Below are 72,089 nucleotides of genomic sequence, written 5' to 3'. Positions count from 1 at the left end.
CCAATGTCACGCGCAAGAGAAAACAACTCACGTGATTAAGTTGTCGAGGTGCGTACAAATTAGTCCGGACCCCACCGTGAATCATCCATAATGTTGTTCTTCATTTATTTTCCATATTCCATTGGATTTTGTCAATAAAATAGCTACAGAATAGCTTTTGGAGTTTTTGATATTTGAAGTATGATTTATCAGTAGTTGCAACGGTGAATCTCATAAAATATTTAAGATTTAGCATACAAATACAAAGTAAAAGTTTTTTTTTAGAAGCGAATACTCCCAAGAAAAGTAATTCAATCAATTATGAAAAAGGATAATACATAAGAGTAATTGGAGTTGGGAATAGTACTGTTATAGGTTTTATTTATTTTCAATTTACCCCCCTTAAGTTTACTATGTTTAGTTTTAGTCCCCTTTTGTCTTTTTTTCCCAAAAAACACTACGTAGCTAGATGGATAAAGTTTATTCAGTCTCTGCTTGTATATATTCAGCCAAGAAATCAATCCTAAACAGCTTGTGCTTTATTCTCTTGCTTTTTCTTTTCTGCATTTTTATCCATTTTCATGTAACTCTTATAGCAGTAGCTTGAAAGGTATATGTTATGCATTTATTTAATTTGATAATGTCAATAAAAACAGTACGCTCTTGTCTCAAGACTAGTGTTTTGAATTTGGAGATAATTATAACGTGTAGAAAGTACTTCTTCTTTAATAGGTCTTATACCACAAGAATCCGGATTTGTTGGGACTCCAATATTGATATGGAACAGCTATAAGAAATCAACAAAAAATTATCCAATAATTTCTTATTATTTTTACATGTAATTTGATTATTTTTTTTTAAAGATTGTTTCCTGGTTTTATTTGAGTCAAGACTTTCAGTTTCTGATTTGGGTAAATCTAGAAAACTTTATTCGGCACGGCTTTCTCTTTCTAGTCTAGTATATAAAAACCTTAATTAATGGATAAGAATCCTTTTTCCTCACAACAATAACCTTTTGAAATATTATTTTTCCTTCTCCTATTCTTTGATGGAATTATTTTCCTTTTCTACATAATTAAGTTATATGAAATAAACCCTAATAAATAGCTCTTACCTACGTCACTCTTGTCCAACAGCAACAAACATAATGTCGTTAAAGAAGAAATTACATACGAGACCAGCCTTTGAAGATGATAAGTCCAATAATATTGTTCCCTTTGATATCCTATATTGCATACTTATTAGGCTACCTGTTAAATCTTTGTTGCGTTTTCGATATGTTTCTAAGCCATGGAATGTTACAATCTCCGACAATGAATTTAAGAAAACTCGTTGCGATCAATCCAAAGCTTTGGGACGTGAAAATCTCTTGCTTCATATGATTAATGGTGATGTTTTCGAGTTTAGAGACTTGAAAAATCCACAAATTACAATAGGAAAACAACAGTTTCCTCCAAAGGGATTTGGGCGTGCTAAAGCCTAATTGTGCTCATGTGATGGTTTGGTTCTATTAGATTATGTTTATAAGAATAAGATATATGCTTTGTGGAATCCTTATACCAATGAATATGGAGCTTTTGAATGTCCATATTTGGATGATTACAATTGCATAACTCCACTTGCTTGTGGATTTTGCTATGATTCTAGTGTGGACGAGTACAAGATTATATTGATCTGTAAATTTTTGTATGCTATCGGTTATGTAAAGAGGAATTACTGGAGGAAGGAAACAAGTGTCCCTAGTAAAGGACAAGGACTTGAAGCAATGTCAAGGGAGTGTTGTCCGGAGGTTACTGTTTACGGTTGTGTATTCTGGTCTCTGGATTCAGAAATTAACCAATTAGTACATACAAATTCTACTATTATATACTTTGACGTAAAGTCAGATGAACTGAAGGAGCTTCTGAAACCATATTTTATAAGTGAAAATCAATTATTTCGTTTGACTTCTTTGACAGGTTGTGTTGGTTTATATGGTGGTCTTACCCATAGTACATATTTGGATATTTGGATCATGAAAGAAGATCAATGGGTGTTTTTAATGGAAATTAGATGCTATGGTTTGCGTTTTTGCTATGAATTTGTAGAGGATAGTGTTCTTTTGGGCTGCACAAGAGATGGTGAAATTCTCTTTCAAGTAAGAAAAGGGGTTCAATATTTTGCTATTTATGATCCTAAAGGACATCAATTCTTTAGGACAGTTCAAATATCCATTGATTCGAAACATTACAAAGTTCCTTTATTATGTTTAGAGAGTTTACATTTTCCAAAACCGAAGAGAATTATGTGGGCTTAAATCAAAAGAAGGTGATCTTAGTGAGTAATCTTGAGTTTTTTTAGTTTTATATTTCTTACTATTCCTTCTCTAATGATTCATATGGTTATATATATAAGTTGATTTTTGTTCTTATTTACATTAAAAATATCCATAATATTCAACATTGAGTATTTGTAGCTTGTTTGAATGATTGTTATCTATTGTATTATATCATATTGTTACTTTAAATACAATTTTGCTTTGATTGTTACTTAAATTTTATTGTATCGTTTCGTTAAATCCTTCGTTACGTAATGATGAAACGTGCCACTTTATGGAACGATGGATTTGGTGTGGTAGCGTCGTTACTGTCATGACCCAAAATTCTCCTATAAGCCGTGATGGCGCCTAACGTCGCCGCTAGGAAAGTCTACGATGAATTTACTACATGATTTCTTCTTCTAATTTAAACAATTTTCGAGTAATTAAATCCCATTTGTTTAGAAATTTGAGAAGTAGAGAGTCAAGTGATTAAAATGAAAACATTTGAATGCAAGTATAATATGTAAATACTCCAAAACCATAAAGTCTACTATAGTGAGTTCTAAGATCTGGTGTCACAAGTACATAAGCAACTAGTAGAATATACAAAACTCCAACTACTGTCCGAAATAAAGTAGACAGAATATAAATACAAAGAGAGACTTTAGGGGCTGCAGAACGACTCGAGAAGCAGCTCACCACTAGGCCTCGAGATATCTGGGACGCGCGCCGGTAGGACCGCCAGATGCACCTGCCTCAGATCCTGCACGGTTAGTGCAGAAGTGTAGCGTGAGTACATAAATAACATGTACCCAGTAAGTATCAAGTATAACCTCGAAAAAGTAGTGACGAGGGGTCGACATCGACACTTACTATGGGCTACCAATAAAAGTAGAGATATTCTAAATAGCATGGGTTATGTAATCAAGATAATAACTAAATAGCAAGCAGGGAGTAAAGAATTTCTTTTATACATGGTAAATCCCAAATTAATTCAATCATGTATACTTTTAACCTTTCAAGCCATGAAATGATATCAAATATGTAATTAAATTCTGAGTGTTAACACGCACGATTATGCCGAGGTCGTATGACCCGATCCAGAATAATGTGTACACTGCCGAGGTCAAGCGGTATCAACCATAGATGCATCTATCTATTGCCAAGGCGTTCGGCCCACTCTACAAGAAGAGAGGACACTTTATAAGCTTTTGACTTAAACATTATTAAAGGCTAATACACCATGTAATACAAATTCTATTAATGGTCCTTCAAAACTCCTCTATCAAGTTCCATTATAATTTAGGCACTTTAATTAACAAGTAGAATGCAAGCATCTCAAATAATTCATGATTTGGATCCTAAGACTACCCGAACATAAGCATAATTAGTATCTACGCACGGACTCTCGTCACCTCGTACGTACGTAGCCCCCACAATTAGAAGCAAACAATAATATAAATCACCTATGGGGAAAATTCCCTCTTACAAGGTTAGACAAGAGACTTACCTCGTCTCAAGGCTCACTTTCCGGTCACAATTCTGCTCTAAAGTCCCAACTCAGTGCCGAACAATCAAAAACTAGCCAAACGTTATATAAATTATTTAATACATGTTCAAAAGTTCATATTCAAACTATTAGAGTGATTTCCCAACCCCAATATGAAGCACTCCTAAAACTCACCCCCGGGCCCACGTGCCCGGATTTCGAAAAATTTTCAAGAAAGTTGTTACCCATAACCTCACGAACTCAAATATATATTTTTCACTCAATTCCCTAACTATTTTCGTGGTTAAATCCCTTTTTTTTATTTATCAAAACCTAGATTTTTTCATCTAAACCCATGATTTCACAAATTTTACATGTTAAATCTACTCATAATCTATGTATTAAACTCATATTGCATAGAAATTACTTACCTCAATTAGCTAGGTAGAAACCCCATCTTTGAAGCTCCAAAAATCGCCTAAGTGTGCAATGAATGAACTCAAAATAGCCTAAGTCCCGTTTTAAAAGGACCACATTGCCTCCAGCGATTCCGCACCTGCGGTCGCTGGGCCGCATCTGCGGCATCGCTTTTGCTAACCAAGGTCCGCTTCAGCGAAAGTGCCTAGGCTGGCTGGTTTCACTTCTGCAGACGGGAGTCCGCTTCTGCGGTCCTGCTTCTGTGATGAGCGCGTCGCACCTGCAACCCCATTCCGCATTTGCGATCGTCTTCTTCGCATCTGCACCTCCGTAGGTGCGGTCCCTTCGCTGCTTCTGAGATCACTGGGCAGTCTGTGCTGCGCAACTTCTATGATCCATGGCTCGCTTCTACGAGCTCGCATCTGCGGCTAGCCCTCCGCAGGTGCGATTACACCAAAAACCTGGTGCTTTAGCTGCTCTTCCAATTCCAAATGAATTCCGCGCCTTGTCTGATTAACACCCGAGGCCCCCGAGGCCCTTCCCAAACATACCAACAAGTTTGAAATCATAAAACTAACTCACTCGAACCCTCGAAATGCATAAAACAACATCAATACTAAGAATCACACCCCAAACTAAATTGAATCAACTTATGAACTTCAAGTTCTTCCAACTTACTCCGAACGCGCCAAAACATACTTAAACTACTCGGAATGACACCAAATTTTTCGTGCAAGTCCCAAATCACCATACGAACCTATTAGAATTTTCTAATTCCAGTTCCGATGTCGTTTACTTAAAATGTTGACCAAAGTCAAACTTAGCATTTTAAAGCCAAATTAAGGAACCAAGTGTTTCGATTTCAACCCGAACCCTTCCAAGCCCCGAACTAACCATCCCCGCAAATCATAAAACAGTAAAAGCACATACGGGGAGTCATTTTTAGGGAAACGGGAACCTTGAAGGCAAAAATACAGATCGGGTCGTTACATTCTCCAACTCTTAAACAAACGTTCGTCCTCAAACGGGTCTAGAATCTTACCTGAAGTGCCGAATAGGTGTGAATATATGCTCCACATGCCTTCCTCGTCCTCCCAAGTCGCCTCCTCGACTGGTTGGCCCCCTCCACTGAACCTTTACCGTAGGAATCTTCTTGGACCTCAACTGGTGAACCTGCCTATCAATAATGGCAACTGGCTCCTCCTCAAAACCCATGCTCTCATCTAACTGAACCATGCTGAAGTCTAACACGTGCGACATGTTGGCATGATACCTCCGGAGCATAGACACGTGGAAAACGGATGGACTCCCGATAGACTTGGAGGCAAGGCAAGCTCATAAGCAACCTTCCCAACTCGCCTCAACACCTCAAATGGACCTATAAACATTGGGCTCAGCTTGCCCTTCTTCCCAAACCTCATGATCCCTTTCATCGGCGAGACCTTCAAAAGAACTTTCTTGCCCACCATAAATAATAAATCACGCGCCTTCTGATCCGCGTAACTCTTCTGTCTAGACTGTGTCGTGCGAAGTTGCTTCTGAATCAACTTTACCTTTTCCACGACATCTTTCACCAAATCCGTACCATATAACTTAGCTTCGCGCTGCTCAAACCATCCGATGGGAGAACGACATCGCCGACCATATAAAACCTCAAATGGAGCCATCTCGATGCTGGATTGATAACTATTGTTGTAAGCAAACTTGGCCAAAGGCAAAAATTGATCCCACTGCCCTGCGAAGTCAATCACACATCCTCTGAGCTTTATCCTCCAAGATCTGAACTATCCGCTCTGACTGCCCGTCGGTCTGCGGATGAAAGGCTGTACTGAGCTCTACACAGGTCCCCAACTCGCTCTGTACTGCTCTCCAGAAATGTGAAGTAAACTAAGGGCCTCTATATGATATGATGGAGACAAGAATACCATGCAACCGAACAATCTCCTGAATATAAATCTAGCCCAACCTCTCTGAAGAATACGTGGTCACAACCGAAATGAAGTCTGCCAACTTGGTCAACCTGTTGATAATGACCCAAACAACATCAAACTTTTGCAAGGTTCGCGGCAACCCAACTACAAAGTCCATAGTAATGTGGTCCCATTTCCACTCCGCTATAGTCATCTGCTGAAGTAGGCCACCTGGCCTCTGATGTTTATAATTGACCTGCTGGAAATTTAGACACCTCGCAACATATTCAACTATGTCCTTCTTCATCCGACGCCACTAATAATGCTGCCTCAGGTCACGATACATATCCTTAGCACCTGGATGAATATAATACTGAGAACTGTGTGCTTCCTCTAGGATCTTCTCCCTCAATCCATCAACATTAGGAACACATAGGCGACCCTGAAGTCGCAGAACACCATCCTAACCGATAGTTACCTCCTTGGCACTACCCTGCAGTACTGTCTCTCTGAGAACCAACAAGTGCAGATCATCAAACTGGCGAGCCTTGATCTGCTCGAATAGTGAAGACTGAGCGACAATGCATGAAAGAACTCGGCTGGGATTTTAATCCAACCTCACAAGTCTATTAGCGAAGGACTGAATGTCCAAAGCTAGTGGCCTCTCCTCCGCTGAAATGAATGCCAAACTACCCATACTCTCCGCCTTTCTGCTCAAGGCATCTGCAACTACATTCGCCTTGCTCGGATGAAAAAGGGTGGTAATATCATAATCCTTCACTGACTCAAGCCACCTACGTTGCCTCACATTGAGATCCCTTTGCTTGAACAAATTCTGCAGGTTGCAATGATCAGTGTAAACCTCACAGGACACCCCATAAATATAATGCCTCCATATCTTAAGAGCATGAACGATCGCGGCCAACTCTAAATCGTGTATATGATAATTCTTCTCATAGGGCTTCAACTAACGTAAAGCATATGCAATAACTTACCCCTACTGCAACAATACACAACCCAAACCAACGCGTGAAGCGTCGCAATACACAATATACATATCTGAATCGGAAGGCATCACTAACACCAGTGCTGAAGTCAATACGATCTTGAGCTTCTAAAAGCTCACCTCGCAATCATCGGACCATCAGAACAGGTCACCCTTCTGGGTCAATATAGTCAAAGGTGCTGAAATAGATGAGAAGCCCTCCACAAACCGACGATAATAGCCTGCCAACCTTAGGAAGCTCCTGATCTCAGTCGCTGTGGTAGGGCGAGGCCAACTCTGAACTACCTCGATCTTCTTGGTATGAACCTTAATACCCCCGTCTGATACAACATGTCCCAAGACTCACACTTGGAGAATTTAGCATATAGCTTTTGTTCCCGCAAGGTCTGAAGTACCACTCTCAGATGCTGCTCGTGCTCCTCCATGCTATGCGAGTAGATCAAAATGTCATCAATGAATACAATGATAAATAAATCAATATACAACTTGAACACCCTGTTCATAAAATCCATAAATGTCGCTGGGGCGTTAATCAAGCCAAAAGACATCACTAAAAACTCATAATGGCCATATTGAGTTTGAAAAGCCGTCTTCGGGACATCGAAATCCCAAATCTTCAGTTGATGGTACCCCGATCTCAAGTCGATCTTAGAGAACACCTTAGCACCCTACAACTGGTCAAACATGTCAGCAATACGTGGCAACAGGTACTTGTTTTTAATGGTAACCTTGTTCAACTAGAGGTAATCAACGCACATCCGCATAATCCCATCTTTCTTCTTCACAAATAACACCGGTGCACCCCAAGGCGATACACTCAGTCTGACGAACCCTTTTGATAACAACTCCTTAAGTTTCTCCTTCAACTCCTTCAACTCTCTCGGAGCCATGCGGTACGGTGGAATAGATATAGGCTGGGTACCTGGAGACAACTCAATACAGAAATCGATATCATGATCTGGTGGTGTGCTTGGAAGATTAGAAGGAAACACAACGGAGAACTCCCGGACCACAGGCACTGAATCAATCACCAGAGTCTCTGTGGTAGTATCTCAGACATAGGCTAGAAAAGCCAAGCACCCCTTCTCGACCATGTGTCGAGCCTTCAGAAAAGAAATAACCCGACTAGGTGTACTACCAGACGAACCCTTCCACTCCAATATAGGAAACTCTGGCATCGCCAAGGTAACAACATTGGCATGACAATCAAGGATGGCGTGATATGGAGATAACCAATCATGCCCAGTATAACCTCAAAGTCAGTCATGTCAAGTAACAGAAGATCTGCTCTAGTCTTATAACCAGAGAATGTAATGATGTATGACTGATAGTTCTAATTCACAATAACAGAATCGCCCACTGGTATGGACACATAAACAGGAGTACCCAAGGACTCACAAGGAACACCCAAGAAATGAGCAAACAGAGATGAAACATATGAATAGGTAGACCCTGGATCAAATAGTACCGAAGCATCCCTACCGCAGACAGAAATAATACATGTGATCACAGAATCTGAGGTCACTGTATCTGGTATGGCCGGAAAACATAGAATCTAGCTGGAGCGCCACCTGACTAGCCTTCTCCTGCCTGACCTCCACCTCTAGGACGACCCTTACCGACTTGCCCTCTGCCTCTGGGTGGCTGGACGACTGGTGGGGCAACTGGTGCTGGAATAATAGGGTGTTGACCCTACTGTACTGCCTTGCCTCGAAGCCTGGGGCAAAACTTCCGCACATGACTGAGATCTCCGCACTCAAAACAAGCACTCGACATGGTGGACTGCTGACTTGAAGTCTGACCATGATGGCCTGAATACCTACTAGAGGATCCTTGAATAGATGCCGGGCGGTAAGAACTCTATGGCATGGCACTGAAAGAAGGTCACACTAAAGCTCCCAGAGAAGGCAGCGGTGTTGAATATGTGGGCATGCTAGACTGGCCCCTCACGAACTGACCCATGCCCCTAGCCGGGGCACCACTGAACTCTCCAGAATACCGGAACTGCTTATCCCTCGCAGCTTGCTCCTGACCATGCTGACGTGCACCCTCGATCCTCTGAGCTATCTCTACAACTAGGTCGTAAGAAGTCCCAATCTCCACCTCTCGGGCCATAGTGGCCTGAGTAGTAGAGTGCAAACCGGCAACAAACCTCCGCACCCTCTCTGTATCGGTCGGAAGTATCATAAGTGCATGGCGAAACAACTCAGAGAATTTTGCCTCATAGTCAGTCACTGACAGTTGGCCCTGCTGGAGCTGCTCGAACAGAAATTGCAACTTTTCCTTTTGAGAGGGTGGAATATATATGTCCAAGAAGAGGCGTGTGAACTGGTCCCAAGTCATGGGATGAGAACCTACTGGTCTAACGAGAATATATGACTGGCACCACCTACGGGCCCTGCCCTCCAACTGGAAAGTAGTAAAATCCACCCCATGAGACTCCAATATCCTTATGTTGTGCAGTCTGTCCCTGCGCCAGTCAATAAAGTCCTGGGGGTCCTCGTGTCGCTCACCTCCAAAGACAGGAGGTTGTAGCCTGGTCCATCTGTCCAATAGTCTATGCGGATCGCCGACCGCAGCTGGTATAGGATCAGATATAGCTGCTGCAGCTGGCTGAGCTCCGCCCACGGGTAGTGCGCCCGAGGTATGAAATACATCAGCTGTGTGCTCTGGAGTATGAGCGGTAGGGGTTTGTGCTCCCCCTCCCGCCTGAGATATGGCAGGGTCTGCTAGAAATAAACCAGCATGAGTCATAGAATCCATGAACCGTAGCATATGGCCCATGACCTCCTGGAATCCCCTTGCAGAAATGAAATCCACCGGGACAGGTCCTGCTACAGGAACCTCACCATGCTCCTCAATAATGGGATCCTCTACTGAATCCACTGGTGGTGTAACTGGAGCAACTCTATGAAGCCCTCGACCTCTACCATGAACTGGAGTCTTCCCTTGGCTTCTGCCTTGGCCTCTAGGAACAGGGGGAGCAGCTCCTCCATGGTCTGGTACATCCGATGTGCGTGTTCTCAACATCTATGAGAGAATGAGAGAAAAATACTTAGTACTATATCAACTGCACTATAGTAGATGAAGAAAGAGTAGTTTCCTAACACCCTATAGCCTCTCAAAGATAAGTACGGACGTCTCCTCACCGATCCACAAGACTCTATTAGGACTGCTTATAACTTGTGAGACCTACGTGAACCTAGTGCTTTGATACCATATTGTCACAACCCAAATTTCTCCTATAGGCCGTGATGGCGTCTAACGTCACCACTAGGCAAGCCTACGATGAACTTACTACGTGAGTTCTTCTTTTAAACAATTTCAGAGTAATTAAATCCCATTTGTTTAGAAATTTGAGAAATAGAGAGAGTCAAATGATTAAAATGAAAATATCTGAATGCAAGCATAATATGTAAATACCCCAAAATCATAAAGTCTACTAGAGTGGGTGCTGAGATCTGGTGTCACAAGTATATGAGCAACTAGTAGAATATACAAAACTCCAACTACTATCCGAAATAAAGTAGATAGAATATAAATAAAAAGAGAGACTCTAGGGGCTACGGAACGCCTCGGGAAGTAGCTCATCACTAGGCCTCAGGATATCTAGGACGCGCGCGGGTAGGACCGCCAGATGCACCTGCCTCAAATACTGCATGGTTAGTGCAGAAGTATAGCATGAGTAGTGACGAGGGGTCAACATCGACACTTACTATGGGCTACCAAAAAAATTACATAAGTTCTAAATAACATGGGTTATGTAATTAAGATAATAACTAAATAGCAAGCAAGGAGTAAAGAATTTCTTTCACACATGGTAAGTCCCAAATTAATTCCATCATGTATAATTTTAATCTTTCAAGCCATGAAATGACATCAAATATGTAATTAAACTCTGAGTGTTAACACGCACGATTATGTCGAGATCGTACGACCCTATCCAGAATAATGTGTAAACTGCCGAGGGTTGAGCGACATGAACCATAGATATATCTATCTACTGCCGAGGTGTTCGGCCCGCTCCACAATAAGAGAGGATACTTTATAAGCTTTTGAATTAAATGTTATTAAAGGCTAATACACCATGTACTACAAATTCTATTAATGGTCCTTCACAATTCCTCTAACAAGTTCCATTATAATTTAGGCACTTTAATTAACAAGTAGGATGCAAGCATCTCAAATAATTCATGATTTGGGTCCTAAGACTACCCGAAAATAAGCATAATTAGTATCTACGCACGGACTCGCATCACCTCGTACGTACGTAGCCCCCACAATTAGAAGCAAATAATAATATAAATCACCTATGGGAAAAATTTCCTCTTACAAGGTTAGACAAGAGACTTACCTCGTCTCAAGGCTCACTTTCCGATCACAATTCTGCTCTAAAGTCCCAACTCTGTGACGAACAATCAAAAACTAGCAAAAATGTTATATAAATTAATCAATACATGTTTAAAAGTTCATATTCATACTATTAGAGTGATTACCCAACCCCAATTTGAAGAATTCCTAAAATTCACCCCCGGGCACACGTGCCCAGATTTCGGAAATTTTCAAAGAAAGTTGTTACACAGAACCTCACGAACTCAAATATGTAATTTTCACTCAATTCCCTAACCATTTTCGTAGTTAAATCCCATTTTTATCAAAATCTAAGTTTTTTCATCTAAACACATGATTTCACAAATTTTACATGTTAAATCTATCCATAATCTATGTATTAAACTCATATTGCATAGAAATTACTTACCTCAATTAGCTAGGTGGAAACCCCCTCTTTGAAGCTCCAAAAATTACCCAAGTGTGCAATAAATGAACTCAAAATAGCCTAAGTCCCGTTTTAAAAGAACCACACTAGCTCCAGCGATTCCGCATATGCGGCATTGCTTCTGCGGAAGTGCCTAGGCTGGCTGGTTTTGCTTCTGCGGACGGGAGTCCGCTTTTGTGGCAAGCGCGTTGCACCTGCAACCCTATTCTGCATCTGCTATCATCTTCTTTGCACCTGCGCCTCCGCAGGTGCGGTCCCTTCGACGCTACTACGATCACTGGGCAACCTGTGTTGCGCCGTTTCTGCGGTCCATGGCTCGCTTCTACGAGCTCGCACATGCAGTTAGCCCTCCGCAGGTGCGATTACACCATAAACCTGGTGCTTCAGCTGCTCTTCCAATTCCAAATGAGTTCCACGCGTCGTCCGATTAACACCCGAGGCGCCCGGGGCCCTGCCCAAACATACCAACAAGTTTGAAATCATAAAACGAACTCGCCCGAACCTTCGGAACGCATAAAAAAACATCAAAACTAAGAATAACACCCCAAACTAAATTGAACACTGAAACATACTTAAACTACTCAGAATGACACCAAATTTTGCGTGCAAGTACCAAATCACCATACAAACTTATTGGAACTGTCAAATCCCAGTTCCAAGGTCGTTTACTTAAAATGTTGACCAAAGTCAAATTTAGCATTTTAAAGCCAAATTAAGGAATCAAGTGTTCTAATTTCAACTTGAACCCTTCCAAGCCCCGCAAGTAATAATACAGTAAAAGCACATACAGAGAGTCTTATTTAGGGGAATGGGAACCTAGAAGGAAAAATGACCGGTCGGGTCATTAAAGTTACCTTGCTTTTTTCTCTTATCTTGCCCTTCCTTATTATTAAATAATTATATTTTATCATTTATCTTTTTTTATACAATAATTCTACAATGTATCCTAACTTTTCTTAGTATTGTTGCAAGCTATTTTTCATATTGTTGGTACATTACATCATGAAATGACGGTAAATGATACAATCGGTCCAAACGTTGTATTCATTAAACAATACATTACAATAAAATACGATACATTATGAAACGACAAGTAACAACAATCCATCAAACTTTCTCTCTACACTCACTCATTTTTCTCTGTCTTCTCACAAATGTTAACTGTTGAACATTTTGGACCATTAGCCCCCACCTCTTCTCCCACCATCCCCACCTGACCCACCAAACAATCTAACCAATCAAAATCTCTCAAGCAGCCAAAATATTACCATTACACAACACTCCACTGCTCAATCGCCACCTTCTACTAAGGCCACCGCTGAAATTGATGCCTCCACACAAAATCAACCATCATCTACACCACTAATACCTCTAAATCAACAAAATACAACACTACTCATACATCCCATGCAACCATCTCTTATGCATTACAATACTCCCAGCCCTAATCCCAATTACTGAAAGTCTCCTCTAACTTCGATAGATACAATCGACCAAATTGAGAAACCAAGGAAAATAATTGAGCTCCTGTTGCCACACCCAACTCAACCTAGAACCAACTGCAAATGGGATAAGATATCTCTCCATCCCAGCCCCAACCTCCCAATTTCTCAGGTACCAATCCAATTAATAGTTCTAAATCTCCCAATAGACCTCCTAACATAATTTTCAAACCTTTATTTGCCTCCATAGTTTCAGCAAATCTCGCCCTCGGCCTAAAAGGAAAACAACTCATGAATATGACTCATGAAACTCATATGGGTAAACTAGCTATGTATTTTTCTGCTCTAGACTATTTCGTCAACCTTGTTGAGGATTGCCGTCTTACTGTTGTTGGGAAATTCTTGAAAGGAAAACCACCATGGATGAGTTGAGAAAACTTTTCAATAGCCATGTTCCTCTAAAAGGTACCGTGAAGATTGCCTATTTTGATCATAATCATGTATATGTTAATTTCACAAATGAAGCAGGTTTCTACCATATTTATTTCAAACCATTCATTACTTTGGGTCCCTATATAATGAAAATAATTAAATGGACCCCTGACTTTGTCCCTGAAAGTGAAACCTCTTTGGTCCCTGATTGGATTTTAATCCATCAATTTCTGTGGGACTTATTTAGATGGGACATTATTTCTAGGATGGTTAGATCAATTGGCACGTCTATGGCTCCCAACATGGCTACTTATTCCAAATCAAGAGGAAATGTTGTGAAGTTAACATTGGAAAGTGATCTTTTAAAACCAAAACAAGATCAAATTTGGGTAGGTTTTTAAAGATTAGATTATAATGTGGAAGATGGTTATTAGTTAGATGTGGAATATGAGGGTGTTCCCTCATACTATCAATATTGTCTCATGAAAGGCCACTCCTAAAGTGAATGCAGGAAGCATAAAAGAGATGTTGAACATAATAACATGATTAATAATGAGAAAACCGGGGAAGACAATCAATGGAGGTCTCAAAGAGGTTCCAAAAGAAAACCTCAAGCAGTTCTTGAAAAAAATGACTCAGTCCAGCATACTTCTAATACTGTGAACAACATCCAATATGATCAAAATAACCTTCTTCATCAACCTCAAAGAGAACATGTGACACAAGGAAACAATGCTTACCCAGATTAGCCAAACGGTGGTTTCAAGCCTCATTTCACCGAAGAGAAAATAGAAACAAGAAAAAAGTTCAATGGCAAGTGCATAATAATCCTCTCCAACAGACTTTCAAGTAGCTTCAATATAGCCACACATGTATTAATCCTCCCAGAACCTAGCCATCTAGCTCATGTATCCAGCAATAATACTACTCAGGATATACCCACACAAACTCAAATCATAAATCATAAGTCTACTCCATCTCCCAACAATGATCTACATCACAGCCCCAAGATAAATGTCAAAACCAAATCCAACCTCGCACATCAGAGTACCCAGCAAAATTCATATGTTCTTGTACCAGATAAATCACAACCCAATCAAATCTGAGTTGGGCATAATAGAATTGCTCAACAACCTTCCACTACTACTCAATGTACAGTTCCTTCATCTAATACTCCCTCAATCTCTGGAAGTAAGGTTGCAGTGCAAAATACACCAAGCCAATATAGAGATCATTCTATACACAAACCACCCGACCCTCCACCCGGTCAGATTCTTTCTAGATCACCCTCACCAACTAACAATCTTAATATTCAACCAAATAACACTGATTCAGAGGGTGGTTCAGAATATGAGGATGATGAACTACATGAATCTGCTAGGTGGCTCAAGTGCTGATTATGAGTGTGAGGTTAATTTCGATGCAGAATAAAGTGACACAGATAATGATTTTAAAAGTGTTGAAGAAATATCAGCCACCGGTGATGAAACAACATATGTTATGGTGGAAACATTAGTACAACAACCCCTTCCACCTGTTGAAATTACCCAAGCTTTTGGAGAGATCACTGAGAAGCATAACTTATCTCCTATAGGTACTACTTCTGTAGGAATTACAACCAGAGCAAGCAAAAGAGGCAGAGGGGGCAGAGGTAATCATTTTGTGAAATCCTCACAGAACAAAGGCAATAAAATTATATCTTTTAATGATTGAGTCTCTAATTTAAAATATTAGAGGCATCACTTCCCAAGGTGCCTTTAACATACTCAAACAACTTAAAAGACTTTACAAGCTTCAATTTATTGTTGTTATGGAACCTTTTAATAGTAGAACTAAGCTGGACAAATTTAGAAGAGGCTTGGGGGTTTGATTTTGCCTATGCTAACTCAACTAACAAGATCTGGTTTTTCTGTGATAATTCTACGAATTGTACAATCAATAAGGACATGAATCAATAAATGACATGCTCAGTGGAATACTATAGAGAGCTAATCCACTTAAGTATGGTTTATGCTAAATGCAAGGAACACTTAAGAGAGCCGTTATGTGAAAGCCTTTATAATCTCTCTGATGTCATTAATTCACCATGGATGATTACTGGGGACTTTTATTCTATAACTGATCCAGATGAGAAGAGCGGAGGGAAGATCCATGATATTGCAAGGAGCTTACCTTTCATAAATTGTATTGGAGAGACTGTGACATGATTGATCTTGGTTATAATGGTTCTCCTTACACAAGGTGCAATGTTTAAGAACCTAGAAAAAGAATATGGGCTAGATTGAATAGGGCTCTTGTTAATAATGATTTGCTGCAGAAGTTCACTTCTACCAATGTCTCTCATTTGGTTAGAACCGGTTCAGATCATGCTCCACTCCTAATTTTCATAGCCAATCTGCATACTGATCCAAAGAGATATTTTAAATTCCCGTATTTCTGGACAGATCAAGATGGTTTTATGCAAGTAGTACAACAAACCTGGGATATTCAAGTTGAAGGAGGTCCAATGTGGAGGTTTCATTTAAAGTTGAAGAATACCTGCAAAATATTTTCTTACTGGTCCAAGCATACTATTGGGAATATCTTTGATAAAACTAAAGAACTTTAATCTAAGCTTGAAGAACTGGAAGAGAATTATCTTTATGATAATTCTGAATATAATAGGATGGAGCTCAATAAAGTGAATACTCAACTTATTAGGCACATTAAGAATGAAGAATCATAGTGGAGACAAAAATCAAGATTGAGATGATTTACTGATGGTGACAACAATACGGATTTTTTTCACTTTGTTATCAATTCAAGGAAGAGAAAATTAGCTTTTACTAGGATTAAAAGAGATGATGGGACATGGGTGGAGAATGCAAGAGACATTGCTGATAAAGCCATCCATTTTTTTAAGAATCAGTTCACTGAAGATCCAACTACCAGGGACCTCACTGCTCTCAGATACCTCCCCTTGGTGGTAAATGATGTTGATAATACTGCACTTGAGGCTTTTCCAACTTTGGATGAGGTTAAATAAATCGTTTTCTCCATGAACTCTAGTAGTGCCCCTGGTCCTGATGGACTCCCAGGTAAGTTTCTTCATCACTGCTGGCAAATTATTTCTCAAGATCTCTATAATGTGATTATGGTTTTTATTTTTCTAGGAACGAGCTTCTCAGGTGTTTTACACACACATGTGTTGTCTTAATTCCTAAAATTGATAGTCCTCAGCATTTTACTGATTTTAGGCCTATCAGTTAAGTAATTTTATTTCCAATGTCATCTCTAAATTGTTTAATAATAGGCTTAGCCCTCTTATGAGCAAGATCATTTCTCCTAATCAAACTGGCTTCATGAAGAATAGATCCATTGCTCATAATGTAATCCTTACTCAGGAAATAGTACACAATATTAAGAGGCCTAATACTAATGGTAATGTCATTTTAAAATTAGATATGGCTAAAGCATTTGACAGGGTATCTTGGAATTATCTTTGTCATGTTATGAGGCATTTAGGTTTTTTTGAGTTTTGAATTGACATGGTGTTCATTCTTATATCTAATAACTGGTACTCTATCAATATTAATGGTATTAGACATTGTTTGTTTAAATCTTCTAGGGGTTTAAAACAAGGTTGATCTATTATAACCATCTTTCTAGAATGGCTTCCAATCACCATACCATGTGTTCTAATACTTGATTCATACTCACATTTCCATAATAAATCCATGCATGTAATTCTAAGGGTGTAGGATTACCATTTTGGAAGAGATTTTACAAAACCTTCCTTTGAGTTCTTAAAGAAACTTCTTGAAGATCTAAGTATTTTATTTGTAGATATCATCAATAGTGGTGTAGAAATGAAAGAATTTCACACCAAAACAATGGGGATTGCTTACCTTGAAGAAGAGATGAGTTGGTGGTCTTGAGAGAGTGGAGGAAAACCCCAAAATCCGTCCAAGATGAATGGGGGAAATGAACCCCCAAAATGAGTACTTAAAAAAAATGCTTCGGGTGGTAGCGTGCCAGGTCCAACGCCAAACCTCTATACTACACTAGATCTCAAAGTTGCTAAGAGGGATGGCGTGCCACAATCCGTGTGTTGCACGGACGCTAGCACGCTCCCAGTGGTTTTCTTTTCCATTTCTTGCTTCTCTACTTATCCTCACTTGATACCTTGCTATGATATAGATCTGAATTGACTTCAAATTTTGCACACAAGTCACATTTGATATTACTGACCTACTCCAACTTTCGGAATCGAAATCCGACCCCGATATCAAAAAGTCAACTCCCCGGTCAAACTTCCAAACTTAAATTTCTATTTTAGCCATTTCAAACCTAATTTAACTACGGACTTCCAAATAATTTTTCAAACACGCTCCTAAGTCCAAAATCACCATACGGAGCTATTGGAATCATCAAAATGCTATTCCAGGATTGTTCACATTTAAGACAACATTCAGTCAACCTTTTCAACTTAAATTTTTATCTTTGAGACTAAGTGTCTCAATTCATTCTGAAACCTCACCGGACCAGAACCAATTACCCCGGCAAGTCACATAACAACTGTAAATAATAAATTGAGCAGTAAATAGGGGAACGAAATTGTAATACTCAAAACGATCGGTCAGTTCATTATATTCTCCCCCTCTTAAATAAACATTCGTCCTCAAACGAGTTTAGAATTATACTTGAAGTCTCAAATAGGTGTAGATATTTGCTCTGTATCTCCCGCTCAGTCTTCCAAGTAGCTTCTCCGACTGGTTGACCTCTCCACTGCACTTTCACTAACGCTATGTTCTTTGGTCTCAACTTTCAACCCTGTCGGTCCAAGATGGCCACTGGCTCCACATGATAAACCAATTTACCATCCAACTGAACCGTGCTGAAATCCAAAACATGAGATGGATCTCCGACATACTTTCGGACGCTCCCATTTCTACTTTGGAATTTCAAGTCTCTGAAGCAATACACCCGGCCTCTGATACTCGTACTTTACATGATGACAATTTAAACACCGAGCTACAAACCCAACTATATCTTTCTTCATTCACCTTCACCAATAGTGCTGCTTCAAATCCTGATACATCTTCGCGGCACCTGGATGAATGAAGTGCCGCAAACTGTGAGCCTCCTAGAGAATCAAATCACGCAAACCATCTACATTAGGCACACATAGCCTACCCTGCATCCGTAATACGCCGTCATCCCCAATAGTGACTTCCTTGGCATCACTGTGCTAAACTGTGTCCTTAAGGACAAGCAGATGGGGGTCATCATACTGACGTTCTCTGATACGATCATAGAGAGAAGACTGAGAAACCACACAAGCCAAAACTCGATTCAGCTCTGAAACATCCAATCTAACAAACTGGTTAGGCAAGGCCTGAACATCCAAGGCTAAAGGCCTCTCTGCTACCGGTAAGTATGCTAAGCTTCCCAAATTCTCCGCCTTACGGCTGAAGGTATCGACCACCACATTGGCCTTTCAGGGATGATAGAGAATGGTGATATTATAATTCTTAAGCAACTCTAACCACATCCGCTGCTGAAAATTAAGATCCTTCTGTTTAAACAGATGTTGTAGACTCTGGTGATCGGTATAAACTTCACAATGGACACCGTACAAATAATGCCGCCAAAACTTCAAGGCATGAACAATAGCTGCTAACTCAAGGTGGTAGACCAGATAATTCTTCTCATGTACATTTAACTGTCTGGACGCATAGGCAATCACCCTACCATCTTGCATCAACACTACGCCGAGACAAATACGTGATGCATCACAATATACAATATAAGACTGTGAACTTGTAGGCAATACCAATACTGGGGATGTAGTCAAAGCTGTCTTGAGCTTCTGAAAGATCTCTTCACATTCATCTGACCACCTGAACGAAGCACTTTTCTGGGTCAATTTAGTCAAAGGCGATGTAATAGATGAGAAACCCTCTATAAAGCGACGATAATAACCGGCCAAGTCGAGAAAACTTCGAATCTTAATAGCCGAAGATGGCCTAGGCCAACTCTGAACTGCCTCTATTTTCTTCAGATCTACCTTAATTCCTTCACTCGACACTATGTGTCCCAAGAATGCCACTGAATTAAGCCAAAACTCACACTTATAGAATTTGGCATATAGTATCTCATCCCTCAGCCTTTGTAGTACAATACTCAAATGTTGTACATGTTCCTCATGGCTACATGAATACATCAGAATGTCATCAATAAATACTACGACAAACAAATCAAGATACGACTGGAATACACTATTCATCAAGTGCATAAATACCGTTGGGGCATTGGTCATCCAAAAAGTTATCACGAGGAACTCATAATGACCATAAAGGGTCCTGAATGCCGTCTTTAGAATATCCGAATCCCAAATTTTCAACTGGTGATACCCGGATCTTAAATCAATTTTGGAGAACACCCTCGTTCCCTGAAGCTGGTCAAATAAATCATCAATACGCGGAAAATGATACTTGTTCTTGATTGTAACTTTGTTCAACTGCCTATAGTCGATGCACATAGGCATAGTACCATCTTTATTTTTCACAAACAGAACTAGTGCACTCCAATGCGACACACTAGGCCTAATAAACCCCTTATCAAGAAGTTCCTGAAGTTGCTCTTTTAATTCTTTCAACTCAGCTGGTGCCATATGATACGGAGGAATAGAAATGGGCTGTGTGCCCGGCACCAAGTCAATATCGAAATCAATATCCCTGTCGAGTGGCATACCCGACAGATCTGCAGGAAACACATCCAAAAAGTCTCAAACTACTGGAACATAATCAATAGTAGGAGTGTCAGCATCGACATCCCTCACAAAGTCCAAATAAGACAAACATCCTTTACCAATCATCAGTTGCGCCCTTAAGTGAGAAATTACCCTGCTGGGAACAAAATCTGGAGCACCTCTCCATTCAATCCTTGGCAACCCTGGCATAGCCAATGTCACGGTCTTAGCATGACAGTCCAGAATAGCATGACATGGAGACAACCAATCCATACCTAAGATTCCATCGATATCAACCATGCTAAGCAATAAGAGATCAACTCTAGTCTTCCAAACCCCCAATAGTTACCATACACGACAGATACACACGGTCCAGAATAATAGTATCACACACCGGTGTAGATATGCAAACAGGTGAAACTAGGGACTCACGGGACATATCCAGATAATGACTAAAGTACGATGATACATACAAATAAGTGGAACCGGGGTCAAATAATATAGAAGCTTTCTTATGGCATTCTGAGATAATACATGTGATCACTACATCTGAAGAAACAGCATCTGGCCTGGCAGGAAAAGCATAGAATCGAGCCTAACTGTCACCTGATCGACCTCCCCCTCTTGGGAGACCCCTAGCTGACTGAGCCCCACCCCAAGCTGGCTAGGCGGGTGGTGGAGCAACTGGGGCAGAAGTAGTAGCCTGAATCCTCTGCTGAACTGGACCTCGCGTAAAGCGGGGACAATATTTTCTCACATGATCCCGCTCTCCACACTCATAGCACTCTCTCGAAGAAGAATGGAGGCGAGTTCTGGGGCAGACCTCGAGAACCAGAATAACTATCAGAAGAACCTGGTACAGATGATCCCTGAACTGAAGGAGCACGGGGTATACTCTGGGCTGGAAGGGCACCGAGAGATGGCTGACCCTGATGAGAACTGTATGAACCATGGCTGGATGACGCACCACGGTGAACTAGACAACTCGTCTGAGCGTGTTTGTAAGAACGACCCCTACCGCAGTAAAACTAACCCCCTGAAGGAACACCGCTGAAACCACCCGGTCCACGAGGCCTCTTGGCCTCCCCATCTCCGCGTTCCTGGCTACAGACCATCTCTATCTGCCTAACAATGTCAACTACCTCATCAAACGTAGCATTGGATACCCTCTCCCTAGTCATAAGTCACCGCAACTGATACGAGCTACACCTTGACCTCTACCTCGGCCTCGTCCTCTACCACAGCCCTAGCCTCTCGCGGCCCTAATTGGTGGCATTGGTGGCTGACCGTCCGATCCGGTAGTATGTGTCCTCACCATCTGTGAGAGAATAGAATAGCATAAATTTAGTCTCCAGAATCAGCAAATTCGCAAGACAGAATACAAGAAAGTGAAATTTTCCTAAGGGTTCGGCACCCTCTCGAAGATAAGTACAAACGTCTCTGTACTGATCCGCAAGACTCTACTAAACCCGCTCATAACTCGTGAGACATATGTAACTTAGGCTCTGATACCAACTTGTCACGACTCAAAATCTCACTTGTCATGATGGTGCCTATCTCAATTCTAGGCAAGCCGACAATCTCAATAAACCACCATATCTTTTAAGTTTGAAAACATAATATTTAAATTCAGCGAAAGAAATCTCACAAATACAGATATAAACACTCCCAAAACCCGGGGTCATTGAGTACATGAGTATCTAATATGAATACAAAGTCTGACTGATAAAACATTGTCTTAAAGTATAAAACAGAACAATAACTGAAAAAAAGAAAGTCAAGGTCATTCTTGACGTGAACGGACGCTTTGTCATTAGAGTTCAAAATTACGAAAAATCTTTTTTGGGGTTTACTCTTCTACTTAAGTTCCTAGCTACTTAAGTCTTAAACTCTGACTCCTAAACTCAAAACTGGCCGGAAATGCCCATTTTAAGCTCGCTCAGGCGGATGTTCCCGCTGATCTTGATTTTACAAATTGTCAGCTTCTATCTTTCAGCGGACTACAGGAAGCTACCTTGATAGTCTCCAACTGACATCACTCCGAGATCTAACAGTCATCATGTCCGAAAGCACCTGGATCTGCACACGAGGTGCAGAGTGTAGTATGAGTACAACTAACTCAATAAGTATCAAGACTAACATCTGGGCTGAAAGTAGTGACGAGCTTCGCACCTACATTCCAGTATAAACAATGGTACAGAAATGTAGACATGCTTTTAAGTTCAACAGTTAAACTGAGTACAAGTGAAATAGATCAATACTGCATGATATAAGGAATATGACATCTAAGTAGAAAGACCTCATGTAATACTAGTCACAAATCATTCGGTCACTCGATACTATTTATGGCCAGTCCAGCCCAGGGATATTTTATCCCGTATATATATACACATCAACTAACAGTCAGTCACTCAGTACCTCATAAGGAAAATCCATCCTTGGGTACTTTATCCCCAAATGTAAATGATACGAACAAGATCCATGTCCAGGAAAATTTCTTCACAATATAAATAAGTAAGGCAAGTCCATGCCATGGGAAGTCCATCCCGAATAAATAATCATCTACGCTCACTGGGGGTGTGTACAGACTCCGGAGGGCCTCCTTTAGCCCAAGCTCTATATAAAGCTGATATGGCCTACTGCGGTATGCAGTCCGATCCCATAATAATAATAAAGCCTATAAGGCTTGCTGCAGGCGGGAAACCCCGATCCAAATAATAATAATAATAATATATAAAGCCAATATGGCTTGCTGCGGCGCACAGCTCGATCCCGTAAATATCATCGCAATAGATGAATATGACTGAATGTGAAATGTACATTTTTTTAAAAACAATTTATTTAACAGCTACACGACCCCATGGGTCCCAAAATATCGGCACGTAGCCTAAACATGATCTTTAATAAGAGCCTCAGCTCAATTTCCCTAACAAATGGGAAATGTTCAGATAATAAAATGATTCTTTAATTTTTACAACTTCATAGAATAATTCAAGTCACAATTTCAATGGTGCACATCCACACGCTCGTCAACTATCGTGTGCGTCAATTCCAAACAATTTATATTACACCAAATTTGGGAATTCATACCCTCAGAACCAAGTTTAGAAGTGTTACTTACCTTAATCCGAGCAATTCTTTATCTAATAGTAAATCTCTCTCCTCGATTATCAAGCTCGGAATGGCTCGAATCTAACCACAATTAGTTTGATACAATCAACACAAGCTATCAGAATCAATTCCAAATGATAAAAGGCGGATCTTTAATTAAAACACCCGAAGCCAACCATACTAGAAACTTACGGGGACGTTATGGAATTCGATTCTAAGATAGAAAATTTAGCCAACAGACCCGAAATGTGCCACCTTAATGATACTACAATAATCAACTACACTAAGTAACTTTAATCTATAATATCAACCTCCCATGGGACCAACATTTGTAACAATTCCCTAGTTTAGGCCATTTAGACAATTTATCGAACACCTGGTAGGCATAAATTTCCATATCTCTTAACCATAGAATTAGTTCATCCAATTACCACCATTTTCCAACTATTTATCCCACCATCATTCTTTAACAATTTATACTCTCAACATCACATGTGTGACCAACCATTCACACCCAACCAACAAAATTTCATCAAATAATCACTTTTCAATCTCTACAATGGTTATGCATTTAAATTGGGAATTTATGGCTTCCAATCGCCATACCATGTATTCTAATACTTGATTCATACTCATATTTCTATAATAAATCCGTTCATGCAAGTCTAAGGGTGTAGGATTACCTTTTTGGAAGAGGCCTTGCAAAACCCTCCTTTGAGTTCTTGAAGATCTAAGTATTTTATGTGTAGATTTCATCAATATTAGTGTAAAAATGATAGAATTTCACACCAAAATAATGGGGATTGCTTACCTTGAAGAAGAGAGGAGTTTGCGGTCTTGAGAGAGTGGAGAAAAACCCCACAATTCGTCCAAGATGAATGGGGGAAATAAACCCACGAAATGAGTACTTAAATGAAGTGCTTCAGGTGGTAGCATGCTAGGTCCAGCGCCAAACCTCTATATTGCACTGGTTCTCAAAGTTGTTGAGATGGTTGGCGTGCCACAATCCGCACGTTGCACTGACTCTAGCACGCTCCCAGTGGTTTTCTTTTCCATTTCTTGCTTCTCTACTTACCCTCACTTGATACCTTGCTATGATATAGATCCGAATTGACTTCAAATTTTGCACACAAGTCACATTTGACATTACGGACCTACTCCAACTTCTAGAATCTAAATCCGACCCCGATATCAAAAAGTCGACTTCCCAGTCAAACTTCCAAACTTAAATTTCTATTTTAGCCATTTCAAATCTAATTTAACTACGGACTTCCAAATAATTTTTTGGACACGCTCCTAAGTCCAAAATTACCATACGGGGCTATTGAAATCATCAAAATTTTATTCTGGGGTCGTTTACATATAAGTCAACATCTGGTCAACCTTTTCAACTTAAGTTTTCATCTTTGAGACCAAGTGTCTCAATTCATTCCGAAACCTCACCGGACCCGAACCAATTACGCTGGCAAGTCACATAACAACTATAAAGTATAAATTGAGCAGTAAATGGGGGAACGGGGTTGTAATACTCAAAACGAATGGCCGGGTCATTACACGCACGGACTCTTGACACCTCGTACGTATCCCCCCCCCCAGCACACACACAATTAGAAAACAATATTTATTTACAACACTTATGGGTAAAATTCCCTCTTACAAAGTTCACAAGAGTCTTACCTCGTCTCAAAGCTCACCTCCCGATCACAATTTCGCGTTAAAGCCTCAATTTGGTGCCGAAAAATCCTAAACTAGCCAAACATTATATAATGTAATCAATAAATACACAAAATTTAATAATTTATCTATTAGATTAATTACCCACACCAAATTGGTAAAATTTCTAAAACTCACCTCGGGCCCACATGCCCGAATTTTGAAATGTTTCGGAGGAAATCGTCACCCACAACCTTAAGAACTCATGTACACAATATTTATCCCATTTCATAACCATTTTCGTAGTTAAAATCTTTTTTTTTTTTTTTTATCAAAACCTAGATTTTTAATCTAAACCCTTGATTTTCATAATTTACAAGTTATAATCTACCCAAAATCTATGTATGTAACTCACAATAGGTAGAATTAACTTACCTCCAAGTTGCTAGGTGAATACCCCTCTCAAGAAGCTCCAAAATCGCCCCAAGGATGAAGCAAATGGGTCAAAAGTACTCAAACCCCGACTTAAATGAAGGTTCTGCATTCTGTGATTTTTGCACCTGTAGAGGTACGACTGCTTATGTGGTCCCGCATCTGCGAAAAAATCCTTACAGATGCGGTCCCCTCCATTTGGTCCAAAATCCGTACTTGCAAACCATTTGCCTGCTTCTGCGGGTCTCGCATCGCTTCTGCGGCTCCCTCCCTCGCAACTGCGCGCCAGCAGGTGCGCCCAATGGCTCCGCTCCTGCAGCTTCTGAGCTGCCCCCGCTGGACCGCTTCTGTGGCTTCTTGCTCGCACTTGCGGCTGTCCATGCACATGTGCGGTTACACCAGAAGCTGGAAGCTTCAGCCATTGCTCCTAAGTCCAAACTTGGTCCGAGCCTCGTCCGATTAAAACTTGAGGCTTTCGGGGCCCCACCCGAACATACCAACAAGTTTGAAATCATAAAATGGACTCGCTCGAACCCTTGGGATATGTAAAATAACATCAAAATTATGAATCATACCCCAAACCAAATTGATTCAACTAGGAAACTTCAAGTTCTTCAAACTTACTCTGAACGCGCCGAAACATACTTAAATTACTCGGAATGACACCAAATTTTGCGTGCAAGTCTTAAATCACCATATAGAACTATTCCAGGCCCAAAATTCCGAACGGACCTCAATTACTCCAAAACCTAGTCCAAACCAGATTTGGAGAACTTTAAACCTTCAAATAGTCAACTTTCAATGTTAAGCGCCGAAACGCTCCCGGGTGGTCCAAAACCCGATTCAAACATATGCCCAAGTCCAAAATCATCATACGAACCTATTGGAACCGTCAAATTCTGATTTTGAGGTCGTTTACTTAAAACGTTGCTGAACTCAAACTTAGCCCTTTTAAAGCCAACTAAGGAACTATCACGACCCAAAATCCAGCACAGGCGTCATAATAACATTTCAAGCCATTTTTTTAAAAATCGAAACCAATAGTGGAAATAATGATACAACCTCCCAAGACTGGTAATACTGACGAACTCTGACTGAATACATGAAATGATCTCAAGGAATTCGAATATACAATATTGTTTGAATAATAATTGACAGTATGATAAAATGGAAAGATTCAAAGGAACTACGATGACCAAGCAGCTCTACCTTGAATCCTTGCGATCACACTCTAACTCTGTCCGAGTCCGATATCTTCAATACCTGGCTCTGCACAAAAAGTGCAGAAGTGTAGTGTGAGTACACCACAGTCGGTACCCAGTAAGTATCAATACTAACCTCGGTGGAGTAGTGATGAGGTATAGTCAAGACACTCACTAGTCAAATAACCTTTGCAATATAGCATACAAAAATAATAGAAAACAAATAGTAGTGATGGCAACAATAATCAACTTGTGACATAAACAACAGGGCAACAAGAACACCATAAATATTGCTCAACAAATAATGAATACAAGTACAACCAATTAATTAAGTTCTTCAAATATAAATCATTCGCCTATATGTTTTTCAAATAATAATCTTTAGGATATAATACTTTCCAATAAATATATTTCGAATAAACTCCCTTCAAATAAATATCTTTCAAATAATATCTTGAATAAAATACCTTCCAAATAAATATTTTGAATATAGTTCTTTCAAATAAAAGTCACCTTGTGACACCTCATTTAATAATCACAAAATACGAGTCTCAGCCCACTTTTATATTTACACAACACATCGTGTCCATATTTCTATCACAACCACACGGACAGCTCACGTGCTAATATCATCATTATTTACTCACGGCACCTCGTGCCCACATTTCATCTCACAACTTCACGGACAATTCACGTGCCAATAATAAATTCATCATATTTTCTCGATACCTCGTGCCCATATCATAATTCGCCCAGCAATATCCACCAGCTAATAATTTAAACATATATCTGACTATTATCAAATTTACTGAATTTAAAAACTAAATTGCACAATATGTAAAAGAAGTAACAAAGAAATCATAACAACACATAAAAATCACCAACATATTAATCTCACATCATCACATATCACCCATGACAATAGCCACCCTTATCCCTCCACCCTGACAATATCAATAGCCATCATTATCACTCCTATAATAGCCACCTTTATCGCTCCTATAACAGCCTCCCTTATCGCTCATATAATAGCCCCCCTTATTGCTCCGCCTCGACAATATCCCAACACACATAACTATAGTGAAATGCCACCCTTATACCCACATAATATCAACAGTGGAATGCCACCCTTATCGGCTGCATAACAGTAACCCAAATCACATAACAATTTACACGGATATTACCATGACAACACAAAACAAAAGTTCATATTATAAATTGCCCATAGGCCATAACCAATTCCAAAGGTACAACAAAATCAATTAATTTTACATCAAATAGCACAAGGCCCCACACAACATATATAAAATTTTGAAAACAACTTAAATACTACAGTACAAATTTAAGTTTCACAAAGGGAGAATTTAAACACATAAAATTTTCACCACAAGGACCTCGTCCTTATATAACTTCCACTGCTACTTGTAGCCCAGTTTAAATATTTCACATCATATAAAAATGTGAGGATCTCCTCTTTATCTCTAAATCACAAGTATTGTGCATATTGTGCCAACTGAAATTTTTCATCCCTTTCTTTCTTCTTTTTAATAAATTCCGTGAAACAATTTCACAACACAAAATGAACCCCCATACCGGTAGGGCATATAATTCACATACTTTAATAAAACTATCCCGAATTTATATCAAACCTTACTGTAGTGAGTAACAGAAAGTCACTTTTGGACTCTTAGCCCTCAATAGTGTACAAAACAAAATCCTAGACATGCTAACACCATAAAATCTCCCAACAGGGATAAACACGTGAGTGGTGTACAAATTCACTAACTCACCATACATGGAGGCATGATAGTAGGTCTCACCTCGATAATTGGAATTGAATCAAAATAAGAACAGTGTTCCTCTATTACGAATTAAATCGTACCGATAACGACACCATTTGGTATAGCGGCCTCAATCATACCATATCAATTATATCAATCCCTCTAGGGGCGCCCTCTACCTGCCTGTCCTCTACCCCTAACTAACTGTGCATGTAGGGTAGTAACTAGAATAGAGCCTGTAACATGAGTATTCTGATGAAATCAGCCTCTCCCAAGTCTAGGATAATCTCTCATGATGTGTCTAGTATCACCACACTGATAACAACCCTTCTACGGATTCAGATACTCATACTGAGTCTGTGCCGGATAACTGGAATAACCATTATAGGAACCTCGTGCAGGGTGGTGCATTAAAAGAACTTACTGGAGCACCCCGAGTATTCAGAAATTATTTCCTTGACTCCGTTGATACTGAAATGTAGAATTATTAAGGACGAGGGAATACCGCAAGTCCCAACATCAACCCATATAAATCTCAGCTCTTAATCATATACATGTTTTGGAGAACCTTTCAATACCATATATATACATCTTAGGCCCAAAACTGATATAACACATGACCCCGCAATCTGATCGTTGATAATGGACTCCCCTCACTTGACGTGAAGCCATAGGACACAGTCCGATGATCCACAATAGTAACCTTCACCGCTCGTGCGACACCTGTCATAAGACACATCAAGCCATTTATTAGGCTCATGTCATCCTCGTGACAGTCAAAATTGCTTCCTCAAGTGCCTTGACTGCTAGTGTGTACCCTTCACTAAATGGAAATCCCATACAAACCACATAGTCTCTAATACCACCAACTATCTTCAGATCTAATTAAACTTTCTTAAGATCGTACTTATCAACCAGTTGTCAGACACTGTTGCACCCCGATCTGGACGACACGTCGTAACAATGGTTGAGCAACCCTAGCTCCCTTATATCCTTCTGTAGTATCATGAATCGTTGGCGCATAGCTGATACCGAGTGTGCAATTTCATACACGAGTGGATGCAAAAGAACATAAGATATATGCTTCAAGCTGAATAAATGTCGCACGATAAGGAATAAAAGAACTGGAAATTTTCCTACTAGCTCTGTAGCCTGTCGAAGATAAGTACAGACGTCTCCGTACCAATCTGCAAGACTCTACTAAACTCGTTCATGACTCGTAGAACCTATGAACCTAGAGCTCTGATACCAACTTGTCACGACCCAAAATCCCACCACAAGCGTTGTGATGGCACTTAATCTTTAAGACTAAGTAAGACGATCATAATAACAATTCAAGCCATTTTTTTATAATCGAAACCAACAACAGAAATAATGATACAACCTCCCAACACTGGTAATACTGAGTCACGAACTCTAACTGAATACATGAAATGATCTCAACGAAAATGAATATACAATATTGTTCAAATAATAATTGACAGTACAATAAAATGGATTGACCACAAGGAACTGCGACGACCAAGCAGCTCTACCTTGAATTCTTGCGATCACACTCTAACTCTGTCCGAGTCTGATATCTCCAATACCTGGCTCTGCACAAAAATGTGCAGAAGTATAGTATGATTACACTACAGTCGGTACCCAGTAAGTATCAAGACTAACCTCGATGGAGTAGTGACGAGGTACAGTCAAGATACTCACTAATCAAATGACATATGCAATATAGCATACAAAAATAATAGAAAACATATAGTAGTGATGGCAACAATAATCAACCTGTGACATACACAGCAGGGCAACAAGAACACCATAAATAATGCTCAACAAATAATGAATACAAGTACAACCAATTAATCAAGTTCTTCAAATATAAATCTTTCTCCTATAAGTTTTTCAAATAATCATCTTTAGGATATAATACTTTTCAATAAATATATTTCGAATATACTCCCTTCAAATAAATATCTTTCAAATAATATCTTGAATAAAATCCCTTCCAAATAAATATTTTAAATATAATTCTTTCAAATAAAAGTCACCCTATGACACCTCATTTTATAATCACAAAATACAGGTCTCAACCCACTTTTATTTCTTTCTTAACACAGGTCTCAGCGCACTATCATATTTACAAGACATCTCGTGTCCATATTTCCATCACAACCATACGGACAACTCACGTGCTAATATCATTATTTACTCACGGCACCTCGTGCCCACATTTCATATCACAACTGCACGGACAATTCACGTGCCAATAATAAATTCATCATATTTGCCCGGCACCTCGTGCCCATATCATAATCTGCCCGACAATATCCACCGGCTAATAATTTTAACATATATATGACTATTATCAAATTTACTAAATTTATAAAATAAATTTCACAATATGTAAAATAAGTCACAAGGAAATCATAACAGCACATAAAAATTACCAACACATTAATCCCACATCATAACATATCACCCATGATAATAGCCACCATTATCCCTCCATCCTAACCATATCAATAGCCATCATTATCACTCCTATAATAACCACCCTTATCGCTCCTATAACAGTCTCCTTTATCGCTCATATAATAGCCTCCCTTATCGTTCCGCGCAGACAATATCCCAACATACAAAACCACAGTGAAATGCCACCCTTATACCCACATAATATCAACAGTGGAATGCCACCCTCATCCGCTGCATAACAGTAACCCAAATTACACAATAATTTACATGGATATTACCACGACAACACAAAATAACAGTTCATATTGTAAATTGCCCATAGGCCACAACCAATTCCAAAGATACAACAAAATCAATTAATTTCACAACAAATAGCTCAAGGCTCCACACAATGTATATAAAATCTCGAAAACAACAACAAGGAAGGAAAATTAACTCAACATAAGACAACACCTTCTTTAGTCCAAGTTTTTGATAAATAAATTAATACCTCAATTTAAACTTATTTATTTAATTATTTGCATACGGAAAAATCCATTATATAATTATTTCCAGGAAATATCAAATCAACAAATCACACGAAATTCACATAAAATTTAAAGTCGCAATCACACCAAATTATCATATAAATACAAACTCAACAAACAAAAAATGAGGCATGGCAAATCAAGGATTTACTAAGTTTCCACAATTTTCCAATTTAATACATAAGGGTGTCTACGAATTTTTAACCGATATAGTTTGCACATATAAACTAAGTACGTACTCGTCACCTCGCGTACATGGTTTTCCAATCACACAATTTTCACATAAGACTCAATGCTTAGGGAAAATTCCCCCACACAAGGTTAGGCAAGATACTTACCTTTTTAAAGTTATGCCGATATTCCAAAATTGCCTTCTTGATTAAATTTACCTCCGAACAACTCAAATCTATTCAAATTAATTGTATAACTTCATTAAAATTCATCGAAAATAATTCTAGATAATCAAACGTCGACTTAAAATTTGACATTAAAAAGTCAACCAAAAGTCAACGCGGGACCCGCCTCTCAGACCCTAGCATAATTTTTACGAAATCCGAAAATCCATTTCGATAGGAGTTCAAACACACCAGTTTTATCAAATTCCGATAACGAATCAACCTCCAAATCTTAAATTTTCATTTTTGAAAAGTTTTACAAACTTCTCCAATTTCTTTCAATGATTCACTAATAATTGATGAAAACAACCATGAAATCATGAAGTATAATAACGTTTTGGATATAGAACACTTATTCCAATCCATATGATAAAAATCACCGCAAAAATCACTTCAATTCGAGCTCCATAGCTCCAAATATGTTAAAATGGCCGAAACCCTCGTTTTAAGAATCTGTCTAGGCAAGTCGCATTTGATATTTGCGATTTGCCTCGGCCAGAAAATCAACATTCAAAAGCCTTCAGTAAATCAATCATAACCTTCTGTACAAATGTCCAAATGATGAATGGTTTAACATTCTACAAACTAGACACCAAGGGCTACAACTTTCATGTTTTGCACATTTCTATATTCCTTATATATTTCGAGATATAAGCTTCCAAAGTCAGCTCTGCGCATCAGAAATCTGGCGATGCACATTATTGTAGCCAAATTCTGCAGTACCATCATTTAGTCAATCGAACATAACTTTCTGTACAAATATCCAAATTATGAATGATTTGTCTTTCTGAAAACTAGAATTCAAGGACTACAACGTTAATGTTTTGAAACTGTCCAAATTCCTTATAGATTTCGAGATATAAGCTTCCAAAATCCCTACGCGATTGCACCAGTTGCTGCCAAAAACAGCTTCTGCCAACAGAAATTCCAGCAGCTTCAACAATGCGCCAAACGATCCAAATATACCAATAAGTCCCATAACATAACACGTACCTTCTCGAGGCCTCAAATAATATCAAACAACATCAAAACTACAAATCGCACCTCGAATCGAATTATCAGTTTATGAATTTTCGTAATTCTAAAATTTGCGCCGAAACGTATCAAATCAATCCCGAATGACTTCAAAATTTGCACGCGAGTCTTAAATAATATAATGGAGTTATTCTAATTTCTAGAATCGAATTTCGACCCCGATATCAATAAAGTCAACTCCCGGTCAAACTTTTCAAAAATCTTCTATTTTTCAACTTTCGCCAAAATGGGTCGAATTGTCCTACGAACTTCCAAATCTAAATCCAAGCATACTCTCAAGTCCGAAATCAGCATATGAAGCTATTGGAATCATCAAAATTCCATTCCGGAGTTGTCTGCTCAAAAGTCAAACTTCGGTCAACTCTTTTCATTTAAGCTTCAAAAATGAGAGTTGTTCTTTCAATTAAATTTTGAATCATCCGAAAATCAAACTCGACCATGCACGTAAGTCATAATACATATTATGAAATTTCTCGGTACCTTAAGTCGCTGAACAGAGCCTAAATTCTTAAAATGACAAGTCGGGTCGTTACAATAACCAAGTGTTACGATTTCAACCTGAACCATTTCAATTCCTGAACTAATCATCCCCACAAGTCATAAAACAGTAAAAGCACATACGGGGAGTCATATTTATGGGAATGAGGTTCTAGAAGATAAAACAAGTGGTTGAGTCGTTACAGATATTCTCAATCAAATTCTATTGAGTCTCAATAAAGATAAGACAACAATGACAAAAATATTAAAAACAATGATTGTGTCATTCAACCACCAAATGTGAATACAACTGGTTGAACAACACATTCGTGGGACAATGGTCTAAACGGGTTAGTGGTCTAAAGCCAAAATATACTATAAGACCATTAAACTTCTCCATAAAATTCATATAGTAATAAGATACAAAAAAAAATTACATAGCTTTAATCTAGAGGTGAGCGAAATGCATGATTTTGTAAGTTTGACCAATGTCATGGTATTAAGCTCTTTCATTTACAAAAATATGGTATTAAATAAAAAGAGTAAATGAGTTAGCCCATTATTCATCGAGTTGTGAACCTACGACACCTGCCCCGCGAATTTCCTAGTTTAAAAAAATCAGACACAAAAGAACCTATTTTCTAATATATGGATCAATCAAATATGACAAAAAAGAATAACTAATTTAGAGAATATGAGTTTAAATTAAAAAGTAAAATCTTTATACAAATAGTTGGTCATATTTATTATTTACTTTTTTTTTCATATACATAGATTATACATTGATTATATACGATTATACACATATAATATTTAAATTTTACATATATTATACTTTCAATGTCTATTTTTAGTTTAAGCGGTTGGATGCGCGGCTATTTGGGTTAATTCTTCATAATTGTTTATGTTTCTTGATCCATCCTAATATTTTAAGGGAGCTTTACACAAATAGCTGTCTTTATTAATTGTTTACTTTTTCTAGACATATACATAGTTTATATTTTGATTATACATATATAATACATAACATATGCATCTATTATACCTTCACCGGCTATTTTTATTTTAAGCAATTAGGTGGAAGGTTATTTGGATTAATTCTTCATATTTTAATCATTTAGGGTGCTTTGTCAGAGCCTAGAATCGCATTCACGGAGACTTCTCCTTCGTTATGGGCTTGGGTCTTTTCTGTCACTTCTGGAGTCTACTGCACCAGCACTTCAGCGTTTGGCTTATGAGCTAAAATCAGTCATAAGTAATAAGTCACCCTCAAATTATAATTTTTCAATTTATAAGTACTTTTAATTTGATCAAGACTTTTATTAGTTTATCCTATATCTGTTAATCGGGCCGGGCTGACCCGTTTACAACCCGGTTCACCCCGGTACTGCAGCGTGGGGGTGGACTGGGACGGGTTGGGCGGGGAACGGGTTTCAAACGAATAATTTTTTGATACCGGTGCACCGGAACCCGTTAAGCCCGTTAACGAGTTTTTAACGGGCTACAGCCTGGTTTTTAACGGGTTTTTTTTGTGGAATTATACTTATTTATTCTTAAAATGTTGTTATAAATATAGAATGCCTATAACTGAAGTTGCTAATTCTCATTGTACCGATCCTAGCTGTTTGTTAATATCTAGAACTTGGGATGTCATTGAAGATATTGTAAAGTTTTTACAAAAATTTTATGTGGCTACACTTGAGTTTTCTGGAGCTTATTATCCTACTATTGCAAATAGTTTAGTTCATATTGCTGAAATTTCTCTTTTATTACATAATTTGAAGAAGAAAGAAGGATATACTTCTGTTGTTGAATCTATGCTAGATAAGTTTAAAAAATATTTCTACCCAATTCCCCCTATTTACCTAATTGGTGCTATTTTAAACCCTTCAATCAAAATGACCACTTATCGCCAATTAATCACTGATTTATATTCTTATATGGATATTGGACCAACTGAGACTCCTGATATTGACACTTGTATTTCTGATCTACACAAATATTTAGAAACATTATACAATTATTATGCTAATATTGTTGATGCTTCTTCTGCTGTAGATGCAAATATTACTTCAAGACTTCAAGTTCAATTTCAACATATGGGACTAGTGCTTTGGATGATAATGATGGTGTTGAAAATTATTTGATTTGGTCTACACTAGGGGAGCATCAACAAACCAGTAGTAGGAATATTGATGAACTTTAATTCTACTTGCAAAAGTCAGCAGAGCCCTGCACAAAGGGATTTCTTCCACTGGGTTGGTGGAGGAGCAACTCAAATCAATTTCATGTTCTTTCGGCCATGGCTCGAGACGTGCTAAATGTGCCGATTTCAACAATCGCATCAGAGAGCGCATTTAGCCAAGCAAGACAGCAACTAGGAGATACCCGTCATTCATTGGGCAGCAACGTTTTGGAAATTCTAGTGTGCTTCACAGATTGGATAAGATCAGAACGGCGAAATCAAGGGCGTGACGAGGTAGATGAAGCGGAGGACCAAGAAATTGGAGATATAATGGTTTATGGTTCTGATTCAACCAATGCCGGAAACCAAGAACCTCATGTTGACATGGATGAACTTACAAAAATGATGCAAAGCATGTGATGTACTATTTTTTTTTTCATAATTGTTGTAAACTTTTAATTTGCAAGTTCAAAAATAACAAAACCAAAAAAGAACTTGCAACTTAATTTGAAGTATTATATATTATTCAATAAAAATATCAAATAAAAGTTTTCGGAGCTTGATCCTTACATATTGCCTATTGGTCTTAGTAAATAATTTTTTGTAGCCACTTACTTTCAAATTTCCTTTTTAAAATTGTAAAATTCAAATTTCAAATTTAAAATTTTAAACTTCAAAGTTTAATTCTAAGCCTTAAAAGTTTGCAAACACTTAAGTATCAATAACATTGAATAAGAAAAATAAAATTTACTTTAAAAACAATTGCACGGCCCGGTCCAGCCCGCTAAGCCCGAATCCGGACGGACGAAAAAAAATCCGAAAAAGTACAGCCTGCTAACTCAGCCCGCTAACAGCTCGCAACGTTAAACGGACGGGCTGATTTTTTTTTTGTACAGCCCATCCCAGCCCGCCCATTAAACACCCATAGTTTATCCTTAATAATATTTTGTAATTCACAATATACTTTTCCCAAAATAAGTTTTCTAACTTTCTCTTCATTCTATATTCGTTGTTCACTCTTTTCTTTACAAAGAAACTTTTTAACTTATAATCTATTGTAAACTTTTAAACGATATTTTTGTCATTTTAGTAAAAAACAACTTATCAGCAATTTTCTTACCAAGTACATCAACTGTTTATTATCAGTTTCAATAATTTTATCAAAATACGTAAATACTTATTTAAAAATTCAGTTTCAAACTTATCAGTTGTTTACGATCAGCTAATCTAAACAAGCTCTATGTGTAGTGGATTCAATGTCTCCTGTGAGGCATTTAGAATGATTAATCCTACTACAGTACGAGATTTGCAGTAGTGTTTAACCAAAGCAATTTCAAAAGCAAAATATAAAAAGGAAAAAGTCAGGGGTTTACGTGTGAAAAGGAAAATAAGTGCTGGAAAATGTCAGTCAAATGTCAATTTGAAAGGATTTGAAAAGTACGAAAGAAGCCATAGAATTGGAGTTTAATCAAAATGGAAACTCCTATGTATGTAGTACTATTTTGGGAAGGAAGAAATTTAGACCATTTGACAAATCTTTCCCTATCTTGACCGTAAGATCATAATCCATCCAACGATCAAGGTTTAAACTATAAATCAAATAGTTAAGAAATTTGCCTTATTTTCTAAATAAAATTAAAATATCCCTAGGATTCTTTTCTTTTAACTTTTCATGGCTATGAAATTTGAATGACCTAACCTTATTTCCCTTTCCCTATGTTATCACTATTTTAGTAAATTACAGTGACTGACAATTTTGATCATTAAAATGGTTTATTGCCCTTTTTTACAATGTCTTTCTATAAGAGAGGATTTCCCCCTAGCTACCCAAATTATTTACAAATTTCTTCTTTGCTTCTCCATATTTATTCATTAGTAAATTTTCTACCTTCCTCTTCACAATAATTGTTTTTGTTGGTTTTTTAAGAGAAGAAAGAAATTAAAATGGTAGGAGAAGGAAGCAAAAAAAAGCCATTGGAGGAACCAAGTCATCAAAATCAATGTTTAAACCTCAGAATTAAATCCCAGGTTCATCATTTCATATATATATATATATATATATATATATATATATATATATATATATATATATATATATATATATATATATATATATTTGTTCTATTTTATTTTTTTAATCAGCAATGATTTTTTTTCTCTTTGAATCTTTTTTTGAAGATGAACAAAAGAATAAACCAAAAATAAAGTCATGTTTTTTATTTGATATTTATTTATTTTTATTTCTTAATTTTTGGTTTTCTTTTTAACTTTTTGTGTAGGATGGTGGAGTTGCTCACTTTAAAGTCAAGTCTAATACAGTTATGAAAGAGATATTCATGGCATACGCTAAGAGTAAACAAATTTTGGAGTATAAAACATTTAGGTTTTTGTTCAATGGCAAACGCCTTTACAATAAGAAGACTGTAAATAAAGTAAGTTAGCCTTTTAATTTGCATAAAATTATTTATTGTTAACACGATATTTTAACACTCTACATGTTCATATCCCGCATGTCTAATTTTCTTCTTCTTCTTCTTCTTTTTTGTATGTTTTTTGGACAATATAATGAAGTCGGGATTGAAGAATGGTGATGAAATTGATGCTATGATGTATCAACACGGAGGAGGGCATGTATGTTGTGTATTTGAGACGATAACAACAACAAATTCAGTGTATTTTCACGAGCTGTGTTTCTGAGACAATGAATACATTGCAACTTGGCTATTTTCTACTTTTTATTAGAGTTTCTGAAGAAACAAAAGTACTATAGTGGTATTGAATAGTTCATGTGCCCAAGGAATGTCAATTTTTTGTAATATTTTCTATTTAATATAACTATCTTAGTTACTATGCTGCTTTTTGAGCAGGTTGTAAGTCACTATTTATTAGAGGGTTACTATTATTTTCTTTTTTAAAAAACAATTGTTGTGGATTTCTCCAATGATTTTTATTGCACATTTCCCTTTAACTTTTAAAGGATTATCTTACTATATTTTTTGTCACTATTAGTAGTACATTATATGGTGTCAATCAGAAGTAGAAAAGAATATTGAAAAGAAATAGAAAGAAATATCATAGGATGAGATTGACAGAAGCACATAACTTGGCCTCATATAATGTGGTTTCAGTTACTTATTTTCCATACTTGAAAATTTTAAATATAATTTGTTTTTTACTACTAAAAATGTGAAAAGTATGGAATGCAGATTTATTTGCTTCGAAATAAAAGCTTTTAGTGAGGATTAATACACTAAATCTTATGATTTGTGAAATGTTTTTTAATTGGTAGCACCATAACACTAATAAATTTAAACCAAATTCACAATTGTTCTCACAAAAACTTAAAACAAAAAAAAAAAACTATATGAAAATGTCCAAAGATTTCAAACTCCATGAGAGAGGAAAATTTTCATACTATAAATGGTTATACTCTTGTTCCAAGGAAAATGCAAGATGACATGAAGTAACACATAAAGAGAGAAAACGCCAATGCTGCAAGATTTGAACTGATAGACAAAAAGCTTTAATTTAACACCATTTTAGAAATTTGACAAAGAAAAAGAATAATGAATTGGAGGGTAAACAATAAGGTTGTGGTGGTGTGTTAAGTTGTCCTTCTTTCTTAATCAGAGGTTTTGAGTTTAAATTCTGAGTATGAAATCGTCTTTGTTAGGGAGCATTTTACCACCCTTCCTCCCCCCACAAAATGTGTCCATCACTGATCCGGATTTAGTAGGTCGCAATACGGGTAAGGAACACAGGAAGAAAAACAAAAAAATGAATTAGATTGTAAAAGAGAAAAACCTTTTAATGAATTTGTTTCCCTTAGTTTCCCTTCCAAACCCGAGACTTCTGGTTAATGATGAAAGAGTACTTATCACTCCGCCAAAATATTTGTCGGTGCTTTTAATGAATGTTTACTATAGAGTATTGTCTTTCAATTGATTTTTCACAGCATAAATGCAGATAAATCATATCCCAATTTTCCCTTCCTAACTTGAGCATGTGAATTGCTCAAATTTAACAGCTTGTATGGATTGTTGTTACATTTATTTTTTGGGTCAAAGGTTCCCTCTAAGGGGATAAATAGATATGTCAAACAAGTGCAAAGAGGGGAACTAGGCCAAACCTCTTCAACACAGATAAAATTTGACTAGATCATAAAAGATAAAAGAAGAGGAGGATTGCTCCTTACACTTGAGCTCACAAAAATAAAGGAGACTAAGTCTTAGAGAACTTGGTAAATATATAAGGAAAATTCAGCCGAGGTCAAATATGAAATTGCCCTTCTTAACTCTGAATCTAATGCTGGGCATCCCAACTTCCTCATGCTTCAATGTGGATATAATGTGAGGTGGTCGGTTTATAGCCTCAGTGAAGAACATGTCTCTTTTGGTATGTTCAGCTCGGTTGGCAAGGAGATCTACTATAGAGTTTCCTTCTCTGAAGATATGTTGTAGACATGTAATAAGTCAGATAATTTGGTCAAGTATTAATTGTTAAGCGACCGTGCTAAAACCACGGAACTCGGGAGTGCCTCACACCTTCTCCCGTATTAACAGAATTTCTTACCCGGTCTTCTGTGTTCGCGGACCATAAATAGAGTCAATATCCTCGATTTGGGATTCTAAAATAAACCGTTGACTTAGGACACCATAATAGTTATCCCAAGTGGCGACTCTGAATTAAATAAAATTGAAAATAATATATGGTAAAATTGGAATTGGCCTTGCAACCTCATATGGCTAGAATGGTCCCTGAGAATACCTCCACCTCAAGCATTTCCGGTTCCTTTGCTACAACCATCCATCAATTTGAATTCATTAACGAAAGGTTTGTTCTATTTCACAAGCTTAAATTCAAGCTTGGGTAATATTATCCACTAAGTGGCATATGCCAATTAAAGTAGAAGGAAAATGAATAGAAGGAAACTGAGATCAAAGGATCGGGTGCATCAGATAAGCTATTTGATCCATTGTGCTCCTAATAGAGTTTCTAATTCCTTCAAATTTGTAAGTACGCCTATACAATTTGTAAAGTTCAAGTTTCCTCATCATCATGGAAATAGAGAGGATATCACCGGAGGAGAAAAGGATAGTATCATCTGCATAGCTAAGATATGTGATTATAAGACTGCCAGTATCAATAGAAAAGGAATTATATTGTCCATGGGAAGGTGATCTAACTACATTCCCAATTTAAATCCATAACCATTGTAGAGATTGAAAAGTAATTATTCGATGGAATTTTGTTGGTTGGGTGTGAATGGTTGGTCACACATGTGATATTGGGAGTATAAATTATTAAAGAATGATGGTGGGATAAATAGTCGAAAAATGGTGGTAATTAGATAAACTAATTATATGGTTAAGAGATGTAGAAATTTATGCCTACCATGTTTGATAAATTGTCTAAATGGCCTAAACTATGGAATTGTTACAAATGTTGGTCCCATGGGCGGTTGATATTATAGTTTGAAGTTGTTTAGTGTAGTTGATTATTGTAGTATCATTAAGGTGGCGCATTTCGAGTGTGTTGGCTAAATTTTCTATCTTAGAATCGAATTCCATAATGTCCCCGTAAGTATCAAGTATGGTTGGCTTCGGGGTTTTTAATTAAAGATTCGCCCTTTATCAATTGGAATTGATTCTCATAGCTTTTGTTGATTGTATCGAACTAATTGTGGTTAGATTCGAGCCATTCAGAGCTGGATAACTGAGAAAAACAGTTCTACTATTTGATAAAGAATTGCTTTGATTGAGGTAAGTAACACTTCTAAACTTGGTTCTGAGGGTATGAATCCCCGAATTTGGTGTTATATAAATTGTTTGAAGGTGACGCATACGATAGTTGACTAGCATGTGGACGTGCACCATTGAAATTGTGACTTGAATAAATTCTGTGAAGTTGTAAGAATCAGGTTATTATCCGAACATTTCCCACATGTTAGGGAAATTGGGCTAAGTCACTTATTAAAGATCATGTTTAGGCTATGTGCCGATATTTTGGGACCCATGGGGTCGTGTTGCTGTTAAATTAATTATTTTAAAAAAATGTACATTTCACATTCAGTCATATTCATCCATTGTGAGGATATTTATGGGTTCGAGCTGCACGCCGCTGCAGACCATATTGCCTTTATATATATTATTATTATTATTATTATTATTATTATATTGATCGGGGTTGCCCGCCTGCAGCAGGCCTTATAGGCTTTATTATTATTATAGGATCGGACTGCACGTCGCAGTAGGCCATATCGGCTTTATATAGTGCTTGGGCTGAAGGAGCCCCTCCGGAGTCTGTACACACCCCCAGTGAGCGTAGATGATTATATATTCAGGATGGACTTTTCAGGGCATGGACTTGCCTTACTTATTTATAGTGTGATGAATTTTCCTTCGACATGAAACTTGTCCGTATCATTTACATTTGGGGATAAATTACCCCAAGGCTCGATTAGCCTTATGCGGTACTGAGTGACTGACTGTCAGTCGATGTGTATATATATACGGGATGGAATATCCATGGGCTGGATTGGCCATAAACAGTACCGAGTGACCGAATAATTTGTGACTAGTATTACATGAGGTCTTTCTACTCAGATGTCATATTCCTCATATTATGTAGTATTGATCTATTTCACTTGTACTGAGTTTAACTGTTGAACTTGAAAGAATGTCTACACTTCTGTACCATTATTTATACTGGACTGTACCTGTGGAGCTCGTCACCACTTTCATTATAGAGGTTAGTCTTGCTACTTATTGAGTTGGTTGTACTCATACTACACTCTGCACCTCGTGTGCAGATCCAGGTTCTTTCGGACACGACGACTGTTAGATCTCAGAATGTTGTCAGTTGGAGACTATCAAGGTGCTTGGAGTCCGCTGACCTTGACTTTATTTCTTTTAGTTATTGTACTATTATATACTTTCAGACAGTGTTTTATCAGTTACACTTTGTATTCATATTAGATGCTCATGTACTTAGTGACACCGGGTTTTGGGAGTGTTTATATCTGTATTTGTAAGATTTCTTCCGTTGAATTTAAATATTATGTTTTCAAACTTAAAAGATATGGTGGTTTATTGAGATTGTCGGCTTTCCTAGTATTGAGATAGCGCCATCACGACAGGTGAGATTTTGGGTCGTGACAGTGCGTAACTACTAGTTATGCTTATGTCTGGGTAGTTTTAGAACCCAATGCATGAACTATTTGGAATTTTTGCACTATACCTGTTAAATTAAAATGCTTAAATAATATTAGAACATGTTAGAGAAATTGTGAGAGGTAGTTAATGAAATTCGTATTACTTTGTATATAAATCCTTAATCACGTTAAGTCAAATGCTTATAAAGTATCCTTCTCTTCTTGTGGAGCGGGTCGAATGCCTCGATAGTAGATAAATGCATCTATGGATCGTGTCGCACATCCCTCAGCAGTATACACGTTACTCCGGATCGGGCCGTACGACCTTGGCATAAATCGTGTCGAACAATAATACTTGTTGTCTTGATATTTTGTTGTGGCTTGTAAGATTACAGCCTTTAAAAGGAATGACTTATTTGGATATTATATAATTCCGAAAGAATTAATTGCTCCTGCTTGTTGAGAAAATTGAACTTATTTACACATCTAGTATTTATTTAAGATTTTATCTGAATATTATTGACCCATAGTAAGGGTCGAAGTCGACCTCTCGTCACTACTTCTTCGAGATTAGATTTGATACTTACTGGGTACACGTTGTCTACGTACTCATGCTACACTTGCTGCACTTGTTGTGCTGGATCTGAGACAGGTGCATCAGGCGGTCCTACCGTTGTGCATCCCCGATATCCCGAGGCCTAGTGGTGAGCTATTTTCCCTGAGCCGTTCCGTAGCACCTAGTATCTCTCTTTGTATTTGTATTCTGTCTATTTTATGTTCAGTCAGTATTTAAAATTTTGAATAATCTAATAGATTCTCATACACTTGTGACACCAGGTCTTGGCACATACATTAGTAAAGTTGTGGTCTTGAATTATCACTTTGGTTTTATTTATTTAATCCTTTTATTTTCTTAAATCTTGCAAATAAGGAAAGCTTAATTGCTTGGAAATTTATTAATAGAGGAATAATATATCTAATTCACTAGTTGGCTTGTCTAGCGGTGATGTTGGGCGCCATTACGACTTATAGGTAAAATTGAGTCGTGACAATATCAGAGGTGGATGGGTGACTCAAGGGGTACGCTAGTAAAGCCTTGATTTAGGCCCCTCAAAATCTTTAGGCCCCAAAAAAATTACATAGTGGGTTTATGATTTTATTTTACTTTAGACAATATTAAAGTTTACGAAAAAATAAATAAGTACAATGTTTATGTAAGAAATAAATAAAGATTGTCTCTCTTTAACATAAAAACATATTAGAACTTTAAATTAAACTACTTAAATCTTTATATTAGTAAATATATTTTTTAGAACAATATCAAGGTAATATATTGTAATACATACCTAATATCTTATTTTTTTAATTATCCCTTACTAACATAATTAATAATATTACTATATAAAATTAAGGTTTTATGGCATTTAGAAATGTTATACTCTAAACAATAAGTATGAAAAAAATGATAACACTAATTTTTTGCATGTGTGTATACATATGTGAATTCTAATTTAAAAAAAGTATAAAATCTCTTATGCAATTGGTCTTAGGCCACTAATTCCATTGAGCCACACTTGTTTGGATCCAAAGAATATACTGTCATAATCCATTTAAAATTATTATTCTTTAGTACTATTCTCGGGTCTACTAGGGATCACGATACCTATGTGGTGTGACAATCCACAAACCTGGTCCCATACTAAATAACAGTCATGCTACTCTGATGTGATGACCCGATAGGTCATTTATTGTTTTATCCTTCATTTCTGTTATTCGAGACCTCGAATAACTCCGTTTAGCCTTTCTCGGTTTGTGTGCGCAGCTAGTGTCCTATTCCCGGAAAGTTTTTATGAGAAAATTTATGAAAATGTGAAATTATGTCTTAAAACTTATATAAGCGTAAACGGACCCAGATCAGTATTTTGATGGTCCCGGTGGGTCCGTATCGTGATTTGGGACTTGGGCATATGCCCGAAATTGAATTAGAAAGTCCCTAACTTGATCTAACGTAATTTGTTGAAAACTAGAAGTTTAAAGATTTAAAGAATTCTTAAGTTTAACCATGAGTTGACTTTGTTTCTACCAGTTCAGATATCAGTTCCGGAACTTGGTATAAGTTCGTTTCAGTATTTATAACTTGTCTGCAAAATTTGGTGCAAAACAGAATTTATTTGACGTGATTCGGACGTCGAGTTGAAAAATTGAAAGTTCTTAAGTTTGTTTGAAAACTTCCTTTATTTTGGTGTCTGATTCGTGGTTTTACGTGTTATTTTGATATTTTGATCACGCGAGCGAGTTCGTATGATGTTATTATACTTGTGTGCATGTTTGGTTTGGAGCCCGAGGAGCTCGGGAGAGTTTCAGATAGGCTACGAATGATTTCGAAACTAATTACATAATCGGGCTCGGGGGTGAATGGGTAATTTAGTTTTGGTCCGAATCTCGGATTTTGACCAAGCGAGCCAGAGGTTGACATTTTTGGAGAACTGTAAAGATCTTAACTTTATGTATTGTAATTACTTTCCCTAGCATTGTTTGATGTTATTGAGTCGATGTTTGTTAGATTCGAATCATTTGGAGGCGGATTTTAGATAAAAGGCCCCGGTTGAGCTTTGATTGCTTGCGTAGCGAGGTAAGTGTTGGGTCTAACTTTGATTTGGGGAAATTAGGAACCCTTAAGCTATATGTTGTGTAGCAGCGTATATGCTAGGTGACGAGTGTATATATGCAGTCAAATTACATAATTTCATGCTTTTCCGTATTTCGTTGATTATTTTGTTTCATGTCTTAACTGTTACATGCTTTAATTGCTTCCTATCCCTTAACTTGCTACCTATCAATTATTTCTCTCATATTAAAATGTTCGTTTCTTCCATGCTTCCATAATTAATTGCTACTTGCCTTAATTGTCGTACTTGTACATTTTAATTGTCATGTATTTGGCTTGCCTCGTTGCTTGTATTAATTGTAGCATTCCGTGATTTGATATGAGGTTCCTTTACGGATTTACTTTCATATTTCTTTAATTGTAGAGATTCTTGTGATTTGAGTTGTTAAATTGATTGCACTTATTGATTTTATTTATGGATCGGGTTGCATGCCGCAACGGATGAAATAAGGGATGATTGATATTGATATGATGGGATAGGGTTGCACTCCGTTGTAATGACCCAAACGGTCGTTTTGAGCTCTAGCTCGTCATTTGGTTGTTTGAGGCCTGGAGTAGCTTCACTTCAGGTATTATGACTTGTACGTGTGGTCGGAATCGAATTTCGGGAGGTTTGGAGTTAATTTGGGGAGAAAATTCTAAATTCAGAAGCTTTAAGTTGGAAGAATTTACTAAGGTTTGATTTTTAGTAAGCGACCTTAGAATCAGGAATTTAAGATTTCAATAGGTTCGTATGATGATTTCGGACTTGGGCGTATGTTTGAGTCAAGTATCGGGTAGCCCGGGAGTATTTCGGCGCCTATTATGGCAGGTTGGCATTTTGAAGGTTTAATAATTTCTTAAGTTTGGGTTGGAGTGAATATTTATGTTATCGACGTCCGTTTGGGATTCTGAGCCTGGGAATAGTTCCGTATAGTGATTCTAGTCTTAGGGGTGCGTCCGGATGTGGATTTAGAGGTCTGTAGGTTGTTCCGGGGCCATTTGGCGAAAGTTAGAAATTTGAAGGTTTTGGAAAGTTTGACGGGGAGTGGACTTTTGATATTGGGGTCGGATTCCATTTTCGGTAGTGGGAGTAGGTCTGTAATGTCAATTATGACTTGTGTGCAAAATTTGAGGTCAATCGGATTTGATTTGATAGGTTTCGGCATCGAATGTAGAAGTTTGAAGTTCTAAAGTTCATAAAGCTTGAATTGGGGTGCGATTCATAGTTTTGATGTTGTTTGATGCTATTTGAGGCCTCAAGCAGGTTCATGTTATGTATTAGGACTTGTTAGTGTGATTGGACGGGGTCCCATGGGCCACGGATGTGTTTCGGGGTAGTTTAGGACCAAGTTTGGCCAAGTTGTTGTTACTAGTGCTGATGTTGTTCTTCGCGAACGCGAAGGGGCTAACGTGTTCGCAATGAAGGAAATTGGACTGGGCCATTTGTGCTTCGCGTTCGCGACTAACAGAACGTGTTTGCGAAGGTTCGAGGGACAAAGCTATGCCTTCGCGATTGGGGTATCGTGTTCGCGGAAGGAAAAGACGGACTAGGAGAGTTTGGTCTTCGTGTTCGCGGTAGGGAGGATGCGTTCGCGATTGGCAGCCTGGTAAAGCATCACGTTCACGAGGCCAGGCTCGCGTTCGCAAAGAAGATTTTGGATCCTGAGTTTGTTGAGCTTCGCGAACGCGAGGACAGTGTCGCGTTCACAAAGAAGGGGCGACTGTGCCAGTCAGACTGGTTTTAAACGGGGTTTGGGTTCATTCCACCCATTTTCCACACGGCTTAGGCAATATTTGGAGCTCTTCAAGGAAGTAATTTCACCTTCTAATGCAAGGTAAGTGATTCCCACCTATTGCAAGCTAAATACTTGGTTTATATATGGATTTAAACATGGAAATTAGTAGAAATTTGGAATTTTGAAGAAACAATCTAGAAAATGGTATTTTTGGATTTTGACCATGAAATTGGACATGAATATACTCAATACAAATCGTAGGAATTAATTCCATATGAATTTATAAATTTTCCGGATAGAAATCTGAAATTCATTTTAAAAATCAATAGTGGGACCCACGTCTCGAACACCCATTCCGATACGAGTTCAACTATACAAAAATTATCGAATTTCGACATCAGATTGGCTTTCAAATCCTCAATTAAAGTTTTGTTTGAACATTTCTACCATTTTCAATCCAATCTTTACCCATTTGATCTCAACAATCTTCCCATAACCTTATTGGTACAAGCATGCATAACTAATACTCTCACATGCAAGAATCACACTCACAATCACCCATCTTTACCGAAACTCGAAATTGAAGAATAGGGGTTAGAACCTTACCTCTTGGGTGAAGATCTTGTGATAATTCCTTGTTGGATTTCAAAGCTTGAACAAGATTTTTGATGAACAAAGCACTTGAGCTTCTTCTTCTCTCTAAAACACTCTAACTTCTCTCTAAAATCATCAGATAATTCCCCCAAAATAAGCCCCAAAGCCATATTTATCAAAATGGGATTGCGTTATGAAAATAGAAAAATTAACCCTCCGAAATCGGGTCTGCGGTCGCATAATGAACCGCAGAATGGGTATGCGGGTCACACAATGGTTGCAAAAATCGGTGCCCAGAACTGGGCTGTTCTGGTCCATTCTGCGACCAGTTTGCGGTCGCAAAAGCAGTTTTGCGATCGCATAACTATTTTGCGATCGCAGAATTGGTCGCAAAATCGCATATTTGCAGCCTTTGGTAATTTGGTCATAACCTCTTGTAGGAGTGTCCAAATGACGAACGGCTTAAAGCGTTAGAAACTATACTCGAAGGACGTTCATTTGATAGGTAGAACATCACATAATTCCTTATATATAGGTATATATGCTTTATCAAAGTTTGATCTTGTGCATACCCATATAAAACTTTAGTCTATTATAAAATTTTCCAACTTGACTTAGATTTAGGCCTCTACCGAACTTTTACTAACTCCCAAAATTTTCAAAAATTTCGCGAGAGTTTTCTTTGTAACTGGGCCTATCCACCTGCCAGAGAATCCCAGAAACCAATCCTAACAATACATACATAGTCCAATCAACGTAACACAACATAAAAACAATACTGACAGTGGCATCATAAGCAATATATTACTAGAAAAGGAACGCCATTAACATCAACTATTCAGGTGAAACATAACTCATAGCAGGTAAGCTCTCAACATCTTCATATAACACATAAATGAACGTTTAAATTAAAGATGACATTTTTGGGTCATCACAATTAGTTATGGGTATTAGAACACATATTGATTGATTTGCACATTGTTTGCATAGTTTTGGATCGAAAAGCATCGGTTTGAAGTGTTAGAGTGGCATTGGAGCCGGCTATGGAACTTCGGAGTGAGATAAGTCTCTTGTCTAACCTTCTAAGAGGGAATTTACCTCATAGGTGATTTAAATTAATATTTTCTGCTAATTGTGGGGGCTACGTACGAGGTGGCGAGAGTCCGTGCGTAGCTACTAATTATGCTATGTCCGGGTAGTTTAGGACCCAAATCATGAATTACTTGTAATGTTTACATCCTTTGTTAATTGAAGTACTTGAATCATATTGAAAATTATTAGAGGAAATAGTAAAAGACCGAAATTTCACATACTTAAATTTTTGTGCGAATTACTAGACCGTTAATAGAAATTGTACATCCTTATGTGTTAGCCTTGTGATAGCTTCTAATTCCAGAGGTTCATAAAGTGTCCACCTTTTTTGTGGAGCGGGCTAAACACCTCGACAATATAGATGCATCTATAGATCGTGCCGCTCGTCCCTCGGCAATGTACACATTATTTTGGATCGGGCCGAACGACCTCGGCAGAATCGTGTGTTACATCGTTAGTAGCCCGAATATTCACGAGCAAATCCTCCCACTGATGCCCAACATTTTATTTGGTATTCCTTATTTATTTGATAATGACACTTGACATTCTTCTGAGTTGATATGGTAGAATACAAGATTTAGAAATTTGTGCTTTAAAAGAAATATTTGGAAAATTTTGTAACTTACAGAGTTATCCCATTATTCCGTATGCTTCATATCCGCTCTCACTTTTATTATGTTATTTTATTGGACCTTTAGTAAGTGTCGATGTCGACCTCTCGTCACTACTTCTTCGAGGTTAGACTTGATACTTACTAGGTATTCGTTGATTTACGCACTCATACTACACTTGCTGCATATTTTGTGCAAGTACATATGTGTCTAGTGGTCTTTTGGGCGTAGAGGCGCGGCTATTGCGGGAACTTACGGTGAGCTACATTTCATGTTACGAATCCACAGCATACAGAGTCTCCATCAAGGTTATTTACATTCTCCTGTCTAGTTTGTATTCCAGACAGTGGTTGTATTTTTATCATATTTCCTAGTTGATACTCATGTACTTGTGACACCGGATTTTGGGGGTTCCTACTGGATGTTAGTATGGTAGTTCACGCAACTATCATTGTTTCACCCTATAAATTTTATTTCATACCATTTAATTAATGGAAAATTATGATTTCAAAAGTAATAGAAATGAGTAATTAAATTAGAAAATTATCATTAATTTTCTCGACGGCGACGTTAGACGCCATCACGATCTATAGTAGATTTTTGGATCGTGACAGCCGCAGCTGATTTTATATGGTATGACGATTTCAGCAATGGTCAGCATGTATGGTATGACGAATTCAGCAAACAATTTACTTGGGAGGTGCAAAATTTGGAATTCACATTCGATATGAAGTTGTCGAAGGTGAGTGATTGTGACATGGTGCTCGGTATGTATTGGACAGATACATTCTTATCAGTTTTATTTTTCTTCCTTATGTATAGTCTTTTTTATTTTTCTCTCGATTTTACTTTCTAATTTCAACTCATATTCTCTAAATTAGTTAATCTTTTTTATCATATTTGATTGATCCATATATCATAAAATAAATTTTTTTATGTCTGATTTTTTTAAACTAAGAAATTCCCGGGACATGTGCCGTAAGGTTCAAAACTCGATGAATAATCGGCTCTCTCCTTTATTATTTTTATTTAATACCATATTTTTGTACATGGAAGAGCTTAATACCCTGACATACTTCTGGATCAAATCAGTTCGCTTGTTTATAAATCACGTAATAAATTTAATTGTATCATTTTATTGGCAAACAACTACCTCCGTCAAAAAACAAACTTCTGTTGACATAATCACAAGGGTAAAATTGACATTATCTTTCCAAAACGTGGCAATTTGTATTCGTTGTATTCGTTCCAAAAAGGAGGAGTTGTATTCGTTGTCCAGCAATTTGTTTTCGCAGTTTGTTTATTTCATCTCAGTAATTTTACGTAGAAAAGGAAAAATAATTGCAAAGGGATAGGAGAATGAAATTAATTGGAATTTCAAGACTTTTTTTTAATTCAAAACTAAAAATTGGTATTGTTGGAAGAAAGCTTAAGGTTGGAAAAAACTTTACCGTTTGCATAATGTTTATATCAAATGTTTAAATTATTTATTTATCAACCATATATAATTAATCAAAATATATTTTCACCGTGGATGACCTAATGACTTTAGTACTTCTCTTAATTAAAGAAGAATTTCAAATAGTTGTGATAAATATTTTTTTGTTAAAATGACTGAAATATTCTTAATGTTGTTAACGCTATAAAGAAGCTAATACTACCAAAAATTTTAATTCTAATTGATTCTAATACAAAATAATTTATACTTCAATTCACTTTCTATTTTATATTGATTAGAAGAGATAATTTTAATCTAAATACATAGATACGCACTAAAAATAATTGTGATTATTAAATATACATCTTAATTATCCTTACAACGAGATAGACACCTATCGTTGGTGCAAGTCTCACTCATGCACACCTCAAGCATTTTACTCGAATTAAGCAATCATGCAGCCTCAAGTATATGATTTCCCAAACCAAATGAATTAGAAAACAAATATAATGGACAAAATGATAAAATTATTTGTCAAATTAAAATAGTTGTTAAGCCCAAAAATAATAAGTTGAGGTTGCTCAACTTATGACTTTTGACTTATTTTAAGCTTATTTTAATTATTTTTTATTTTTGCCAAACATTCAAATAAGTTAAAAAGAGTTTAAACGCTAATTTGAACAACTTAAAAGTCAATTCAAACACCCTGAATCCCAAATCACCTTTATTCTCTTTTCATGAAATTAAAGTTATGAAAGTTGTGACTCACATAATTATGGTTCAAATATGTTGTAAAAAAAAAGGTTAGGGCCTTACGGGGCATATAGTACTAGCAAAAAAGAGAGCATAATATGGTGCCCGGATAACTCGCGTACTATAATATAATATCAAGATCCGCACGGATAACTCACATGTTATAATATAATATCTGGATCTGTACAGACAACTCACGTGCTGCACAAACAACTCACGTGCTATAAAATAATATCTGGATCCGCACGGACAACTCACATTCTATAGTATTATATCTCACAATCAGGCCCTCGACCTCACTCAGTCATAAATCTCTCCGGTCTCTCGGGCTTTCAATAATCATCAAAAATCAGTCCAAACAATAATGATATGATGCATCAATAATGAACAATAGAAATCGAGATAAAATAACAAGTAAACTGTAACTGAGTACAAAACAACAATTTAATAAATAATTCAATATGTACATGACCTCTGTGGGTCCCTACAATGTCAACACATAATCTAAACATGATTTATAGTTCAATTTCTCTACTACATGGATACTGTACAGATAACAACAAATTATTCGTTTACACAGTTCCATGGAATTTGACCAAGTCACAATTTCTACGGTGCACGCCCACACGCCCGTCACCTAGCATGTGCGTCACCTCAAAACATATTATATAACACATAATCCGGGGTTTCATACCCTGAGGACCAAATTTAGAACTGTTACTTACCTGAATCCGAGCAATTCTTTATTCAAATAAGCCTTTTCCTTGTGATTCGGCCTCCGAACGCCTCCAATCTTAGTCAAAATAATTCGATACAATCAACTCGAGGTATATGAATCAATTACATATGAAAATACTAAATTTTACAATAAAATCCGAAATTAACTCAAAAATCAGCAGTAGGGCCCACATCTCGGAACCTGACAAAAGTTACAAAATATGAGTGACCATTCCAATACGAGTTCAACCATACAAAAAGTATCGAATTCTGACATCGGATTGACCTTCAAATCTTCATTTTATATTTTTGGAAGATTTTATAAAAATTTAATTTTTCTTCCATAAATTCATGAATTCATGATGTAAATGAGTATGGAATCATGAAATATAATCAATATAGGATAAGTAACACTTATCCCAATATTTTTCCGTGAAAATCGACCAAATATCGCCTAAACCGAGCTCCCGAAACTCAAAAATGAGTAAAAATAGAAAACTCCCTGATTTATGGGGTTTTTTACGTCTGTGGCGCCACATGTAGCGTGGAGTGCTGCCTATGACGCCCTTTCCAGTAACTCCAGTAGTCCCAACGCGAGGGATAGCGCCCCATGCTACTCTGGACGCTGACGACGACGGAATATATTTTCCGACACGAAAATGGGCATAACTCTCTCATACGGTATCCAAATTCGCCGATTCCTTTTCCTATGGCTCCAAAATTTCGATACGGATCTAATACTTCAATAAAAACTGAATTTGGAGATCATTTGCTTAATGTGATATCACTTATTCTTGAATAAACACCTTCAGATATTCTACATTCGATGCCGAAACCTAGCAAATCAAGTCTGATTGACCTCAAAATTTGCACACAAGTCATAAATGACATAACGAAACTATTCAAATTTGCAAAATCGTATTCCGACCCCGATATCAAAAAGTTAACTCCCCGGTCAAACTTCCAACTTAAATTTCTATTTTTTAGCCAGTTCAAGCCTAATTTAACTACGGACTTTCAAATAATTTTTCGGACACGTTCCTAAGTCCAAAATCACCATACGGAGCTATTGGAATCATCAAAACTCTATTCCGGGGTCATTTACACATAAGTCAACATCCGGTCAACCTTTTCAACTTAAACTTTAAATCTTGGAACTAAGTGTTCTAATTCATTCCTAAACCTTACCGAACCGGAACCAAATACCCCGACAAGTTACATAACAACTGTAAAGCATAAATTGAGAAGTAAATGGGGGAAGAGGGCTAAAATACTCAAAACGACCAGCTGAATCGTTACAATAGCGATGAGCTTCACAGCTAAGTCCAAATTTGACAGGAAAATATATAAATAACTCCGAAGGGGACTCTGCTGGCTGCGGATCGTAGATGGAAATGCAGCTCACCTAAGTCTCCGCATTTACCACACCTCTGTGCCCGCAAGGTTGCTAGACATATATGCACATGCACAAATATGTGCAACAAGTATAGTATGAGTACGAAATTCAACGTGTACCCAGTATGTATCCCGCCTAACCTCAAAGAAATAGTGATGAGGGGTCGACTCGGACACTTACTATGGCCAACAATAATGTACCGATAATATGATAATTTATGAATTTTTATAAGGCAACTGTAAACTCGGTAACCTAAAGCAGGCAAATAATTCTTTTTGTTAATAGGAGATTTCCAAATTCCTTTTTCATCATTTATCAATTTATCTCAGACCAGGAAGGCAATATCATTATTTATAAATTCCAAGGCAAGCAATACAAGCATGCGCAAATAATGCCGAGATCGTACGGTCCGGTCCAACATAATATTTAAATTGTACACTGCCAGAGGGTCGAATGGCGCGAACCATAGATGCATCTATTTAATCAACAGAAGCATTCGTACCGTTCCATATAAGATAACACATTCGAATAAACAATCAAGAACTCATCAAGGGGTAATTATCCAAGGAAAAAGGCAATTTCTCTTTTAAAAGTCAAGAAAACAATGTCTAGCATTTTAGAATTTTATTACAAAGTTCGGTATAATTTAAGCATTTTAAATTGATAACAAGATTTCAAATATTGCAAGTAAAGCATGATTTTGGGTCCTAGACTACCCGAACTTAAGCATAATAGTAGCTACGCACAAACTCTCATCACCTCGTGCGTACGTAGCCCCCACAATTAGAAGCACGTATTGATTTAATTCACCTATGGGGTTAATTCCATCTTACAAGCTTAGAAAGGAGATTTACCTTGCTCTGAAGTTCCATAGCTGGCTCCCAAGCCTTTCCAATAATTCAAATTGATGTCCAACGCTCCAAACTAGTCAATAATTGTGCAAACCCATAAATATATACTCTAATACTCACAACAATTTCTAACTCCGCTCGAAAAATCGATATAGCAACCCTCGGGTCCACGTGCCCATATTCCAAAAATTCTCGAAGACAAACACTACCCATAGCACCACGAACTCAAATATATATATTTTTCTCAATTCCTTACCCAAATTCGTGGTTAAATTCCAAAAATACCAAATTTTAGGTGTTCTACCAAAACCCCACAATTTCTACTAATTGCAATGTCCAAATCCATATATAAATAATGTATTTAACTTGCAACAGGTGGTAATAACTTACCTTGACATAGATGATGAAGATGGAGCTCCGAAATCGCCCCAAGACCAGCTCCCATGGAGGAAATGAAGTGAAAATGAGACAAGCCCTCGTTTTTAAAGAACACACTGCCCAGCCCTGTCCTTCGTACCCGCAGTCCGAATTATGCTCTTGCAGCCCTTACTGTCCAGCCAAGACCTCGCACCTGCGGAAGCTTCTTCGCTTCTGCCAGCATCACAGGTGCGACCTGCTCTGCGCATCTGCACAATTTACGCACCAGCGGTAGCTTCCTCGCGCCTGCGCAGTCGCAGGTGCACTTCTCCAGTCCGCTTCTGCGGCTCCCCCAACACCAGTCCCTTCTTTCTTCTGCGAGCAATGTGTCGCACCCGCGATCTCGCACTTGCGGCCAAAGTCACGCAGGTGCGATTACACCAGAAGCATTAAGCTTCAGAAATTCTTAAGTCCCAAAAATCGATCTGTTAACCTACCGGAATCCACCCGAGGTCCTCGGGATCTCAACCAAACATACCAAGATGTCCCAAAACACATTACGAACGAGCCTTCAAATCACATCAAACAACGTCGAATTCATGAATCGCACCCCATTCCAAGCTTAATGAACTTTAGAATTTCAAACTTCTACATTCGATGCCGAAACCTATCAAATCACGTCCGATTGACCTAAAATTTTGCACACAAGGCATAATTGACATTACGGACCTACTCCAACTTTCGTAATCGGAATCCGACCCCGATATCAAAATCCCGATCAAACTTCTCAAAATTATCCAAATTTCCAACCTTCGCCAAATGACTCCAACATGACCTACGAACCTCTAAATCTACTTCCGGACGGGCTCCTAATACCGGAATCACCATACAGAGCTATTCTCAGACTCGGAATTCTAAACGGACATATATAACATTGAAATGCACTTCAACCCAAATTTATGGAATTCTTCCAAAATTCCAACTTCCACAATAGGCGCCGAAATGCTCCCGGGTCATCCAAAACCCGATCCGTACATACGCCCAAGTCCGAAATCATCATATGAATCTAATGGAAACTTCAAATCCCGATTCCGAGGTCGTTTACTCAAAAATCCAACCTTAGTCAATTCTTTCAACTTAAAGCTTCCAAAATGAGAATTTTCTTTCCAAATCAACTCTGAACTTCCAAAATGTCAATTCAGACCACGCGTACAAGTCATAATACCTAAAGTGAAGCTACTCATGGCCTCAAACTGCTGAACGACATGCTAGGGCTCAAAAAGACCGATCGGATCGTTACACTCGCACTCAATAGATACCTGCGCTCACCGGGGGTGTGTGTACGGACTTCTGAGGGGTTCTTTCAGCCTAAGCGCTATAACAAGCCAATCATGACATAATCAATGAAACATGTTGCGGCATGCAGCTCGATCCCATAAATATCCTCACAATTAGGCCCTCGGCCTCACTCAATCATCAACCTATCCAGTCTCTTGGGCTCTCAGAAATCACGATAAGCAGCCCAACAACAATAATATGATGCATCAATAATGAATAAGAGAGACTAAGATGTAATATACAATAATAATTGTGAGTGAGTATGAAACAGCAATTTAGCAGATAATTCAACATGTACATGACCTCTGTGAGTCCCAACATTGTCAACACATAGTTTAACCATGATTTATAGATTAATTTCTCTAGTACGTGGAAAATGTACGGAAATCAATAAATTATTCAACTACACAGTTCCATGTAATTGACCAAGTCATAATTCCAATGGTGCACGCCCACACGCCCGTCACCTAGCATGTGCGTCACCTCAAGACCAATTACATATCATAAATATCCGGGGTTTTATACCCTTAGGACCAAATTTAGAACTGTTACTTACCTCAAACCGTGTAAATCTTTATTCTGCTATGCCTTTGCCTCGCGAATTGGCCTCCATACGCCTCGAATCTAGCCACAAATAATTCGATTCAGTCAAAATAAATTTTAGGAATTAATTCCATATACAATACTAATTTTCCAACAAAATCTGAAATTTCACCCAAATATTGCTCGTGGACCCATGTCTTGGAACCCAAAAAAAGTTTCAAAACCCGAAAGCCCATTCAACCACGAGTCTAACCATACAAATGTTACCAAATTCCGACATCAATTTGACCCTTAAATCTTCAAATTAAACCAAGAGGGTTTTCTAAATTTTCCAACTTAATTCACCTATTAATTTGACCAATATTGAGTTAAGAACACTTACCCCGTTATTTTTCTTGAAAATCTCCCAAAATTCCTCTCTTCCCGAGCTCCAATTCGACAAAAAGGAAAATGGAACGAAGTCCCATTTTCAGATCTTAAACATTCAGCCGAGTGATTTCTCCTTCGCGAATACGGCCACTGCCTCGCGTTCGCGAAGCAAAAATTTCGATCCACCTAGATTCCTTCTTCATGAATGCGACACTTCCCTCACGTTCGCGAAGCACAAAGTTCTACTGCCTCAATTGCTTTCTACGCGAACGCATTCAACCACTCGCGAACACGTACCTTTACTGACCTTTCTTCGCGAACGCATAACACTTCTCACGTTCGCGATGCACAACCTGTGTAACCCTTCGAGAAAGCCCCTTCCTCTTCGCGAATGCGAAGAAAAAATATTACCAGCCTCTTAGTTCTTTATATTCGCGAATGCGAGACACCTCTAGCGAACGCAATGGAGGAAACCAGACCAGCCAAAAATCAACAGTCTCTCAACTTCAATTCTTGATCTTTTAACCACCCGAAACTCACCCGAGGGCCCCGGGACTTCAACCAAAAATACCATAGAGTCCCAAAATATTATACAAACTTAGTTGATTCCTCAAATCACCTCAAACAACATCATAAACACAAATCGAACATATATTCAAGCCTAATGAACTTTAAAACTTCCAATTTTTACAAACGATGCCGGAACCTATCAAATCACGTCTCATTGACCTCAAAATTTGCACACAAGTCATAAATGACATAACGGACCTATTCCAATTTCTAGAATCGTATTCCGACCTCGATATCAAAAAGTCAACTCCCTGGTCAAACTTCCCAAAATTTCTACTTTCTCCATTTCAAGCCTAATTCCACTACGGACCTCCAAATCACAATCTGGACATGCTCCTAAGTCCAAAATCACTGGACGGAGCTAATGGAACCGTCAAAAATCAAATTCGGTGCCGTTTACACATAAGTCAATATCTGGTCAACTTTTCCGACTTAAGTTTTCAATTATGAGATTACGTGTCTAAATTCATTTCAAAACCTCATCGGGCCCAAACCAATTACCCTCGACAAGTAATATAACAACTGTAAAGCATAAATTGAGTAGTAAATGGGGGAAAAAGGATGTAATACTTAAAACGACCGCACGGGTCATTACATTCTCCCCTTTTAAACAAATGTTCGTCCTCGAATGGGTTTAGAATCATTTCTGGAGTATCAAATAGGTGTGGATATTTTCTCCGCATCTCCCGCTCAATATCCCAAGTCGCTTCTCTGACTGGCTAGCCTCTCCAATGCACTTTCACTGAAGCTATGTTCTTTGATCTCAGCTTTTGAACCTGTCACGACCCGAAATTCTCACCTTTGTGACCGTGATGGCGCCTAACATTTCACTGGCTAGGCAAGCCAACGTTAGAATAATATTATCCATTTTAAAACAATTTCAAATTGATTAATAACAAAGAAACAAATGCGGAAGTAAATTCTAAATTGTAATGAATAATCCATAAAAATAGCGATGTCTAAATACCATCCCAGAATTGGTGTCACAAGTGCACAAGCTTCTAGAATGATACAAATAAATGTCTGAATAAAATAAAGTTGTCTTAGAGCAAACATACAGCTAAAATAAGGTAGACGTGGACTTTAGAACTGCGGACGCTGTGCAGTTATACCTCAAGTCTCCTTTGAGTAGCTGAAATCCGAGCAAGTCTATGATACGCCGATGGGACCATCTTTGAAATCTGCACAAGAAGTGCAAACTGTAGTACCAGTACAACCGACCCCATGTACTGGTAAGTGGCGAGCCTAACCTCGACGAAGTAGTGACAAGGCTAAGGCAAGTAACTTACATTAACCTGTACGCAATAATAGTAATAACAACAATAATAGAAATAAATCAGGTAACTCATTTTAACAGTTGAAGTCAATTCAGCAGTCATAACCAATTATTATTTCCATCAATTTCCGTTGCGGCGTAAAACCCGCTGCTCAAATATATTCATTTCAATCAATTATGTTGCGGCGTGCAATCTGATCCCCCAATATAGACATTCAACAAGTCTATTGCGGCATGCAACCCGATCCCACAATATATTCATATTCAATTCTGTTGCGGAGTGCAACCCGCTCCTCCAATATATTCATTTCAATAAATTTTGTTGCGGCGTGCAACCCGCTCCTCTAATATATTCATTTTTATTTCCGTTGCGGCGTGCAACCCGCTCCTCAAATATATTCATTTACCAATTCTTATAAAAGAAATTTTCACAATAAATACAACAATTAATATAAAATTATAGTACAAGAAGCATATAATAATTATGATTTATTTATGAAATAAACAATGACAAGTAGCAATTTATTGTGGAAATCAAGGAGAAAATAGGCAGTTTAATATTTAATTTGTTAAATGTCAAGTAGCAATTAAGACACATAAATAAAATAAGCATGTAATAATTATTGCAGAAATTCAAGAATTTATATTTGACAAAATATAGGAAAGAAACAATTATTATAACAATTAATTCGTGTCTTAAAATAATTTAATATGTTTAAATAATTAAGCAACCAATTAAATTGACAAAGTATAGGCACTCGTCACCTTGCCTATACATTGTTGCACATGAAATTCACATAGCAAATTATTCAGGGGTTTTATTCCCTCTTGTCAAGGTTAACCACGACACTTACCTCGCTTCGCAACCAAATTTCAAGTTTCCAATACACCCTTGCCTCGCGAATTAGTGTTCGAAATCCTCAAATCTCATCATAAATAATTCAATATATTCAATACGAATCGTAGGAATTAATTCCATATGAATTTACTAATTTTCCGGATTAAAATTCAAAATTTATTTTAAAAATCGACCGTGGGGCCCAATTCTCAAATCTCGGAAAAACTTACGAAATCCGAACACCTATTCCGAGATGAGTCCAACCATACAAAATTATCAAATTCCAATGTCAAACGTACCTTCAAATCTAAAATTTTCGTTTTTAGAAAGTTTTACAAGAATTCCAATTTCTTCCATCTAAATCCAAAATAAATTATGAATATAGACATGGATTTATGAAATATAATCACTATATGATAAAGAACACTTACCCAGTTCGAAATCGTGAAAAGCTCCTTTGAAATCGCCCCTAAACCGAGTTCTAATTGAGGGTTTGTGAAAAATGAGAAAAATCTCGTTTTTGGTTCTGTTTTAAGTCACAGGCGTCGGGTCTTCTTCGCATTCGCGAAGGGCCTGTCGCGTTCGTGAAGGGCCAGTCTTGTTCGCGAAGGGCCTGTTGCATTGGTGAAAGGCCAGTCGCGTTCGCGATGCGTAGCAGCTCGATTAGCCTTCACGTTCGCGAGATATCCTTCGTGTTCGCGAAGACTTTCGCCACCAGCCTACACGTTCGCGAGCCCTGTACAGCGTTCAATAAGAGTATTATTCAATTCCTCTTTCTCCAAGTCACAAGCCTACACGTTCGCGTTGAGCTGGTCGCATTCGCGAAGGGTAAAGTTCCCATCGCTCCGCGTTTGCGACCTAGCCTTCGCGTTCACGAAGAAGAAAAATTCAGCCAGCCCAGTTTCTACTACGCGTTCGCCAGAGTGCCTTCGCGAAATCAAAGAAGTAAACTAGAAGGCACTGAAACTGCAGAAACCGGATTTTTTCCTAAGTCCAAAACATCTTGTAGCCTATCCGAAACTCACCCGAGCCCTCGGGGCTTCAAACCAAACATGCACACAAGTCATAAAACATCATACGAACTTGCTCGCGTGATCAAATCGCCAAAATAACACCTAAAACTATGAATTGAACACCAAATCAAATGAAATTCACAAGAAAGCTTTAAAACTTATATTTTCATAACTGCACGTTCGAATCACGTCAAATCAACTCCGTTTCTCACCAAAATTTGACAGACAAGTCATAAATATTATAGTGAACCTGTACCGGGCTCCGGAACCATAATTTGGACCCGGTATCAACAAGACCAAACATCGGTCAATTCTTAAAATCATTAAACTTTCAAACTTTTAATATTTTATCAAAATTCCGTATCTCGGGCTAAGGACCTCGGAATTCGATTCCGGGCATACGCCCAAGTCCCAAATTATGATACGGACCTACCTGCACTGTCAAAACACCTATCCGGGTTCGTTTACTAACAATGTTGACCAAAGTCAAGTTAATTGAGGTTTAAAGATCTATTTGACATTTTAATCCATTTTTCACAACAAAAAAAAACTTTCCGAAATATTATACGGACTGCTCCCGCAAGTCAATGAACGATGAATAGTAATTTTCGAGGTCTTAGAACATAGAATTAATTATTAAAATTAAAGATGACGTTTTGGGTCATCACATTCTCCACCTCTAAAACAAACGTTCGTTCTCGAACAGAATTAGAAAAGTACCTGAGCTGGTGAAAAGGTGTGGATATTTACTCTATATGTCCAACTCAGACTCCCAGGTAGCTGTCTCAATTGATTGACCTCTCCATTGTACCCGAACTAAAGGATAACTCTTAGACCTCAATTGTCGGACCTGCCGGGCTAGAATAGCCACCTGCTCCTCCTCGTAAGTCAAATATTTGTCCAATTGGACTGAGCTGAAATCTAAAATATGGGACGGATCACCATGCTATTTTCGGAGCATAGACATATGGAACACCAGATGAACTGCTGATAAACCAGGTGCTAGTGCAAGTCTGTAGGCTACTTCACCCACCCTTTCAAGAATTCCAAAGGGTCCGATATACCTATGGCTGAACTTGCCCGTCTTTCAGAACCTCATTACACCTTTCATACGTGAAACCCAGAGCAATATTATTTCTCCAACCATGAATTAAATATCATGAACTTTACCGTCGGCATAACTCTTTTGCCTAGACTGAGCTGTGCGAAGTCGATACTGAATAACCTTGACCTTATCCAAGGAATCTTGAACCAAATCGGTACCCAACAACCGAGCCTCTCCTGGTTCAAACCAGCCAACTGGCAAACGACATCGCATTTCATATAATTCCTCATATGGAGCCATCTGAACGATTAGTAGCTATTATTATAAGTAAACTCTGCAAGTGGCAAGAACAGATCCCAAGAACCTTCAAAGTCTATAACACAAGCGCTCTGACTGCCCGTCTATCTGTGGATGAAATGTTGTACTCAACTCAACCCGCGTGCCTAACTCACGATGTACAACCCTCCATAAGTGTGAGGTAAACTACGTACCTGGATCTGAAATAATGGACACGGGGACACCATAAAGACGGATAATCTCATGAATGTAAATTTTAGCTAACCTCTCTGAAGAATAGATAACTGCCACTGGAATGAAATGTGCTGAGTTGGTCAACCTGTCCACAATGATCCAAACGACGTCAAATTTTCTCTGAGTCCGTGGGAGCCCAACAACAAAATCCAAAGTGATATGCTCCCACTTCCACTTAGGAATTTCTAAAATCTAAAGCAAACCACTAGGTCTCTGATGCTCGTACTTGACTTGCTGACTATTAAACACCGAGATACATATGCAACTATATTTCTTCATTCTCCTCCACCAATAATGTTGTCGTAAATCTTGATACATTTTGGTGGCACCTAGATGAATAGAATACTTGGAACTGTGTGCCTCTTCAAGAATTAATTCACGAAGCCCGTCAACATTAGGCACACAAATACGACACTGCATTTGCAGAACTCCATCTTCCCTCACAGCGACCTGTTTCGCATCACTGTGTTGCACCGTGTCTATAAGGACAAGAAAATGAGGATCATCATATTGTAGCTCTCTGATGCGCTCGTATAAGGAAGACCGAGCGACTGTACAAGCTAGAACTCGGCTGGGTTCTGAAATATCTAACCTCACGAACTGATTAGCCAAAGTTTGAACATCTGCAGCTAACGGCCTCTCACCAACCGGAATATATGCAAGACTGCCCATACTTACAGCCTTTCTACTCAAAGTATCGACCACCACATTGGCCTTTCCTGGGTGATACAAAATAGTGATATCATAGTCTTTCAACAACTTCAACCATTTTCTCTGCCTCAAATTAAGATCTTTTTATTTGAACAGATATTGAAGGCTACGATGATTAGTAAATACCTTACACGAGACATCATAGAGGTAATGCCTCCAAATCTTCAGCGTATGAACAATGGTTGCCAATTCAAAGTCAAGAACAGGATAATTCTTCTCGTAATCTTTCAATTGGAGTGCCACCTATGCAATCACCCTGCCATCTTGCATTAATACTACACCAAGCCCAATGTGAGATGCGTCACAATATACCGTATAAAATCCTGAACCAGTGGGTAATGACAACACTGGCGTTGTAGTCAAAGCGGTCTTGAGCTTCTGAAAGCTCAAATCGCACTCATCTTACCATCTGAATGTGGCACCTTTCTGAGTCAGTCTGGTCAATGGGCTTGTTATAGATGAAAACCCTTCCACGAACCAACGATAATAACCTGCCAAACCTAGGAAACTATAGATCTCTGTAACTGAAGTAGGTCTAAGCCAATTTTGAACAGCCTCAATCTTCTTAGGATCTACCTTTATGCCTTCTGTTGTTACAACATGCCCCAAAAGGCAACTTAGTCTAACCAAAATTCACATTTTGAAAATTTGGCATATAACTGATTATTCTTCAAAGTCTGAAACATACTCCGAAGATGTTGCCCATGCTCCTCTTGACTGCTGGAGTAAATCAAGATATTAATAATGAATAAAACCACAAAAGAATCCAGATACGGTTTGAACACCCGATTCATCAAATCCATAAATGCTGCTAGGGCATTTGTCAACCCAAATGACATCACTAGGAATTCATAATGCCCATACCGAGTCTAAAAAGTTGTCTTAGGGAAATCAGATGCCCTAATCTTCAACTGATGGTAACCAGACCTCAAGTTGATCTTTGAGAACACCCTGGCACCCTGAAGCTAATCAAATAAGTCATCAATTCTTGGTAGTTGATAATTGTTCTTGATAGTGGCCTTGTTCAACTGCCGGTAATCTATACACATCCGCATAAAGCCATCTTTCTTCTTTACAAATAGTACTGGTGCATCCTAGGACAAAACACTGGGTCTAATGAATCCTTGATCAAGTAAGTCTTGTAACTGCTCCTTCAATTCTTTCAACTCCGGCGGGGCAATACAGTATGGTCGAATAGAAATGGGCTGAGTGCCCGGAGCCAAATCAATACAGAAGTCAATATCTCTATCAGGTGGCATTCCCGACAGATCTGCAAGAAATACATCTGAAAATTCACGCACAATTGGTACTGAGTCCATAGAAGGAATATCCGCACTGGGATAGCGAATATAAGCCAAATAAGCTAGACACCCTTTCTTGACCATACGCCGAGCTTTCATATAATAAATAACCCTGTTGGTAGAATGACCAGGAGTTCCTTTCTACTCTAACCGAGGTAACCCCGGCATGGATAGGGTCACTGTCTTGGCATGATAATCCAATATAGCATGATAGAGTGACAACCAATCGATACCCAAGATGACATCAAAATCTACAATAGGAAGAAGTAGAAGTGAAACCCGATCCTACCATATCACTACCAAATACTCAATGTGCACAGTCAAATTAACACTTAAAACCACGAAGACCTTTACGATCAATAAATACCAAACTGAACCCAAAAGGAAACCTTGTACAATATAGGAATCTACATAAGTAATACTACACAGAGAGACCAGTCCAGTAATTGACAATTTGAATGTGCAAGTTAGTCAGTTTAAGAAAATAGCAGGGAATCATGAAACTATGAAAAGACCTAACATCATTAACAGGAGAATACATCGATTAACAGGTAACAAATAATCATGGAAAGCATTTAGGGCATATAACATTTAAGACAGGAAATGAGATAATTAAAGAACAATGGGAAATCAGGGAAAACAAGTAAGTCGACGGCATATAAGCACTCGTCACCTCGCATATACACCGCTCACATGAAATTCACATAGCACATAGTCTGAGGGTTCCTAATTCCCTCAAGTCAAGGTTAACCACGATACTTACCTCACTCTGCAGTCAATTCAGAGCTATATCGGGGCCTTCTCCCTAGAATCCACCTTCAAACCACTCGCATGTAACCACAATTGACTCAATAATATCAAATATTGCTAAAGGAATCAATTACAATGCATAAATTTATAATTCCCAAACTTTCTCCCAAAAAGTCAAAAATCGACCCGGTCCCGCTTGGTCCAAATCCAAAATTCGGACTAAAACCCGATTACCCATTCACCCCGGAGCCCGATTATATAATTGTTTTTTGAAATCCAACCTCAATTTGAGGTCTAAATCCCAATTTTACAAAAATCCCTAATTCTACACAAACTGCCAATTTTCACCATGAAAACACTAGATTTTAGTTTGAAATCTTATGAAATGTAATGAAAGATTAAAAAAAAAAGTTAGAATCACTTACCAATGAATTGTGGAAAGAGAGTTCTTGAAAAAAACGCTTCTAGGGTTTCTTGTTTTGAAAGTTTGAAGAATGAACAAAAATCTCGTCTAACTCAACTTTTACACAGTTGCAGGTGTTGCAATAGCGATAACTTGTTCGTAATTGCGAGAAAGAGGTCGCAATTTCTAACTCCTCTCAGAATCCCAGTAATCGCATTTGTGATAAAAAGGTCGTAAATGTGAACCCTGATGCCCTCGCAAATACGGACTTTTATTCGCAAATGCGAAGATCATCAAACAATGCTGAGTCGAAAATGCGACTCTGCCTTCTCTAAAGCGGAAATTGCAAGTTCGTAAATGCGAACTTTTACCTCGCAAATGTGAGTACCCCCAAGCCATGCCCATGCTCGCAAATGCGATAGTTTCTTCGCAAATGCGAGCCTTGCAAATGCGAGCCAGATCTCGCAAATGCGTGATCTGCAGCAGACACCAAAAACCAAATTCATTAGCTATGTTTCTAAGTCCAAACTCACTTTGTAGCCTATCTAAAACTCACCCGAGCCCTCGGGGCTTCAAACCAAACATGCACACAAGTCTAAAAATATCATACGGACTTGCTCGCGCGATCAAATCGCCAAAATAACACCTAGAACTATGAATCGGACACCATAATCAGATGAATTTTAACTTTAGAATTGCTATTTAAACAATCGGACATCCGAATCACGTCAAACCAGCTCTGTTTCTCACCAAATTTGACAGACAAGTCATAAATATAATAATGGACATATACCGGGCTATGGAACCAAAATATGGACCAGGTATCAACAAAATCAAACATCGGTCAATTCTTAAAAATCATTAAACCTTTACACTTTCAATTTCCGACAAAAATTAATAACTCGAGCTAGGAACCTCCGAATTCGATTCCGGACATACGCCCAGGTCCCAAATTACGATACGGACCCATCGACACCGTCAGAATATAGATCCGGATCCGTTTCCTCAAAATATTGACCGAAGTCAACTCAAATAAATTTTTAAGGTAAAATTCTTATTTTTATTAGTTTTAAAATAAAAGCTTTTCGGAAAACACTCGGACTGTACACGCAAATCGAGGAAGGCTAAAATGAGGTAATGAGGCTCGTAACACAAAATTAGGTTCTAAAATATAAGATGACCTATCGGGTCATCACATTCTCCACCTCTAAAATAATCGTTCATCCTCGAACGAACATAGATAAGTACCTAGGTTGGTGAAAAGGTGTGGATATCTACTCTGCATGTCTGACTCGGACTCCCAAGTAGTTGCCTTGACCGGCTGGCCTCTGCATTGCACTCGAACTGAATGATAACTCTTTGACCTCAACTGACGAACCTATGGGGCTAGAATAGCCACCGACTCCTTCTCATAAGTCAAATCCTTGTCCAACTGGACTGAGGTAAAATCTAACACGTGGGACGGATCGCCGTGATACTTCCGGAACTTGGACACATAGAACACTGGATGGACTGCTGATAAACTAGGTGGCAATGCAAACCTGTAAGCCACATCTCCCACTCTCCCAAGAATCTCAAAAGTCCTATATACCAAGGGCTTAACTTGCCCTTATTTCTGAACCTCATCACACCCTTCATGGGTGAAACCCGGAGCAATACCATCTCTCCGACCATGAATGTAGAGTCACAAACCTTACGGTCGGCACAACTCTTTTGCCTAGACTGAGCTGTGTCAACCTATCTCTGAAATATAAGTAACTACTACAGGAATGAAATGCGCTGACTTGGTCAACCTATCCACAATGAACCATACCGCGTCGAACTTCCTCTGAGTCTGTGGGAGTCCAATAACAAAATCCATAGTGATACGCTCCCACTTCCACTTAGGAATATCCATCTTCTAAAGCAAACCACCAGGTCTTTGATGCTCATACTTTACTTGCTGACAATTTAGACATCGAGCTACATATGCCACTATATCCTTCTTCATCCTCTTCCACCAATAATATTGACGCAAGTCCTGATACATCTTGGTGGCACCTGGGTGAATAGAATGCCGGGAACAATGGACGTCCTCAAGAACCAACTCACAAAGTCTATCTACATTAGGCACACAAACATGACCCTGCATCCTCAAAACTCCATCATCTCCAACAGTAACCTGCTTGGCATCACCATGCCATACTGTGTCCCTAAGGACAAACAAATAAGGGTCATCATACTGTCGCTCACTGATGCACTCAAACAAGGAAGACCGAGCGATTGCACAAGCTAGAACATGATAGGGCTTAGAAACATAAAACCTCACGAACTGATTGGCCAAAGCCTGAACATCTAATGCAAGTGGTCTATCACCGACTAGAAAGTACGCAAGGCTGCCCATACTCACTAACTTCCTACTCAAGGCATCATCCACCACATTGGCCTTCTCGGGATGATACAAAATGGTGATATCATAGACTTTCAATAGCTTCAACCGCCTCCTCTACCTCAAATTGAGCTCCTTTTGTTTGAACAAATACTGCAAGCTCCGGTGATTCGTGAATACCTCACAAGACACGCTGTAAAGATAGTGCCTCCAAATCTTTAGTGCATGAACGATGGTTACCCGCTCTAAGTCATGAACAAGGTAATTCTTCTCGTGAACCTTCAACTGCCGTGAAACATATGTAATTACCTTTCTATACTACATCAATACCGCACCAAGTCCACTACGAAATGTATCACAATATACCGTATAATATCCTGAACCTGTGGGCAACACCAATACCGGGGCCGTAGTCAAAGTAGTCTTGAGCTTCTGACAGCTCGCCTCACACTCGTCTGACCATCTGAATGGGTCACCCTTCTGGGTTAACCTGGTCAACGGGGATGCTATAGAGGAGAACCCCTTCACAAACCAACGGTAATAACCCGCGAAATCCAAGAAACTCCAGATCTCCATGGGTGAAGTGGGTCTAGGCCAGTTCTGAACTGCCTCAATCATCTTAGGATCCACCTTAATGCCCCTTGCCGATACTACGTGCCCCAAGAAAGTGACTTAGTCCAACCAAAACTCTCACTTTGAAAACATGGCATATATTGGCTGTCTCTCAGAGTCTGAAGTATAATCCGAAGATGTTGATCGTGCTCCTCTCGACTGCGGGAGTAAATGAAGATATCATCAATAAACAAAATCACAAAAGAATCTAAATAGGGCTTGAACACCTGGTTCATCAAATCCATAAATGTTGTTGGAGCATTTGTCAGCCCAAATGACATCACTCGAAACTCATAATGCTCATATCGAGTACAAAAATATGTCTTAGGGACAGCGGATGCCATAATCTTCAACTGATGGTAGCCAGATCTCAAATCAATCTTCGAAAACACCTTGTCACCCTGTAGCGGATCAAATATGTCATCAATCTTCGGCAATAGATACTTGTTCTTGATGGTGACTTTGTTCAACTGCTGATAATCTATGCACATCCTCATCGATCCATCCTTCTTCTTCACGAACAACACATGCGCACCCTAGGGCGAGACACTAGGTCTAATGAAGCCCTTATCAAGCAAATCTTGCAGTTGCACCTTTAATTATTTCAACTCTGGTGGGGCCATATAGTATGGAAGAATAGAAATAGGCTGAGTGCCCAGAACCAAATCAATACAGAAGTCAATATCTCTGTCAGGAGGCATCCCCGACAGATCTGCAGGAAACACCTCTAGAAACTCACGAACAACTGGTACTGAATCCAAAGAAGGAACCTCCGCACTAGAATCGCGGACATAAGCCAAATAAGCTAGACACCCCTTCTCAACCATATCCCGAGCCTTCACATAATAGATAACCCTGCTGGTAGAATGAATAGGAGTCCCTCTCCACTCTAATCGAGGCAACCCCGGCAAGGCTAAGGTCACCGTCTTGGCATGACAATTCAATATAGCATGATAAGGTGAAAGCCACTCCATACCCAAAATGACATCAAAATCAACTATATCCAGAAGTAGAAGATCTATGCTATTCTCCAGACTCCCAATAGTAACCACACACAAATGATAGGCATGATCTACAATAATAGTATCTCCCATAGGTGTGGACACATATACAGTAGCACTCAAAGAATCACGAGGCACAACCAGATATGAAGCAAAATAGGATAACATGTAGGAATAAGTAGAGCCCGGATCAAATAGAACTGAAGCATCTCTATGACTCAGCCTCAGGCTTGGCTGGGAAAGCATAACATCGGGGCTAGGCCCCACCACTCTGAACTACATCCCTAGGATGGCCTCTAGCTGGCTGGCCTCCATCTCTAGCAGCCTGACCTCCATTTCTAGTGGCCTGACCTCCATCTCTAATGGCCTGACCTCCACCTCTGGTTGCCTGACACATGCCTCTAGATGGCTGAGCGGGCGGTGGTGCAACTGGTACCAGAATCATAGCACGAGAACTCTGTTGTGGCATGCCGTCCAATACTCCCGGAGAGGTCTTCTTGATATTCCCAAAACTACCACACTCATAACATCCATCATGGTGTTATGGCTGCTGAAATTGAGACTGACCCGAATGGGCCGGATAACCACGATGATAACTCTGAATATGAGGTGTACTGATAGGAGTTAGTGGTGCACTGAAGCACTGTGGGATTCCTGAAGCGCTGACTGATATGGCCTGGGAGGAAGGCCCCTACCAAAAGTACTCCTTCCTCCAGATGAGGCACCACTAAATCCACCGGAATGACGAGCCCTCTTATCAGACCCATGACCTCTCTCCTATGAAATAACATCCTTGATCCGCCTGGTGACATTAGCAGCCATCTGAAAAGATATCTCACTGCCAGTATCCTTCGCCATCTGAAGCTTGATAGGGTGAGCGAGTCCCTTAATAAACCCTCTCACCCTATCTCTCTCTCTCTCAGTAGGAAGAAGAAGAATAACATGACCGGCCAGATCCACAAAACGGGTCTCATACTGAGTGACTAACATACTGCCCTGCTTGAGACGCTAAAACTGCCTCCGGTAACTCTCCCTCAAGTGTGATAGGAAGGAACTTGTCAATAAATAGCTGAGAGAACTGGTCCTAAGTAAGAGCAGGAGACCCGGCTGGTCTAGTCAACATATAATCTCTCCACCACCTCTTGGCGGAGCCAGTTATTTGAAACACAACAAAATCAACCCCATTGGTCTCAACTATACCCATGTTCCGCAGCACCCCATAGTAGCGGTCAATATAATCATGTGGGTCTTCAGAAGGTGCACCACTGAAGTGATATCGGAAGATCTTCGTAAACTTTTCCAATCTCAATAAGCCCTCAAAAGACATAGCATATCCATCGCCGGCCTATGCCACAACAACTGGCTGAACTACGCCAATTGGCGGGGTACTCAAGTCTGATACTGGGGAGCCATCTGCTCTGGAATGTAAGTAGCGGGAGTCTGTGCTCCTTCCCCAGCCTGAGAGATGGCTGGTGCCATAGGAAATGTACCGGTATGGGCCATACTCTCCATAAGTCCCACCAAACGGACCAAAGCGTCCTAAAGCACTAGGGTGGCGATGAACCCCTCCGGGACATGAGCTGGTTTGATGGGCATAGTCTGGGCTGGAACCTTCTCATCAAACTCCACCTGAGGCTCCACCGCTGGTGCTGCTGCTCCAGATCTGGGCTAAGCTCTGCCCCTGCCTAGGCCTCTGGCGCGACCTCGGCCTCGACCTTTGCCCCTCGTAAGAGCTGATGCTGGGGGCTCCGGCTACTGTCCAGCTGAAGATGCAGTGCCTGTTCTCTCCATCTGCGAGAGATCAAGAATAGAAGAGTTCAATCATTAATGGTAGAATGAAATCGCACGGTAGAGAAGAATAGAAATGAAATTGTTCCTAAGTCCATAGCCTCTAGAAGATAAGTGGAGATGTCTCCGTACAAATCCTCCAGATTCTAATAAGTTTGCTCGTGACTCATGAGACCTATGCAAACTAGTGCTCTGATACCAACTTGTCACGACCAGGATTTCCCACCGTCGGGACCGTGATGATGCCTAACATTTCACTTGCTAGGCAAACCAATGTTAGAACAAGTATCCATTTTTAACATTTTAAGATAAAATAATGAGAAAGAACTGAGATACTGAGATAATTCAAAGTAAGAATGCCAAAGCTAAAACCGCCAAACATTTGCTAAAATCCCTGGACCCGGTGTCACAAGTGCACGAGCTACTAGAATAGTGCATACAAGGGTCTGAAATAAATACAAAGCTGTCTGAATGAAAATACATAACTAAATAAAAGTGAGGGGGGACTCCAGGACTTGCGGGCACTGAGCAGCTAT

The 72,089-nt window shown here is 38.6% G+C and overlaps 2 long non-coding RNA genes across 3 annotated transcripts; both read left to right on the top strand.

Annotated features, from left to right (window-relative positions):
• The first annotated feature begins 12,811 nt into the window (after positions 1-12,811).
• LOC104096242 (uncharacterized) lies at positions 12,812-36,307 on the top strand. 2 transcript variants are annotated; one of them, XR_011411127.1, is made up of 4 exons: positions 12,812-13,784; positions 16,196-16,828; positions 34,685-34,818; positions 35,622-36,307. It is a non-coding gene; the product is annotated as an uncharacterized lncRNA (long non-coding RNA). The 2 variants fall into 2 exon arrangements; XR_011411126.1 differs by lacking the exon at positions 34,685-34,818.
• A 1,301-nt stretch (positions 36,308-37,608) lies between these two features.
• On the top strand, positions 37,609-38,633 carry LOC104096244 (uncharacterized). Its single transcript, XR_686282.4, has 3 exons — positions 37,609-37,776; positions 38,028-38,180; positions 38,320-38,633. It is a non-coding gene; the product is annotated as an uncharacterized lncRNA (long non-coding RNA).
• Positions 38,634-72,089: the final 33,456 nt, after the last annotated feature.

The sequence above is a fragment of the Nicotiana tomentosiformis genome, chromosome 9 (genome assembly GCF_000390325.3).
Source record: "Nicotiana tomentosiformis chromosome 9, ASM39032v3, whole genome shotgun sequence".
Lineage (NCBI taxonomy): Eukaryota > Viridiplantae > Streptophyta > Magnoliopsida > Solanales > Solanaceae > Nicotiana > Nicotiana tomentosiformis.
The sequence above is the reverse complement of the archived record's forward strand: the minus strand, read 5'-3'. Positions and strand labels throughout refer to the sequence as shown.